The sequence below is a fragment of the Candoia aspera genome, chromosome 2 (assembly GCF_035149785.1).
Source record: "Candoia aspera isolate rCanAsp1 chromosome 2, rCanAsp1.hap2, whole genome shotgun sequence".
Classification (NCBI taxonomy): domain Eukaryota; kingdom Metazoa; phylum Chordata; class Lepidosauria; order Squamata; family Boidae; genus Candoia; species Candoia aspera.
In genome coordinates, this window is record NC_086154.1 from 227,254,524 (window position 1) to 227,326,612 (window position 72,089).

Below are 72,089 nucleotides of genomic sequence, written 5' to 3' on the forward strand. Positions count from 1 at the left end.
TTTGAATTGTATGTTGAGAGTCATATTCTAAAAAATGAAGGAAGTCACAAAATAAGTAGGCAGAGCCAGGAAAAAAAAAGTAATTTAATTTAATTTTAATCATTTCTGTTCATGAAGAACAAAAATAACTTCTCATGCATTTAACAATATTACTTTTCAGTGACAATAAAAATCACCATTGATGGCAACCTTTAGAGGAGCTCAGACAGCCTTGGCTAAAGTTTTATGGAAGGCATGTGTGATCCTGAGACTTGGTTGTAGATCCCTGAAATACAGAAATCTTCTGAGAGATTAATCCTAAATTTGTCTCTAAATAAATAATCCTCCTTCTCTGAAATTTTACCAAAGACTAACTCTGAACATATTCCATAACATTGTGACCCTCTGCCCCAAACACATGAAGGAGGGGTGCTTGTAAACTAGCTACATTTGAGGGTGGAGAAAGAAGAACAATGGCCCTTATCTGTGCACTGGGTTAGGTCAACAGTACAAGACTTTTGAGACCGCATTTATCTACTTCTAACTTCTAGTTTGGGCACCAAAAAAAAGCTGTACCATTGACTGTCTTTGTCCTTCTTCCTTTCCCTTTTCCTCAAATTGGCTGTTTCTTTATCAGGAAATGTCCATTGTAGTTTACTTGCTGCCAAAGTCAATAGACTTGAAAGGGGATTGAATCTCCCAGGATAACCCCTCACCTGAAGACTCTCTCCCTTCCAGCAACCCTGGATGCCTTTACTTGAATTCAGACAGTATTTCTCCTTAGATCAGGGTTCCTCAACCTTGGCAACTCTAAGTGTGTGGACTTCAACTTCCAGAATTCCCCAGCCAGCTTTGCTGGCTGGGGAATTCTGGGAGTTGAAGTCCGCACAGCTTACAGTTGCCAAGGTTGAAGAACCCTGCCTTAGATCAAAATAGCCAGCTACATGTGTTCTAACCATTACATTTATGATTTACATGGGAGAGTGATGGCAGCATTAAACCATATTCTCTTTCTGTTTTCACAACTGAATCCCCTTCAACCCCCCACCAGGATACACAAGTGGTTCCCACCACTCCTGTGTAATCTGAGAAATAGATAATCCCATGGTAAATTACCAGGAATCCAAACTGTTACCAGTAAATTGCTTGTTACAAGTAGATTTTACAAAACAGCCAGGCATCTGCAAATATTTCCAAGTGTATCTCCATTAGCTAACTCCACTCTTCTTAAAATGCATACACATCTTTAGGTATCAATTGACCTGCGCTCAGAAAAATGACAACATTTGGAGTTGATGTATTAAATATTGAAGCTTGCAGTGCTTCCAAATGAGGCTTTTACCACTCAATCATTCTGTATCATTCATGGAATTTGATTGGGGGCCCAGACAATGTCATCTGTAATGGTTCCATATTTTCCCCTCATTTTTATTTTCTTTCTGCAAAAAGAGAGAGAGAGAGAGGAGGGAAAATAGCTGAACAATGTATTTTGATTGGAAGTGCCCTCATTAAAGCATTGGACTAGAGGGAGAAGGTTCAAATCCTCACTCAACCATGAAGCAAATGGGGCAACTCTGAACTCCGTTTCTCAGTCAAACCAATGATTGTTGCTATGGGAATAACATCAGAGGAGACCCCCATTTATGCTGTCATGTGTTGTGAGAAGAAAGGTAGAATATAAATGCAATAAATAAATAAATCTTTGTATATTCTTTAACTAAATGTGATTTGCAAAATGTTAATGCTCTCCTACAAAACATCCAGCAGATGTTCTATAAGTTTCTTGACCATCTGAAAGGCAGTTGCTAATGGCATCCTGACATGGAAGCTATCGATCCCCCTTCTTTGATTTGGCCAAAATTATGCATCCAGCCGCAATTCTTTTCATACCTTAATCATGTATATTATTTATATGAAATATTGGATATATAAGAGGAATGGGATAGTCTCAGTACTATTCCATTTCCATCCCAAATGTACAGTTATATGATCAGTTTCCCTAAGCATCTAGATTATTCCTAATCAGAATGCAGTTTTAGTGTTTTATAGCCTGACCCACTTTATAAAATAAAATGCTTTATGGAGTGCAAACAACTTTACTATACCTAGTTTTAATAATAAAATATCATTAAAATTATTATTATAAATTTGAAATGAAAAATCAGACGTAGTGTTGACTTCTGTTGAAATCACCAGCTGTCTTTCTTTCTCTAGCTACATTAAATAAAGCAAAGCATGCTGAGATTTTCTAAGGTAGCTCTGTTACTCTCTTGCTGAAATGCAGAAAAGACTGCTAATGCCTTCCCCAATTTTGGGTGCCTTCCAGATTTATGGCTTTAGCTCCCAGAATTCCCAGCAGTGGCCATGCTAACTGGGGAATTATGGGAGTTTATTTTATTATTTTATTTTATTTAAAATATTTATTTGGCCGCCCATCTTAAGCAACTCTGGGCAGCTCACAAGAAGTTAAAATCCAGACAGCTGGAGAATGTCTATGTTGGGGAAAGCTGTCTTAAAGACAAACACATTTATCACAGCATACACTTTCATAGACTAACATCCATGTCATCAGATGCCCATGAAAAGTTATGAAATAAATCTGCTATCTTCCTAACTCATTTTTGTATTTTTTTCAAGCAACAGTTAATACAGATTTGGGGAAGGGGCAGTTTGCACTCTAAGTACGTAAATCAGTAGCATTCTGGATGGAGAGAAGACATTGAGTTTTGGAAGTAATGTGATAGCCATGGCATACGGTTCCTATATCATCCTGAACATCATTATCCATTTAATAGTAGCCAGCCAAATGGGGTTTGGGTCACTAAACTGAAGCCCAGGATAAATACCGGAACTCCTGACTGAGAATGAATCTGGAACATGAGAAAAGGATTTATCCTTCATAGTCAGTATAAAAATGAAGGCCTTTCTTAACTGTGTTTTAATGTTGTTTTTCAGTATAATGAATATTCCATCAAGCAGGCCAAGCTATCACAAGAAATATCTGTAGTGTGAAAGTGAGCTATTGATTGCTATGCCTGTTAGTGTAACCTATATAGACAAAACATTGGCAGGAAGAAATAACACCTGGAAGGCATCTGATTTTTATAACGGAGTGAGGGGAGGGGAGGATAATGCATGACTGTTTGAATTAAGTTTAAAAACCACATTTTAAAATCATAAAAAAACAGCTAAGCCTGGGAAAGTTAAAAGAAAGTTGGATCCAATGGACCTGCCATAGCTTAGCCCATTTATGCCACTGTAATGCAAACACATAAGAGCAGATTCCTATGCAAGTCCACTAGAAAGGTTTGTTCTTGCAAGTATTACGGTATCACCAAGATATGCCAATCATACAGCTCTGCTGGCTGAGGAATTTGGGGAGTGAAAGTTCACCCATCTTAAAGCGGTCAAGGCTTAGAAACACTGCTCCAGTGACTTTGTTCTATGACAGTAGTAGAAAATGGGAGACTGTCAAGAAAACCTCTTAGCTGTTTATGTCACTTCCTACCATGAAATGACTACAGGTAGTCCTTGACTTACAACCACAACTGGGACCAGAATCTTCATCATAAGTCATTGTGGTCATAAGTTGAGTCACCATGGGACCAGATTTCACAACCATTTTATAGTGGTTGTTAAGTGAATCACAGGTCATTAAGCAAATCACTGCAGTCATTAAGCAAATCCACCTTCAACAATGGGCATTTTTTTGTCATTTTTGGAAAAACAGCAAAAAATGTCGCAAAACGTGATCACGTGACTGCCAGTCAGGGCAACCGGTCATAAATGGGAGCTGGTTGCCAAGTGCCTAAAATGCAATCATGTGACCATGGGGGGGGGGGGGGGTTGCAATGTTTTGCAATGCTCAGAAGCACTTTACAGGCCATAAAGCACTCATTGTGAGACCATTACAACTTTGGACCATCGTTAAATGAGCAGTCATAAGTCGAGGACTACCTGTAGGTGATTTGCAGCTATGTATTCATAATTCACCCAGTATTACCCCTCACCAGAGGCAACCACAAGGAAGTGGGCGTAAGAGGAGGTCAGAGAGACAGCAGCAGCAGAGTACTGTGAAACAAGCTCCACTCTTTTTCTACATACATCACAACATCCCATCCCATCCCATCCCATGTATGCCCCAAACAAACCCTGCAGAAGCCACTGCTTCCACCCCACCATAAAGCAAGCTATCCCAAAAAGATTGTGTGTCAGGGGGAAATCATGCTTTAAGTAGACAGAACATAACATGTACTCCACACTTTCAAACAGCAAATATTGCATCTCACACGGCGTAGTTTTTTCTTGGAAGAAGTGTTACCCAGGTAACATAAACCTTTTGTTGCTTTATTTTAAAGCAGAGAATTAAAAATATGAAAATATATGTTTAAAAAAAATGACACAGTTTAGGATTCCTTTTGTCCACCCAGTAGGGCTTCTTAGACCAATATTGTGCTCTTGTGAGTAATAACAGTCACAGAAATGTCAGAAATTGTGAAACTCCTTAAAGGGAGGAAGATTTAAATAGAACTCTTACAAAAGAATTGAAGCCACCAGATTCTTATTGTAGGTACAAGCAGCTAAATTTAGGAAGCTGTGAGTGGAGACTATAAATTTATTTCATGGTAATTCCTCACCAGAAAAAATGATTCAGTTTAAACATTTAATCTTCAGTGCTTCCTAGTGAGAAGTTAAGATTAGCGTTATCCTCGGTTACAGCAGTGAAGAAACTTAGGTAGGTAACGTCTTCTCTATTGATAGTTTAAGATTTAGGAAAGCACCAAACAAAGCCTAAAGGCACATCTGGACCCCACCATTAAACTCCTCCTGCCTTGTGCTCGAGCCAGCTTGACCCTAAACCAGTTTAAGAAAATCCAGTCCAGCTGAAACCCTTCAGCATCAGCTTACTCGGTACTCACTCCGGATAGCAGGCTACCACATCCTCCCTTTCAACAACTCCACGGCTGCTGTGCCTGCCAACCTTTCTCTTCCAGGAAAGCAATCACACAGACTTTTGTGATTTCTGTATGTGTGTAGAGGTATACAGCTATAACATCCCCCCATGCATGACACACATGAAAACAGGCGGAGCTTCAATCACACTATTGCACCCACCATCTTGATATTTTTTTTAACAATACCCTGCAGGCACTCCTCCTCAGCTTCTATTTAATACACATAGTCCTTGTTTAGCAACTGCCCCATACAGCAGCAATTTGCAGTTATGACAATGATGAAAAAGTAACTTGGTGACCAATCCTCACATTTACAACCTTCACAGGTCTGTAAAGCAAAGAAAGGCTGAAGTTAGATCATAAGCTCAGTTGCAGTTTCATTTAGTGACTGCTTCACTTAATGACCAAGTTGCCGGTCCCAATTGTGATCACTAAACAAGGACTAACTGTAAAAAATATCAGAGGTATTTTACAGAAAGAATCAACTGATGGTTATGGATGCAGTAGCATAGTAGTAAGTGTAGGTAGAAAGGAGATTTTGCCATTTGGTCTCAGCTCAATGAGTTAATTTTCATAAGTGGTATCATACAATAAAAATAAAATACAATTATTTAGAAAAAGTGATCTTCCAATTATGGCAGAAGCTTTGGTGAGATAAAAAGTTGTAAATGTCCACATTAGATCTCCAGAATAATGGGCCATAGGATGAAAGATAATTCATCATAATCTGAAGTCAGCATGGTAGAATATTTCACAAAGGATAGAGTGACTATACCCCAGTCTGATTTCAAATGCCACCTACAAGCTCTTACTTTCTGGCAGGACAATTTATTCATCTTCTGACCGTCTGTTGAACAGAGTAAGAAGGTGAAAATAAAGGAAGGCTAGAGTGTGGGCTGGGGAAAAGTCATGTCTCCACTGATTTTTTATTCCGACCCTACCAAGCACTAAACTTTTTTGTCACTGCCAGCATGTTTCTGTTACCCCAGAAGGTAAGATACATTCTGTTACCCCATGAAGCTGTTACCCCAGCTTTCAGTAGGAAAAAAGTTATCCCATCTTTGTTATAGGCTATAGGCAGACATTGATAAAGAATTCTAATTTTGGACCTTATGCCAGCCGTTGCCCAGTCAATAAAGATGATAGCTTCTTCAAAAGTGCAAAAACCTGCCTTGAATCTAATTTGTAGTGGGGAAAATATGGAATCCCAGTATGTAATCTGTCTAGCCCAGTCTTCTTCAGCCTAGTGCCCTTTAGATGTACTGAGAATATAATTCCAGAATTCTAGGCTTGCATGACCAACAACTCATAAAGGCACTCATATTTTCCAAACTACCACCTGTGCCTCTGTGAAAAGGCCTACTTTACGCTCTGACATTCTAATTTATGGCAAAGAAAGAAGCACTACAAATTCAGGACACATGGAGAGTGAATTACCTTCTCTACTAGCACATAACATAAAAATATAATAAAATTTTGAAACTCTTTGTAATTGCTCAATTTTATAGATTGGATTTTTTTTTCTATATACGCAAATCCTCAATTACACATCTGATTTCTTCTTGCCTCTAGCCTCTGTCAGGGAGGCTTCTTAACTACATCCCTTGGGAAAATGCACAGAGCCCAACTCATTTTCAATCCCTGACAATTGGGATCCCCTGCAGTCACAATTTCTGAAGAGCTCTACAATTCTATTTTTTTTTTTACTAGAAAAAAATCATCCTACGATACATTTCTTAAAAGTGCTGACTGATTAAATCTAAACCTTCAAAGGGTATCTAGGGAATTTCTTAACAATGGAAAGTCAATGCAAACATCAGGTGCACCTGAGTTCCTTCTATAGGATGAGACCTACATCTTGCAGGCGAGCAAATTCAAATGTTAGCATTTCTATAGGGAATGTGAATATGGCTAGGGAGAGAGGCTTGCAAAGAAAAAGTGGATAGGAAAGTTAAGAAGTAAGGGATAGGAAGGAAATTAAAGTGAAGTGGTGGTAGAATTTAATTCAGTGGAATTAAGCAGACCCTTAGTTAAATACTCTGTGACTACATTAAACTTATAATCACTGAGGTGGAACAAGACATTCCATGTACAGAATCAGTACCATCTACAAACAAATCTATGCCATCAAAACCATACAAAACTTCAAGAAAAGAACAGATGGATTGTAGCAGGGAAAAATGCTAGCTAGTATCTGGAGAGGACTCATACACAACTAAGTGCTGCAGGGGAAGTGGAAGATACTAGTAAACATCAGTGTCATAACCTTGAAAAGTCCCCACCCCACCCCACCCCACCCCACCGCTCCTGGATATGCATAGAAGCAAAACGCATTTGCTAACTCAATCCTCAGCTTTCAACTACTTTGCAAAAGTGCATTCTAATGGGAAAATAGAAAGGGGAGTTTAAAAGCCTGGTGATTTTATTGAGCAACTGGGGGAGGGGCGTTTGCTCAAAAATAGTTCAGACAAGTCTCAGAAAGGTTAATAGTATTAGGTTTAGTCCAAGATTGGTTAACTCACTGCCTGAAAGCCAAGTAGCAGCCCAAGTCATTTTATTTCTGCCAAAGTAACGTCACCAATATTTGACAGCAAAACATCCAATTTGTGTCATTTGGGGCTATTTTTAGCTAAAGAAACAAAATAAATAAAAGTGAAGTCCACACATCTTAAAGTTGCCAAGGTTGAGAAACACTGATCTAGACTGAATATCATTATTAGTATTATTTATTTATGTATTTATTTATTCCATTTGTATGGCCACCCATCTCAACAAGTGACTCTGGGCAGTGATGCATTACCATTGCATTACTGTAATAACATGCCCTCCAACAATGATTTTAAAAAGTGATGCCCCCAGGCCAAAAAGATGGACCAGTGGTCTGAGCCAGTTTAAGAGATATTTATATACAGTATATTAGGTTTAATGATGGATAATATCAGTTAGATCAAAATTCAAAGAGAAGACACCTAATGCTCACTATATCTTCTCTTTAATACTGATACAAAATGAATTTTTTTCAATCACCATTTGTAGAAACATAATCCACTGCAAACAACACCATTTTAACTGAATCCTGATGAAACTTGTAATCAGAGTAAATATTAAATATAGGCATACCTCGCTTTATTGCGCTTCGCAGATACTGCTTTTTTTTTTTTTTTACAAATTGAAGGTTTGTGGCAACCCTGTGTCGAGCAAGTCTATCAGTGCCATTTTTCCAACGTTAGCATTTTTTAGCAATAAAGTATTTTTAATTAAGATATGTACATTGTTTTTTAGACATAATGCTATTGCACACTTAATAGACTACCGTATAGTATAGTTTTGGGAAACCAAAAAATTCATGTCACTTGCTTTTTTGCGATATGTGCTTTATTGTGGTGGTCTGACACTGAACCCACAATATTTCCAAGCTACGACTGTAAGTACACTTTAAACAGTTTTGTGAAATGTCTTACATTATCCTATAGGTGGATAGCAACATAATTGTGATCTAAGAAAGTTTCATGTTTAACATCCAATAGGTTTTCAGTCCATGCAAACATCCTTTTAATGTCTTTCACTTATGTAGATAGGAGTACAGACATCTAATCAAATGATGCAAAAAAATCTTTCTTTCTGGGTCAGATATCATATTTTAAAATATATCACACAATTCTAAAAGTAGGGAAATAGTTATTTTTGGAACTTGACTCTTGGAGCAACTGCTTCACATCAATTCATAAAATTTGTCTTGCAGCCAGGTGTAGCTACGGTACCTTCCCCAGTGCCAGGATAAAATGAAGATAGTAGTGACCTGAATGGGGTGTCAGTCATATCAACTGTGAATGGTAAAGTATAAGGTTGGTGATATGCCACATTGCCATTTCCATTCCACAGTGACATTGGGTAGGATGCTAGCAGTCCTCCTCCATTCCCTGCTATGGTCACCAACCCTCTACTACTCCACCAGAAAGGACAGGATGTGGTTGCCTGTGGCATTCAGAGCTGAGAATACATATTCTGGAATTCTACTGTGTGCAGTATAACATTTCTCATGTGATGGGCAGGATGTGATTAGCTATTTCTGAAAGGGTCAAAGGATCCTAAAAGGTGCTTTAGGAGTGGCAGTAGCTCATTCCTGATCTAGGCATCTAATGATCTAAGCCTAGGAAAGGTTAGAATAGGAAAGGGATTGTCCTTGACTTAGATTTTTGTTTGTATCTATTTTGGATGTAAAACGAAGACAAAGGAATTTCCTTTTTGAAAAGAGACACTTTAGAAAATTTAAAATGTACCTGTGTTTTTCCCAAACAAAACAATATCATTTAAAGTAGGAAGTGTCTGTACTTATTTTAGACTCTCTTAGTCTTTGCCATTTTTAATGTATGAGCTAGCAAATCCTACCAAATGCATTACCATCTCTCTTTCCAAATAAAACAAACACAACTCCACCTTCCTTTTCGAAATGAAGTTCTCATCTGCTATGACTGTCGGCACTTATGTGATGCCTGTAGCTATTTTAGTTAGGTTGACTAGTCTATTGGAAAGAAAGCAAAGCTTTCTAATCTAATGAAAGCTGCACCTATATTCTAGACTTGGGATGTGAATTTCAGGAAGGAGCTTGTGTCTAATATATGTCCCACCTCCGTTGGCAAAAAATGCATTGAGAATTCTTACTTCTTATTGTCCTTTCCTCTTTCCCTCTTTGATTTTTTAAAAAGACTTCTAGACTTTTTAATGGAATTGTGATATATTGTGGAATTTGTAAATTATTGTCTCTCTTGTTAAGTAAGTTCAGTTGATTTACTTGTTTTATTAGATAAAGTGGTATGACTAAGCCATAGCAGGGAAAAAATACTTACAACAAAAAGGAAAAAAAAATATTTATACCATATCTTATGGCCCAGTCTCTCACACATATAATCTTAAAACAGGATTCTTTCTATGTTCTCTGTTGGTTCAATTATATCAATAAGCTGAAGTTACATTAATAATAGTGTACTAATAAGAGAGCCATCATTATACAGCACTGCTACCTTTACAGCTTTGAAGACTTTCCAGAGCGATTAACCAATTAGTACAGCAGTGTGTTATTATCATTCCCAATTTGCAAAATGGAAAAATCAAGGCAACCAGAAAACCCAGAAAGAAATCTTCAAAGTTAGAGTTAAATGGTTTCTATTTCTTCCCTGCAAATATTGCTATTGATTCTAGGTATGTGCTATTTTCAAATCCCTTTCACCAAGTAAATAGCTTTGAATAATCTAATTTTTGCAGCATTTCTTTCATCCTGTAGAGATTTGGCAGATCAATTTTTCATAAGATCAGTGTCTCATCCCAGCTGATTTTCAGCTCTAAGTATTAAATTAGCCAATGTATAAAATGATGCTTTCACAAACCAATGCTTTGTTGATATTGTCAGCTTAGAGGATTGATGGGATGAGGTAGTGTAATACAAATTATTAGTATCAAAGCAAACAATCACATCAGGGGTTTGTATGATTGGTATAATGCTTAGCAAACATGTTTACTTTTCCATTGTCATAACACTTTGGAACTTTGGAATAAAATAGCAATGCAAATATGACAAATATTTGTACTCATTTTGCATAGTGGACAAAGACATACAAAAAAAAAAGCATGGGAAGAGAATTATATTTTAACTGTAGTCCTTTTGCTTATTACATAACTGACCTGGTCTGATCTGATGCTGTAGCAACCTTGATAGCATCTCAGTTGGTCCAGCAAGATGGGGATTAAGATAATATCCAAGAACAGTCCAAGAACAATCACAGTATTATTTTTCAAAAATCAATAAAAATCTGTAATACGGATCCATCCTTTATAAAAGGTGCTTACACTCCATATATTTTTGACTGCCTGTTTTGTATTTAGAGGCAAAGTAACATACACATGAAAAATATAAGAACTAGATATCCCTATTGTCCCTTAGTTCTCACTTCCCTAAACATAGCCTAGATCTCCCTTTAAACTGCCTTCTACTCCCATTTCTCATTTCTTCTGCCTACATGTAAAATGCAGGTGCTGGATCTTTGAAGACCACTTGGAAACTACCAATGATCCAAAATGATGGTTTCCAGGAAAAATTTAAGGTGCTAGTTTTGACCTACAGGCTTCTACAAGTCTTGGTACCTAGATACTTTCAGGACTGCCTACTGCAGCTAGAGAAATTGCTTGTGATTCCTCAATTTCATGAGGGGAGAGCAGATAAAGCCATGGGACCCATATTATGGAACAGCCAGAAGTTAGTCTGAGTGCCTTAGTATTGGCAGGAGGTAGTGGAGACTCTTCTGGATAACCTTTGGGAAATGACTGTGCACCATCTGAAACTGGATTTTTAACAATGTATTAGTTTTCTAGTATTGTATGTTATTTGTTATAGTTTTGTTTTCTGATTTGATACTGTAATGGTCTTATTATATTTACATTGTTGCAAGCCACGACATAAGGAATTATTTTTAAACAAGCAGTGTGTGGAAGTGGAAGAAGACAATAGAATAGGAAGGACAAGAGACCTCTTCCAGAAAATTAGAAACATCGGAGGTAAATTCCAGGCCAAAATGGGTATGATCAAAAACAAAGATGGCAAGGACCTAACAGAAGAAGAAGAGATCAAGAAAAGCTGGTAAGAATATACAGAAAACCTGTATAGGAAGGATAACAATATCGGGGATAGCTTTGAGGGTGTGGTCAGTGAGCTAGAGCCAGACATCCTGAAGAGTGAGGTTGAATGGGCCTTAAGACGCATTGCTAATAACAAGGCAGCAGGAGACAACGGCATCCAAGCTGAACTGTTCAAAATCTTGCAAGATGATGCTGTCAAGGTAATGCATGCTATATGCCAGCAAATTTGGAAAACACAAGAATGGCCATCAGACTGGAAAAAATCAACTTATATCCCCATACCAAAAAAGGGAAATACTAAAGAATGTTCAAACTATCGAACAGTGGCACTCATTTCACATGTCAGTAAGGTAATACTCAAGATCCTGCAAGGTAGACTTCAGCAATTCATGGAGCGAGAATTGCCAGAGGTACAAGCTGGGTTTAGAAAAGGCAGAGGGACTAGGGACCAAATTGCCAATATCCGCTGGATAATGGAAAAAGCCAGGGAGTTTCAGAAAAACATCTATTTCTGTTTTATTGACTATTCTAAAGCCTTTGACTGTGTGGATCATAACAAACTGTGGCAAGTTCTTAGTGGTATGGGGATACCAAGTCATCTTGTCTGCCTCCTGAAGAATCTGTATAACAACCAAGTAGCAACAGTAAGAACAGACCACGGAACAACGGACTGGTTTAAGATTGGGAAAGGAGTATGGCAGGGCTGTATACTCACACCCTACCTATTCAACTTGTACGCAGAACACATCATGCGACATGCTGGGCTTGAGGAATCCAAGGCTGGAGTTAAAATTGCTGAAAGAAAGATTAACAATCTCAGATATGCAGATGATACCACTTTGATGGCTGAAAGCGAAGAGGAACTGAGGAGCCTTATGATGAAAGTGAAAGAAGAAAGTGCAAAAGCTGGCTTGCAGCTAAACCTCAAAAAAACCAAGATTATGGCAACCAGCCTGATTGATAACTGGCAAATAGAGGGAGAAAATGTAGAAGCAGTGGAAGACTTTGTATTTCTAGGTGTGAAGATGACTGCAGATGCTGACTGCAGTCAGGAAATCAGAAGACGCTTAATCCTTGGGAGCAGAGCAATGACAAATCTCGATAAAATAGTTAAGAGCAGAGACATCACACTGACAACAAAGGTCCGCATAGTTAAAGCAATGGTGTTCCCCGTAGTAACATATGGCTGCGAGAGCTGGACCATAAGGAAGGCTGAGAGAAGGAAGATCGATGCTTTTGAACTGTGGTGTTGGAGGAAAATTCTGAGAGTGCCTTGGACTGCAAGAAGATCAAACCAGTCCATCCTCCAGGAAATAAAGCTAGACTGCTCACTTGAGGGAATGATATTAAAGGGAAAACCGAAATACTTTGGCCACATAATGAGAAAACAGGACACCCTGCAGAAGATGCTGATGCTAGGGAGAGTGGAGGGCAAAAGGAAGAGGGGCCGACCAAGGGTAAGGTGGATGGATGATATTCTAGAGGTGACAGACTCATCCCTGGGGGAGCTGGGTGTATTGACGACCGACAGGAAGCTCTGGCGTGGGCTGGTCCATGAAGTTACGAAGAGTCGGAAGTGACTAAACGAATAAACAACAACAAACAACAAGCCACCACAAATCAATTACAGTTCACTAGCATATAAGCTTGATAAATATATAAATATCTACTGACCAGGAAATGGCAGCAAGAGCTATAGAGTTTAAGGACAGCCACTGGGTCTCCCTAGGGTTGAGCTTGAGCCTGTTCCTCCCCATTCAGTTATCAACAGCTACCAGGCACTGAGACAAGAGCTTTACAGCATTGCTTAGCCAGCCAGGGGTTGAGATATACAACTAAGTGTCATCTGCATACTGATGATACCTCGCCCCAAATTTATGAATGACCTCCACCACTGGCCTCAGGTTGATTTTAAACAGGAGGGTAAGAATGTCACGCCCTGAGGCACCCCACCAAGAAAGAGCTTCAGACTGAGACCGGTTACTTTCACATTTTTTATAACAATAGAGTTATAAAAGTTCGAAAGCTTGGGATCTGAAAAAAAAAGGTGTGTGTGTGGGGGGGGGACATTCTCATTCCAGAGCTCCAAATCTGAAAGAGAAGCTAAAATGTTCAGATTCTTTTAGCCAAATATACCAGGGCTGTGCAAATGCTTTGAAAAAGGTGCTTCACCTTTGAATAGAGAAAAGTCATTAAGTTTATTGCTGATTGGAAGTTCCTTCTGGGACTTTTTGGGTGAAACAGAAAAAAAATGAAATCATGAGATATGGATTTGATTATTAGAAATAATAGTAGGCAAATAGAAAAAGTAGAAGTTATGTTGTAAACTTAGAGTAAGAGTTTAATGTAAATTTATATTTATATCTGTTGTAAAAGGAAGTTGGAAGTCATTTCTTTGTATTTCTTTTTCTTTCTGCACCTTTGACTTTGTTTTCTTTTTCATTCTTTACTTCTTTCTCTCTTCTATTCTGTATCTTAATTCTTAGTTCTTGTTAGTTTTTATCTCTTTATTTTAAAAATGTGATAAAATTATTTAAAAGAAAAGAAAACAGAAAAAGGAGCTTTGCAATGCATAAAAATGCAGGTACAATTTGAATAAAAGAGACTGCATCTTTTTTCAGGCTAGGGTGGCTGTCTTCTCCAAGTGTCCATGCACAGCCACTTTGCTTCAGTGATTCCAGTAAGAGGTGCTTTCTACATGCTCTCATGCCTTGCAAGGCACCTCTTTCAAAGCATCTGCACAGCCCAAATACATACATCACATACTGACTGTGTGAATTCAACATCTCCAAATGCCCATGTTATTGAAACCATTCATCATTAGCTCCCATAAAAAGAAAATGGAAACATATCCAGTAATCTCTTACATAATTGAAGTAAGAGAGATCATCATAAAAAAATTATTTCGTTTTTTCCCCTCCCCGAAATACTAAGGTTTTGGTTTGTTTTATTTTTTACTGTGCTCAGAAGATGCATGCCTAAAATGTGCCCTGATTATTGTAGATGATACCGTATATACTTAGCCCAATAAACTTGCTGTTGTTTGAGACTGGTAGCAATGTGTTTTTGGAGGGTGGGCCAATGGGAAAAGTGAAGCATAGCCTAAACTGTCTTTTAATAAAATTGATAGAACAGTTGTTTACAGATGACTGTCAAGTCTCATAACCACAACTCCCCACTTCACAATATTACCCATCCAATATAGTTTTCTGCCTGTCATCTCAGCATACATAATGTATCAGGTCAATGTGGAGAGACAGTTTATAGAATTTCTAAACTTGTCTTTTGTTTGGTTAGCAGTTTTAACTTTAAATATAAAGGGTAAGAGCCAGCCAAAGAGTAGCTGTTTTAATTATTATAGATCAAGGTTTGAGTTGGGGGATTTAAGCTGTAATTTTATGCTTGCTTACTAAGGAATAAAGTCACACAGAATACAATAGAGCCTTTTTTTTTTCCTTCTAGCATTCAAGAATGAGCAGCAAAGCTGTTGGCTTGGTCAGCTGCTAGAAACAAGAACAGCCATGGCAAGGATCACAAATGGGTCAGTGCTTCTGAGTTTATCACCTTCATCCATTGATTTGATTAAAGAGTTTGGTTCCAGAGAACAGCTGACACATGCAAATGACTCTCTGATTGTCCAGTCACTCACCCAGAACCCATAAGTGTCCCAGCAAACAGGCCAATAGAAAGCCTTGTTAGGAAGAAAGCCGAAGTCTGAAATAGACCAAGTAGGTCAAGTACCCCCTGATTAATGAAAGAATCATTCTTTTGTTATATGTACAAGCTAACATACATGGAAACTTAGTTCTTGATGTTCTGGACTTGGCTGACTTCTTAACCATTGCACCACATTAGCTTTTGTTCTATGACCTACTTGTCTCTCATCACATGGTTTTGCTAAACAAGCATAGCTCAACCAGATGGTTAGGAACCTTGATTTATTTTCATTACTCAGATGAAATTATTGATCCTTTTGTCCTGCCATTCAATCCTTTATACTCCTTATTTTGAAACATGTAATTACCCTTGAGTTTAGGTATCAGTTATCCTTTCTTTCTGGCTCAGATGAATGTGAGTTTTCAAATAATATTAACTCCTTAGAAAAGATATACCAGAAGAACACATTAAAATGTCCAGGTTCATAATGCTATGGAGAGGGAAAGTTGTATAAACAGAGTCCCTCACCAGTATGTATATACAAGGTATTTTAAACTTTTTTTAAAGTTAAATTTATTTTTTTTTACCTCTTCATATACAGTATGCAAAGCCTCTATCTCCCACCATGAGAAATCTTACAAAATTCTTTCACTCTCTGAAGAAAGCCAAAACAATGGAGGAATTGTGCAAAAGCTGATAATAAGGTTTGGTAAATGGCTAAGTTTGGTGTATGAATACACAGAGTGAGTTTGTAGATGCATGTAATGGAGAACATACCACAACTTCCCAAAAAGCACAACCCCCTCCCTTTCTCTTGTGACAGCACTACCTTTCTTATTGGGAAGAGTACCCACTGATGGAAAAGACATTTTCCATTAGCTCCCTAACATATATTACACTATATTATATTATATTATATTATATTATATTATATTATATTATATTATAATATTTTGTATACAAACAATGGAACATTTTTACCAATAATAATAAGTTAAACAGATCTATGATGTTTATTGTAACTTCTGAAATTCTTCTAAACTATTGACAGTCCAACTGTCGGTGTTGAACTGTCTGGGTTATTCTGAATATTGTTTAATATCATTATTGTGTATTTTGCTATTGCACTTAGTATGATATACCACCCACATGAGGCCTTTGGACTCTAGTGAGAACATTTTTATTGGTGGATATCAAAGACAGGATCTTTTTCAGTAGTAGTCCCACAGTTTTAACATTCTTCCTCAGGACGATATTTTATTGTCATTTTCACCATTTATGAAAACCTTGAAGGTAGTTTTATTCTAAGCTGTTTTGCTAATGCAGTGTGCTTTGGAGAAAATAGCTATTCCTTTTCCTTTAAAAAAAATTGTATGAATTGCAAATTGTTTTCTATAATATTTATGATATATATTTAAATTCACCTTGCAAAAGGAAAATGTCCTGAAATGGGAGTACAAATCTTTTCAGCAAAAATGCTACTATGACTGTAATCATTTTATTACCTTGGAAAGATGTTGAGCACAAGGAAGTGTATAAATAAGCTGTGATTATGATTATTTGATCACTGACATTTGATTGAATTTGATTTCTTATTCGCTATGATATTTAGTTTTAGATTGCATGTGATTGCCAACACATAGGTAGTATTTAGTACTAGAACTGCCTTTTTTTCAATTTAGGATCCTTGCATTTTTAACAATTATACAGAAGTGGAGATTTCAACTGTCACAAAGCTATCATGTCATAGACTTAAATAGCTATACTTTTGTTTCTTATCTATATGTTTATGCTTATCTTTAATAAACCATGGCAATGACATGTTGGCTGTGAATAGTCACATATGCTCCCCAAATTCTCACATTCCTTCTCTGATTGCCTTGACAGCGTTCTCAATTTCCACAGCTACAGAGCAATTCTTGTTACAATTCTGATTCTGAATCCGATGAGGCAGAAGCTAAGATAACATCCTCTTCCTTTCCTTTATCCAGCGATTATCCCTTAACAACTCATAGTTGATTTGGATACAGATTTTTCAGGTAGCTCCTGTTTGCCACTTGTCATTTAAATGTTTGCTCTTTACTGTACAAACATTTTTAAAGGAAAAAATATCCCAGCAACTGCTTATAGGCTTGGAATCATACAAGAAAGGTATAGGAAAAATAAGGAAATGAAATAAGTGAAAAGGCAAACTGCTTGTATATTGTCTGGGTTTAATATACCCATGGAGAAGGGGTTGTCCGATTTTTCACTCAACATCTCTCTCAGGCTGCTTTTTATGATAAGATTCAAAAGCTACCATGGTACAAGTTGAAATGATTCCATTTCCACCATCAAAAAGCAAAGGAGCTCATAAACAGGCTAGAAACAAGACAAACAGAAGAAAAAAAAAATCCAGCTGAAAAGTAAATTCATGATAGTTAAGCATCTCCCCACTTATAGAACTTTTACAGGATTTAGAGCACCATTTTTATACATTTACTTAGAAGGAGTTTCACCTGTTTTCAATGCTGCTGACTGCCCCATAAGTCCAGATGCCCAGGATGTTCCTTTTTTTTCAGATGTCATCATGATGAATTTGAATATCCCTTATATTTACTTGTATACAAGCAGAACATAAGTGGAAACAAATTCATTTTTAGAGCAGATAGCAAAACCTTTGTTTTCAGTCCACATCTCTCAATTCTGTGCATTTTCTATCCATATTCAAATAGCATTTTTTTTCTTTCTTTCTCTTCCATTTTTCTTTCCAGCATATTACTCAAATGAATCATATTCAAATGGATTATTCACTGTTTTGTAAGGCATTTAGTGAGAAATACCCATAAGGAAGTAAAAACTTCCTATTTCATTGGGATTCTGGGTCTGTCCTGAGCCAGCTGGAAAAAAGAAGAGAAACAGGAGGAGTCCCAGAAAAATCCCGATCTTTGTGGTGGGCTGAATTGCTTTGGATATAAAAACTGTTAGTGCAGCCAGCTATCCAGGTCAGCCAGTGAAAGATTATACAGACAATGGCGGCAGAGTTCAGGCATCTCCATTTCTACCATGGTAGCCATTTCCTCACCCTTTTCAAGATTATCAGACCTCTGTCACATTCTTCGTAGGCTTCCAAGCTTAAGACAAGATGCATTCATGATGTCAGATTTTGTTACAAATTCCAAAGAGCTAAAGAGAATGGCACTGATGAATCAGAAGTGGAGAGCATTATTAACACTTTTACGAATGAGCTCGCTACAGTATATGCAGGTTAATGATGAAAAAATAATTAGTTATGTAATTAGACTCTGTCCACATGAGACACATGCAGGTCTAAGTGCTTTGAATTAGATAACACCTGACTTACCCAGAGAGAGAAAATAATGAAAACTTGTTAAGAGCTGTGCTCTTTTAATTAGAATACTGTGGAGTCCTGAAATTTTCTCAGTTTGTTATTTTACTCCTGGTTGGAAGTAAAAACAGCAGCTTCTCACTAGTTTCTTGGCCTGCTATTGTGTTAGTTTAGAAATATGTAACATGAACATTACTGTGTAAAACCTGCTGATTTTTACCAGGCTTGGACCAAAGGAAAGACAATATCTGCAATAGGCATTGACCACAAGTTTCAGTTCAATCCCTATTTTATGCTTCAGAAAATAATTGTGCTATGCAGAAAATTATCCTGCATTTTCTTTTACCAGTTCTCTTTCAATAAAATGAATTAGAATTTATTTCAAAGAATAAGAGAATTTCAGTGAATTACAGGCAGGGTAGAGGGCATGTTGGCCTACGTCCTGTCTTTCACTGTACAATCATCTCCTGTAACAGTCCTGTAACAATCTGTTGTTTTTCCATGCCTCCATTAAATCCCAAAGGGAGGCATCATGAGGAAACTTCTCTGAGGAGGCTTCACTTATTGGGAAATGTGAAGAGCCAAGAAGGCTTCCAAAGGATGGGAAAATGAACAGCAGAAACAATATCCAAACTAGCATCCTTCCCCATCATCATCATCAACAACGTAAGCTAAAAAGGAAAAATACTGATTCTTCACATGACAAGCTAACGGATGTCTCAACAAACAGATGTAGAACCCTTGAATGGATAACAAGATGTTCAAATGATCCCTGACCTGCCAAGAAGGAAGCATGAACTCGTATTTTGCTGCTCCAGATAGATAGGAGGGATTTCCATCATCTTCTGGCACGAGCCCTGCCATCCGGTCTGAGGCAGCTGCTGAATCCTGCCCTCTGATCTTCAGGACTATTTGCCATTTAGCAGCAGGAGAGTTTACACGCTCTCCCACTGGGCCAAAAGGCCATCTCTCACACTTCTTGTAGCAACCCATGGGTGGCAGGAGAAACAGGGAAGGAGGAACTGGCAAGAGTGATCAGGTCTTTCAGTGCCAGTTCTTCCAGCACCAAAGGGACCCACTTTCCGCTATGGAATGGCAGCTGAAGCAACTTTCTCTGTTTCCCTTTCCAGAAATATGGAAAGGAAGCTGCTCTTCAGTGGGCATCCTCCCAGTCAAGCTGTGGGCAGCTTGTCACAGGGCTACTGGCCAGACAGGCACCTTGCCTAAGATGCTGGAGGAAGGAACTGTTCCTCAGATAGCAACCCCCATCCCCCAATAAAGCTGCCCACAGCCAGCCATCCTGCAGGAAGAAAAGCAGGGAAAAACAGGTCTTCAAGCAGCCCCCCTGTGTTTAAACTAGTCCTAGTGGTTGGTCCACAGGGGAAATTTAACCATGAGGGTGCAGGTCTCAGTTGAAGAGCTGCTTTCCTTTGCTTGAAGGGCAGCTGGGGAGAGTGGTCTTCAGCTCCCCCCCCAAAAAAAATATTGGTCTCTTCTGCCAAGATGCCTGCATCTAAAATCTTCCGTGTAGACCAGTCCACTGAGGGAAGCAGATGCTGGTTGAAGAGCCACATCCACTGGAGGGTAAGCAGATCATCAGTCACCAGTCCCAGGGTAAGGGAGAGAAGTTCTTTGTCTCTCCCCTCTTTGTCCCCTGCTTCACCTGGCAAGAGGCATGGGGAGTGAAGGAGGGAACCAGCTCTCTTCTCTTTCCCTTGCTTTTCTTGCAGTGGGTGACCAGAGAAGTGGCAGAGATGGCTCTCTGGGTGCCCATCTCAAGGATCACTCTGTGGGATCAGAGACCAGCAGCAAAGAACTGTGTGTCCTCTAATGCCCATTCCTCTGTTCTATCTCTCTCCATCCACTGCTTCTGCTGAGGACAGAACTGTTCTGCATTGTTGCCAAAACAGAATTGGGTCAGAAGGCCAGTCAGTACTTCTTTAAGGGGACCTGTTTTTCTGCCACACCTGCAAAAGATCACAGTGCTTCAGCCATGCACAAAAGCTCTGAGACTAAGGTTTAAAAAAACTAGAAAAGTCTTATGGGTGGGAAATGAAAACCTCTGAGAAATTTCAAGGCAGATTTCAGCACCACATTAGAAAAAGATTGATTAAATTTATAATAATAATTCAGGGGGTTATGATTAAATCCAAAGCAAGATTTGAGGAACTGAGACTTCCTGCCTTGCATTGATTAGCATGAGAAACCACAAATGTCTGTAACTCTTTAAAAAAAAAACTTTTGAAAGAACAGGATGACATTTGGAGGCACATTAATCCTTGTAAGTAGATAAAACTTACATCTTTCAGAAGGGTATGTTTACCATGTTTCACACAGATAAGTGCAACAGGTAAAGTGCAAATAATGTCTTTATGAATCTGAAGTGCTAAAATATTCTATCCAATTGTTTGTTGGGCAATATGTATGAAAACATAGCTGTGCCCTTGGATAAGAAGCCCATCTAATGACAAATGATTAGACTTTTTTTTTTTTTTAATCTGTTCAATCGTGTCTGATTCCTGCAGACTGCCTGGGCAAGTTCCTGCAGTTTTCTTGGCAAGGTTTTCAAAAGTGGTTTGCTATTGCCTCCTTTCTAGGGCTGAGAGAGAGTGACTGGCCCAAGGTCACCCAGCTGGCTTCATGCCTAAGGTGAGACTAGAATTCACGGTCTTCCAGTTTCTAGCCTGATGCCTTAACCACTACACCAAACTGGCCTTCTTTATAGTACTTAATTAACATACAGAATTTGCTGCAACAATAGAATGGCAGTGGTCATTTGTTCATATTGTTCTAAAACAGGTTACATTTTTTATTATTACTAAAAAAATCAACCAGTGTCAGCCCTTCAAATTAGGCCAGGTCAGGAAACAGACTCAGAAGGTACTACTGGAAGTCTACTTTATTGTTGAAGGGTTTAATAACAGAATTTTGAGGGCTGACAGATATCCTCTTCCCTCCTGCTTATACCAAAGAGAATTAAGGTGGGACAATCTTGAGTTTCTTTCTCACTGTTTCCTCTCTTCCAGGGCTAAGCTGCTGAATTCCTTCTTCAGGGCCATCTCGATACACCTCCACACCCAGCAACTATTAATTATGATAGCTCCGGTATTGTGATATCCAGATTTCAAAGAAAAATCGGCATCTCAGCCACAGGTATCTGCAGCTATCTGCAATGAAAAGGTGATGACACATGAGTGGTGACATCATGAGGCAAACTCCACATTTCCATACATACGTCAGCCACAAGAACATAACTCACTGGGTTTGTGTTATGATGCACATTTCATCACCTCTCCCTGCAGATACCTCTATCTCATTATAAATTGATAGGGAGTAGCAGTGGGACTTTCCAAAGGCATTTTCTTCAGAAAAATGAGGGCTCTTTTTCTGTACTCAGTGTCCTAAGTATTTTGTGTTTTTTTTTTTAGTAATTTCATCTTATTCTTATTCTGGAGTAGAACATGGACCTCTTGGGATAAAGAACCAGGGAATTCTTTTGTTATATTCATGTATGACATCAGACACATTGAAACTCCACTGTTTGTTTGCTTTCAAAAAATTATCAGCTGGTCAGTACACCATGAAAAATGCAAAGCATCTGATTATTCACAGCTTTGTAATACCAAGGTCCTATTTCAGGAGAGAAAAAATTATGTCCCCTTCTCATTGTTTCCTTTGTTTCAACATAGAATGGTAGCACAATGCAAGACTGCACAAATCTGCAAAAAGATAGAGCATTCAGAGTATCTGTTTCCCTGGAGATTAGACATACGTTTGCTCTAAGGTATGTTACTTATTTTCTTAAGTACTATATGCTAACAGCAGTAACTTGCTCATTCTTTAATAGGAAACATTTCCCCCTTTCCTTTCCATAAATTTCAATGTTATATTATTTTGTTTGGTTACATAATTTTCTTTTTGTCTTTTCTTTACTTTGACAGAATAAAAAATTTTTTAACGATAAATATAATTGCATCTTCTCATTTGTATCCACAAAACCAGGGACCCCACAAAATTATGAAAGCACTATCCTTTCTCTAATAAAAGCCCTTCCTAAAACACGATATTTCCCAGAAGTTTCCAGTAACCAAGGCTGCTAAACTTATATCTCTGAAAATCAGCTAAAAAAGACAGGATCCATCAAGTTAATGCAATTTCTACTCTAGACGTGTCCGTGTCGTTGTGCTGACTTTGCTGAGGTCCCTGACTGGAGGAAGAACTTACATGTTTCTTTAACAGCATTGTTTGAATTGCCCTTGGTTGGAGACCTGGACAGTTGCCACAAACTGACACATAAACTCCCATGCCTAAAACAAAATGCCATTGCTGCACATGACAACAGCTGGCTGTAATCTCCACTTTTTCTTGTAGTAACACTTCATTGAAAAATACAGACAGCTCCAAATATTTCACCCTCTGAGTTCAGTAAACTGAGTAGAAAATGAAATGAACTGCTTTTTTAAAAGTTGTGGTGGGAAGACTTTTTTTGAATGAAATTGCCTTTTGAAATGCATCCCTTATTCAGAATAAGGTTCTATATGAGTATTAAACTGCAGGCAGAATTATACATTTATTTAATCAATTTATACACCTGCCCATCTCAATCACTCCGGGAGGCGAACTATAATAAAAATAAAACAAATACATATACAAAAATTAAAATACTTAGCAGCTGAGAGAAATGAACCATCATCCACATAGCCAGGAGTCAGGTCCCTTCACACATTTGGGGTCACACTTCACACACTAAGAATATTCCAGAGTGTGGGTGCTATGGCAGAAAAGGCTCATCTTCTGAGCCCCATCAGCCTACATTCCTTAGCCAATGGGACCTGGAGCATGCCCATCTTTCCAGACCGGATAGGACAGTAGAAACAACTAGGGAAGGACCGTACCTCAAGTAACCTGGCCCCAAGCCATGAAGAGCTTTAAAGGTGACAACCAACATCTGGAATTGCACCTGGAAGCATGCTGGCAGCCAATGCAGCTCATGAAGTAATGGTGTTACATGTGCCAAATAATCATGCCACCACATTCTGCACTAGTTGAAACTTCCAAATACTCTTCAAGGACAACCCCATGTAGAGCACTTTGCAGAATTCCAGATGGGAGGTCATGAAGGCATGAGTGAGAAGGGCCACTCAGTCCAGGAACAGGTGCAACTGACACACAATCTGAAGGAGTGAAAAGCCCCTTGTAGCCACGGCTGCCACCTGCTCTTCCAGAAGGTGCCGTGAATCCAGGAAGATCTGTCTGAGGCAATGCCACCCCATCCAGAACCAAAGATGGAAGATTCCTGGCACCAGGAGGTCCAAACACCCAAAGCCATTCGGCCAAAGCTGTGCATCATCTAGCCCCCGACAGACTCCAGGCACTGGGACAGGGCATCTGTGGCATCACTCAGACAGCCTAGGGTACATGTATTCCGCATCCTGGTAATGCCTAACCCCAAACTGTCAGATGACCTTAGTCAGTGGTTTCATGTAGATGTTAAATAAGAAGGGAGAGAGAACTGAGCCCTGTGGCACGCCATATAGTAAAGGTCTTGGGCCAGACCGCTCCCTTCCTACCAACACCAACTGGAACTGGCCCCAGAGGAAGGAGGAGACAGTACAATACAGTGCTGCCTACCTCCAACTCTAGAAGTGGGTCCATTTGAAATGTATCCCTTATTCAGAATAAGAAGGTTCTATATGAGTATTAAACTGCAGGCAGAATTATATATTCCTGTGCTTTCCTAATGCATGGAAATGCAGTTTTATAGATGTTCTTCTTAAAATTTCTGTAATGTCTGTACAAGAGCAACAGTACAGGTGCAACTAAAAAAAAATAGTGCCACCTTTTAATGTATTTTCAATGTATCTTCTACTTCCTCTAGCAACTCCTGTGTCAATATTTAAATAACTTATATTTAATTATAAGTTCTTCAATATAGGACATCATAAAAATTCAAGAACATGAGAACTTTACTAGATTAGGCCAACGGATTAGCTAGGCCAGCCTTGGATATCCATAGTGGCTAGCCAGATGTTCCCGAAAGCCCCTCAATAGGAGATAATAAGTTGTATTCTTTAAAATGACTATGCCAAAAAATGGTCCAGTATAGTACCAGCAGGAAGAAGAAATTAAAGAACAATAAACAAAAGAAGCTTAAATACTGCAAATGTCATTTTCATAGTTTATATGTCCTTGATTTTCATTCACTTATAAAGCAGTCCTCCTCCTAAAATGCACAAAACCTTTCCCAACTTGCCAGTGATTTTGGTGACCAGTTTCATCATTAACAACACTCATAAGTGGTCCCTAAAGAAATTCCTGTGGGTGTATCCATGGAAAAAATTGTTCTGACTGGGTCACTCATGCAGCTTATTCACAAAATATCATTTGAGTTTTTAGCATATTGCATAGAAATCTGCTTCACTGAGTCTTCTGCAAGACTCTAGTGTTAAGCCTCCCAAATTGTCTTCTGCTGAAGCAAAAATGCTACCTTTATGAAGTATTTATTTATATATTTTCTATTTATTTATTGCATTTATATTTTGCCATCCTTCAGAAAAACATACTCCCACAAAAACAATTTATCTTGTGTGTGAGGGAGAGAGACCGAGAACATCTGGCATAAAGTCAGCCAGTATGCTCCAGTGGGAACTTGAAACTTAGTCACCCTGTCCAAGTCTAACACTTCAACTGCACTGCCCCCAATAATTAGATACCCTTCTACTGCCTTGTAATGACAGCCCTAGTTCTTTTTCCATACAGATCATAACTGATCTAGGAAATTCACTGCTGCAGATTGTGACAACTATAATTAGATAGGTTTAGACAAATGTACAGATATCGGTGGCCATGGGCCTTGATGGCTATGTGCTATCCATAGTATTTGCTGGAAAACAATAGTGTTCTTATGCCCTATTCCAAAATTATACCTACAGGCATTGTGTAACCACCATTGATAACTGGAAGCTAGACAGCCCTTTGATATGATCCAGCAAATCTCCTCTCATCCTTATGGTTGGTTTCATCCACATTTATATCTCTTTCAATTCTCTGTTTCCAATGATTCTCACTCATTTTTTTTACCATAATGTAACAGTTGTTTTAACTTAATTTATTTTGGCTGACTTGTCTTATTTTTTAGACTTGTGTATTTTAATAATTCAACTGATCTAATTATCCATGAATACAAACAAGTAGTTTGTAGTTGAGTGCCATGATGTAAAAAAACCTGAATATATAAATTTTCAAAAATGACAAAACCAACATGCTGTTCAGCTTGCCTTGGAATGCATAGTCTCATATATTTTTAATACAAATCAGAAAGTCTTTTTCTTGTTTAGTGCCAAGCTCTGCAAATAAAAGATATGCTTAAGTTGGAAGAAGACATAAAGATGTCTATAAGTAAAGTCTGAAACAGTATTGCCATTGAAATTCTTCTTTATCCAAAGGTAAGATGCACTACAGGTATCTATATACAAATTTAGTTCTTATATTAACCTCCTAATAATAATCTTTAGAGCTGAACTGCAAAGCAATGCTCATGTCATCTTAAAATGTAAACTTCCTGCTGACTGGGCCAGACAGCTGATGGTGAGTGAAGGAGCTTGTCCCTTTAAGAAACAATTTCCCTTAAGCAAAACAATTTCTGTATTTCTAACACAGAAAGCCATTTATAAGAGCAGTAGCTATCCACAAATCATCTCTTTTTACTGCTGCTACTGATTGTAAATTTAAATTCATATTCATCAGCTCAAAACAGAGGGCCAAGAGTGCAATCCTAAGACCTCCTAAGCCAGCAAATAACGTCTTAGTATGGGAAGCTACCATTTCAGGATTGCATAGATATTGACACTTGGCACTGAATAGACATTGTCCTAATCTTGCAGGCAAGGCAAGAGGAACAATTATTGGAGCCCTGTATGGAAAGATCCCTCATATGCAAATGATGAAGATGTTATAAAACACACATTCTCCATTGAAGGTTGTATCAGGAGCAAAGGAAAAGGCAATACAAATTGTTTATACAATTTTTATCTTCTATATTATTCTGTATAAACAGAGAAGGGGTTCTTTGTCAAAAGAGCACAAAAGAAGAACACAAAAATACACTGGCTAAATAGTCCCAAGAAATTCTCTAAGGTGTGTCATCAAACTGAAAATTACTGTGTCATACTGAGTTCATAGTGGCCCATGCATGCTCTTATTACTCCATTATTTTCTTCCAACCATCAGCCTCATTTCATTTTAAAGAAATGGATGGTAAAGAAATAACTTCCTATCTGGCTGAGTACCTAAAAGTACAGATGTTTCATATATCCACATGTTTAAGACTCACAGTTCACAAGGCACACAATTTTAGCCCTAGAGTATATTTCCAGACCATTTTATGTTATACCTAGTATATAACTAAAAGATTCCAATGTTAGATCATCAGCCCAGAATGTTCCCTAATGGAAAAAAGATGGAAGATGGAGCAAATTCAGGTTTCCACCTTTGTCCTTTTCTTTTAATTCTGAGTTTTTATTACCAAATAGTATGTTCATTCAAAGATATAGTTTCCATAGTATATTTCATATTTGTTTCACCACCATAGCAAACTAGGAATTATCTGTAAAATTCTGTAATAAAAATAATATGCTTTCTAAATCAATGTTCACTTGTACACTATACTTTTTATACCTGAAGAATGAATTCTTAAAATAAAAAACATTTCCAATGCAATATTTTGATGCATTCAGTAATTCCAATAGATCACAAAAGTGTGGCTTGTTATATAGTTTCCAGTTCCCTTCATTTTTTCCAGCTCTCCAGGAACCTAACTAGCAGAGTGTATGCAATATAATATTTACCCAATCTTCTCTCATTAATCCTAAGTAATACTTCCATTCCTTTGCAATATATGTTCATGCAGTTATAATTTAATTACAAATCATCCTCTAATACTTAATAAGCACCAATCCACTATTCAACTCCAGAGAAATCTTAGTCATATTAAGAGCATTACATATTGGTATCACCCATACCTCTTTTTAAAATATATTTTGAGTTGTATGAGGGCTTCATCTGTACCAGTATATCGTTGCACACCATCCTTCAAACACCTTCAACATGCAAACATATAGCATAGACCAACATCCTGTCTACTGAATCTGAGCTACTGTAACCCAATGGACAATAACCCTATAAATAGCAATGCCATTTGTATGCAAAAAAGAAGCAGGTTTTGATCCCTTCTTGAAAATGTACCCACTTGGTTTTGCCTGGAACAGCAGCTTGATCATTCAGTGACAAAAAAATTATCTGCCAAGCATCTTTGCCTTCAACATCCTCCTGCTTCTCTCAGATCATGCAAAGAGCGTTCCCATAGCAGTTCTTTCGAATAAGCTATGTGAAACGCTATCTAAAGTGGTGTGTTTTTCTCTGCATCCTCATATTAATAACCCTCTGCTGCTCAAGCAACTTTACACTGTAACGTACTATTCATCACCTTCTATTCTAGTTGTGTTTATTTTGTAAACACAACACAAAGGTCTGTCATAGGGAACTATTCTAAATCAGATCAGTAAAAATAAACACTGCTGAATCAAAGCCCATTTCTTCCATGAAGGTATCTTAGAATACAGTAGCACATTAGCATAAAAGAAACATTTCCTCCTTTTCAGGTTCACTTATAATGAGGCATATAAGTTTAAGAGCATTAGATATTACTACACATATAAATGACCATCAGCATGCTCAGTTGTGGATTTATATCTATATTCCCTTAAGCACTCTCATGCAGATCTGACATGTTATGCATTTGAGTTACTATCCCTGATTGATTGCTGGGATAATGTATTCCAAAAGTCATAGATGTATTTACCAAGAATAGGAAAACTTGATTAAGCCTGTTATCACTCACGTGCTCACCTTGGTCTATACTATTGTTTTATACTGAGATGAGGTTGCAAGGAATGTTTATCAAAGTCAAATGAAAATTACTATATCCCATGTTCCATATGAGTTCATATACTATAGTAGCTGTATGAAAGACTCACGAATGGAGATCTCACATTTAAGCCATGGACACAGCATCTAATAATAACCTGAGAATAGGGATACAAGATTAATAGGTTATGATTAGCAATTCTCTAGGTGGGTTTACTTTGAAAGTTTCTATTAGATAATAAGAACTGATACATCCTGTATATACAGTAGACATTCGGATACCTGGAGTTCAGCTGTGCATAAAGATTAAAAAGAATTCCCCAGGCCATCCTGTTGAATTCCAGCTAATGTTACAGAATTTCCCAGGAAAAAAAAATGAAGGGAGGGGGGTGCACTTTGTTTAGAAGATTTATGAAATTGATGTGAGGTCCCTTCTAACTTTTTTTAAGGAAGAAAGTTAAGGTTACACCTGATACATTTATAGTTCTACTATGTTCTCTGAAATGTGAAGGTTCTATTTCAACAGTATCTGAAATGGCCAAACTCCTATTATAATCCCCATCTATCCTTGAATCTAGCCTGGCAAATTTTCACCGATTTTTAATTAAAAAGGCAAAAACAACCAAAAGTTTTTTTGAACTGTCCCTAAACCTAGACTCTAAAATGGAATGGATTTATGCTATCTGCAAATTCTTAGTTGTGACTAAGTATGAAGAAATCTATCTTTGCTTTTTATAATACTGATTTTTTTTTTCAAGCATAAGTTCTTTCTGTCTTGATTCCACATTAGTTTGCAAATTGTTCAAAATCCATATGCAAATCCACACTGTTTTTCTCTATATTTAGCTTTTTTGCTTAATCTTTATTCATTTGCTCATTTCCCTCTTTGGACTACCCAATTTTGTCCTTATTGTTCATCTTGGTCCAAGAGTGAAACCAGGCAAAGGGTGGGAAGAGAGAGGAAATAGTCAGATATAGTATGTTCTCTCCATGGCAGCCACTGAAAAAGTTATCCATCTGGCTGGAAAAACTCAAAACAATGAGCTGTTAAGAGCGGGAACGTGTAGGTTACTTCAGTTTGCACCGATCCTCTTCAGGCCTCAAGTGGCAGGAGTACAGCATTGGAAAGATCAGCACATGAACAAAGTTAACAAATCCCACTTCTCTCCTTAATAATTTTAGAAGATATATTCTATTTTCCAAGCTCCAGTTTGCTTGAACCAGGATCATTTTACTAATGATGTTGGAGACGGAAAAGAAATTCTGAAATATGACATATAAAATATGTTCTCTTACTACAGCAAATCCACTGTTTTAGATTATTCTTCCTCAGGAATGAGGCTAGACGGTGGTGCTATCCTTACAGTTTAAATGAGGAAAAAGTTAAGGAAAGTGATTTGTGGAGACCCCTACCAAAAGTCACCAGCTGGAAAGAAAAACATCCACAAACTAATCTCTTAATGTGGAGCAGAGATAGGGCTGGGCCTTAAGGAGGAGGTGAGTTTTGGCCTATCCTTGTCTTTGAGCAAGTGTTTTGTGCAATTCTGTTCAAAGGCAGTCCAACTTTGGCTAATACCCATAATACATGCTATTATCAGAGTAAGCTTTCTACCAGCAACAATGGCACATGCAGATATACTTCAGGTCATGACCTTGACCAGCTTCAGGGAATTTTTCCATCTTCTGGTTTCACAAGCTAAGATGCACACTTTTGTAGAATTGTTTGGATAATTTGACAATTGCTTGCCATGTGCCATTATGTTTAACATCTTAAACAGCTGGGCATCATCTATTTCAGTGTTTCTCAATCTCAGCAACTTTAATCCACCTGAATGGTAGAGATGGGTGGTGATAAAAATATGATAAATAAATAAAATAAAATAATCTGTGTGGACTTCAACTCCCAGAATTCCCCAGCCAGCCATGCTTGTCTCGTTTAATGGCTCTGTTCAATGACAACTTGCTTGGTACAATATAGATTTAAGATACTGATAAGTTCCAACAATTATAAATCAACATGGTCAAGAGTAACATGGGACTGAACAATCTGAAATGGCAGGAATTTTCTTCACGTTGTCTAACTTACCATATGCACAAAACAGATATGTCATTCTCTTGTTTCCTATCATGATGACCATTACATTGAAAATAGAGTTTTAATTTATGTCAACTGGAGGCTGATCTAAAATATTAATGCTAGTAAAAGTCAAATCCAGAGTATATCATTTATTAAGCATGATTGGCAGTGTATACATCAAACACAGTACATTGTAATGTGCTATATTGATCTCTAAATATTAAAATATGTATACACAGAAGACAGAGCATTCTGCCATGCAATGATGGTTTTTTTTCTCTCATATTTTGGGCTTGAATACAATGCCATACTAAATCTAGTAAAAAGTATTACACTTGGTTAATAATTCTTTTTATTATTCCTTGTGAGTTCACCAAGAAATTTAAATTACTGATTTATGTGAAAACATAATGTCTGGAAGCTATACAGGTCTGGATGGGAAAGAATCAGCTTCAGCTTGACCCTGACAAGACTGAGTGGCTGTGAGTTTTAGGGGCCCCACATCTAATGACTTTCCATCATTATTTCTAGATGGGGTAATATTCCCCCAGGCAGAGTTGTTGTGCAATCTAGGGTCCTCTTGGATTTAGATCTCTTGAAGATCAGGTAGAAGATATGGCGAGGACATCCTTCCCACAATAACATCCTGTGTGCTAGTTGTACCTATTTCTAGTCTGGGAGGCACTGCTCACAGTTACTCATGCCTTAGTCCCAATTGGACTACCTCCCATTGGACTATTACAACCTACTCTACATGAGACTGCCCTTAAAGAGCTTTCTGGTCCAGAATGCAGCAGCATGTCCGTATTGAGTACACCATGGTATGCCTACACAACACTGTTGCTACATGAGCTGCACTGGCTCCCTGGAAGTTTATTGTGCAATTCAATAAACTGCTTGCTACCTTTAAAGTCATATCTGGCATGGGGCCAGGTTAATTGCAGGACTGCATATCCTGGTGGTCTCTGCCCATCCCACCAAATCAGGCAGAGGGGGCATGCTCAGGGTCCCATCAGTGAAGCAGTGGCACTTGATGGGCCCTAGAAAGTGTGCCTTCTCTGTCCTGGCATTTGTCTTGTGAAACAACCTCTCCATAAGATACGGACAGCCCAGACCCTGCTGGCCTTCCAAAAGGCTCTGAAGATCTGGCTTTTCCCCCAGGTAGTGGGGACAAGATGTTAGTGGAGCTCTGTCATGAGTGTGGTTGTATTTGATGTCACTAATGAGAGTTTTTAGGGGCCTTGACTTTTTCTTTAATATCTTTGTACATTTTGGATGGTGTTTTTACTTTTGTTGGCCTCCCAGAGTTCCTTTGGTAGATGCGCAGCCATATCATTTTTTTAAAATAAATCAAATATCCATCACTTTGCTCCACTGATGGGAAAAAAAACATCTGTGATTAGGAACCAACATGCTCTGGACCACTTGAACTTTCCAAATGGTTTTTAAGGATGGCACAACACAGCATATAGTGTAGTAATCAGATCTGTCTTTCATGAAAGCATAGCCACATATATTATTTGAGTTTCTAACCTAAGGATTTCACATCCCCCATTCCTGTCCCCACCTACTCCAATAAGAGTGACCTATACTTGCTGAGCTTCAGTTCCATTTGTCCCACTATATCAATAATGAAGGAAGTTGGGAATTGCAGTCCAATAATATCTGGAGAGCAACGGTAATCAATTTACTAATGATGGTGCATCATCCTGGATCCTCAGAATAGCCTGCAAGCAAAGTAAGCCATGTTTTAATTTCAGAGATGCTCATACAGCCCTCAAGAAAACAGCAAGATCTATGCAGAGAATACAATGTGTTTGTATCCATGCTAGGTTTTGGTTCAGAACTGCCAGACTGTTCTTAAAACTAAATGACTTCCTATGAAGTATAGGATATTTATAAATAACTGATATGCAAAAGTGCTGACTAATGTAGTAAGTTGCTTTGTATGAGTAAGTGGTATTACCTCTAGAACCTATTCACATAAAATTGTGATTTATGTAGTATCTTAGCAAACAAGCCCTGTTTTTAAAGTGCATTTTTAAAAATAAACTGTATGTAAAAGGGCACAAAATAAGACCTTGAAAAAATAGCCCTTCCACAGACTTATTGCACAATAAGACTGCTGTAGCTTCCAAGATTATCCTAACCAAGCAAGACTGAGGGAAGAGGCAAACCATCCGAGACAAGGAAAATCAACTATTTGCAAACCAAATAGATACGTGGTGCTGGTGTTGGCTACCAAATTTGATTCAGCGTGGGAGGGTTGGAGGAAAAGGAGAGATTCAAAGCAGAGATAATCATTTACCGTAAATCGTCCTCAAGAATGCCAAAGAAAGGCAGCAATCATAAAAAGAAAAATGGTTATGCTGTCCCACTAGCTTGTGGAAAAAGAGCTTGTACTGAGTCATTTCAGTTCCATATTGCATAACTCTTATGCCTTAGGAGTAAATTTGTAAATAAAAGAAAGATCTATGGAAAAATTCAGGGGCCCACTTTTGATTTTACAACTGACTCTTCTTGATTTGTGACAGCAGCAAAGAGTCTGCCCCTCATCATCAGCTGTCGTCTGACAGGATGATGTATACATTGCAGCTATCATGGCTTTGCTCCACTGACCTGGGAGACTGGTTCATTTCATGCATGTGCATGCATAGTGATCCATCAGATTCTCAATGGGTGCACAGATTTAGCAGATATGTATTGGTAAAAGCATGCACTTCCCTGTTGTTCCTCTTGCAGGTGGCGCTTGCTCATTCATGTATGTACATCTCAATCAGGATTTCCTTCACAACTCAGTAGCCTAAGCTTCTGTCTAAGTCACAAGGATGCCTAGATACTCACCAACACAATTGATGACATTCATCTGTAGCAGTCAGAGATATAAAGCTGTGATGGGGAAAACTACAGACATAACTGAATATTTTAGGAGAGAGTGTTGTATCATTTGAGTGAGATTCATCAACATGCCTAATACGACTTTGATGTTTAAGGAACTAATTTCATATAGAAAGTAATATATTTGAAAATCTGCTTTACAGAATTTCTTGCAGTCTTTAGAATACAGCAACTTGGAAGTCATATAGAAGTTGAAAACAAAACATTTAAGACAAAAATACCTTTTTTAAAAAAAATAGCAATTGCAAACAAAGATTTATGGTAAGCAAACCACACAAGAAGCATACCTACTACAGGCAGTAAAAATGTTCTTCTAAAAAGCCACAAAGATGCATGTGACACCATATTCACAGCAGTTTCTCAAAGGGTGACTGCTTCAGCCATAGCAGAGACCTGCTCTGAGTTTTCTGAGTTGTGTGACACAATTATCAAGACACTAACTGCTATAATTAAGTCCTGTGTGGTCTTGTTCCACCCATGACATGGAATCATGTCATTATTCAAAGTGACAGGCATCTGATTACAGGACCTTTTCATGTTGTGGACCCCATCATTAGGACAGTTCCGAATAACAGATAAAGTCTTGCCATTATCAGCTTTGTGGATTCAAATATCTATCTTAGGGCTTAACTCCTCAGTCTTTACTAACAAACTTGGACAGAAATGTCAGCTGGTTAGCTGTCAGAAGATAAACGGATGCCATATTAATAGGATCAGACTGCCTTTCTGTTCCTATTAAATTTCAGCCTAGCTAGACTATATTAAAGCTATTTGCATCACTTGCATCTTACATTTAGGAGCAGTCTATCTCAAATTCAGATTCCCCAAGTCCTAATGGTTTCTAGAAGAAATTGTGGAATTTTCCAATGAAGATCACAATACAGTTTGCAAACCTCTGAAACAGATGTAATTAACCAATTTCTGTTAATCAAAAGCCATTAAAAATTGTAAAGCCACGAATTGTACAGTCCCACCATGAGTGACAACAATTAGTAAGTAACCAAGCAAGTTCATTGGCTGTGGCTGTCCAAATAGGCATGTTTTCCAGATGTGATAAGTCTGTCACTGACATTGTTTGAGCTAGAAATGCTGGAAACTGAAGGTGCCAGTGTCCTGCTAGTTAAATGTGGAAATCAGCAGGAAGAACATAGTGATCTTTGTTTTAAAAAAGGCCCCAGGGCCAAAATGTGCCTTCTTTTTCAACCTCTTTGCTCCCACCATTCTCCATGGCCAAAAAAAGGGAAAAAATTATGACTCTCTTTTCTGCATTTGAGGTGAGAGAAATAGAAAACCATAACGTCAGCCTTAAAGTAGGCTTAATGTAGTTTTCAAAAAGTTTTCCCAGTTCCCTAAACAAAAATCCCCCCAAAATATGAAGTCTTGATTCTGCTGTGTACTTCACCCACTTTGCATTGTTTTCCTACTCTCTACGGGCCATGGCCAATGAAGGCATTTAGGCTGTGTTCAGAGCTTTTGTTAAAGGACAGTATGACCATGGAAAAAACACGTTTTAAATTTATTTGTTTATTTATTTATTTTCAATCCTGCCTTTATTATATATATATATATATATATATATATATATATATATATATTTATAAATAATTATATTTATAAATAATTATAAATAATTCAAGGCAGCAAACATACCTAATACTCCTTCCTCCTCCTATTTTCCCCACAACAACAACCCTGTGAGGTGAGTTGGGCTGAGAGAGAGTGACTGACCCAAGGTCACCCAGCCGTCTTTCATGCCTAAGGTGGGACCAGAACTCACAGTCTCCTGGTTTCTAGCCCGTTGCCTTAACCACTAGACCAAACTGGTTTTATTTGTATTGTTTTATACTTTGTACTTTGTACTTTATTTTTGCACTTTATTTGTACAAAAATCCACTAGCTAAATAAGGCTCTGCCACTGATCTGAAACAATTATATTGTAATCAAAACTCACTGCTTTGTTCACAGTGTAAAATGTTCCAGATGAGCAAGTAAGGCATTATTCTACAATATTTTATTTATTTATTTATCAAATTTATACACTGCCCATCTCACTATGGAAGTGATTCTGGGCAGTTTACAATAAAAAAAAAAATCATAAAAACCATTATAAAAAGTACAAAAAATGCAAAGTTAAAACAGGCAACGAAAAAGGGGAAGAGCATTGTCAAACTACCAATCACTCTGAAGGCTGCCTACCACTATTGGATCCCAAGCTAGTTGGCAGAGCCAGGTCTTAAAACTCTTCCAGAAGGCCAGACGAGTGGGGGCCAAGCTCACCTCCAGGGGCAGGATGTTCCACAGGACAGGGGCAACGGCAGAAAGGCTCTCCTCCTAGACCCCACCAGCCAAACTTCTTTAGCTGACGGGGTCCGTAATATGCCCTTCCTTCAGGATCGGGTGAGGTGGGTCAATGTAATTTAGCCAGTGCCAAATATAGTATTATATGCTGCATTGTTGTTTTTTGTAGAGGCTTTAATTATTATATTGTGGATTTTTAATTGCACTGTTGTGGTACATCAGTGAGAGTTTGGTATAGATTGTGGTGGGATAGAAATTGGATAAATAATAAAAAGATTAATTTCTTGGATTACCTTCTTTTTATTTCTTCAAGTTCAGAACTGAAAACTGTCTTCATGTCTTTTCTTTGCAATGAACTTTCATAAATTGTAAGATTAAATAGAAAAAAAAAGCCAGAGCTGCTAACTGTTCAAAGCTTAATGTGCTGCATAACAAGAATTAGATGTGATAATGAAGTTTCCACTGCTAAAGGGGATATTGCTAACTGATGTATGTAGTGAGAAAGATGTCCATGGAACCAATACAAATATAAGCCATCCCAGGTTTTTAACTAATTCTATTAAATGTTAGGTCCAGGTCCTCCTGAAACCTTACTGAACACTAATTTGAGCTGAGTGTTACTTGAAATATACTATTGGAAAGCCAGCTGATGCAAGCCTATGATAATAAGATGGGAAGAGCCCTACTGAATCAGACTAATGGCCCAAGTACTCCAGCTTTCTGTAACAAACTGTATCTAACTAGATGTATTCAGGATGCTTACAAGCTCAAACCGGCTCTTCCACTGTTGCTTCCTAGGACCTGTATTATTTAAGGTATGCTACTTTTGCTTCAGGAGGTAGCCAACAGCTAATGAGACTAATAGCCATTGATTGACCAATATTCCATAAAATTGTCCAATCTTACTTTAAAAGCAATCAAATTTGATATTCATCACCACATGTCAGCACCTGATCATTCGAGCATTCACACAATCACAGTCAGGAGGCTGGGATTCCTTTAACTGTTTTAATGAAGCATAATGAATGGTACAGAAGGCAAGCTGTGAATAAAGATTTCCCACTCAAACCTAACTTAAAAACTATATTCCTTTAGTTAGTCCCCTTTCCCATGAAACCATGTCACCTCCCCTCCCATCCAGATGGTATTCCTGGCATATCTCAACCCCATGTCCTTGATGTCCTCCATAGCCATAATAAACCACTTCACACTCCAACTTCACACACACACCCATCTGGTGACACGGATTCCATTCCTTGGAAAAGAAAATGATGGGAGATGCTCCGATAAGGGTTTCTGTAAAACCTTTGATCGGGGGGATCTGACATACCAGCCCCCCAACAAAAACTAAAAAAAACAATCATATCACATAAAGTTAAGCAATGAGGTTAGTAAGGAGAGGGCTTAGAAGGATACTTTGCATGAAACTTTTTGGTTAAAATAGGAGCATTAACATGACATGCATTAACCCACTCAGGATTTGGAAAATGTTTCCATTGAATCAAGTACTGTAAAGATTTGCGAAAAAAACGAGAGTCCAGAATGTCTTTAACTTCAAAATGCTGATGGCCATCGACCATGATGGGTGGAGGGGTTGCTGCAGGCTGGTGCCACTTAGAATGTCCCGGTGCAGATTTAAGCAAGCTGCAATGAAAAACAGGGTGAAGCCTTTTAAGGGTGGGGGGTAATTGTAATTGAACAGTCACAGGATTAATAATTTTTGTGATGGGGAAAGGTCCAACAAACTTGAGGGCAAGTTTCTTTGAGGGTTGTTGGGAGCATAAAAATTTGGTAGAGAGATAAACAAGATTGCCCACTTTAAATTTCCACTCTGGGCACCTGTGACGGTCAGCAAACTTTTTCTGAGTTTCATGGGTGTGATCTAATGCCTGGCAGATGACCGGCCAATTGGTGGCAATCTGTGCAGCCCAGTCGGCTACTGAGGAGTCAGGCAAGGATTGCAATTGAAGTTCAGGTATTGGAACCAAGTCCTGGCCATAAACAATATGAAAAGGGGGAAACCCAGTGCTCTGGTGAACTGCATTATTATAAGCAACCTCAGCGAAAGGAAGGAGGTCCACCCAATTGTCCTGTTGGAAGCTAATGTAGCAGCATAAGAATTGCTCTAGAGTAGACTGAGCTCGTTCAGTCACTCCGTCCATCTCCAGATGGCTCAAGGAGCTGAGGGATTGCTGGACACCAATTAATTTTAAAAATGTGCACCAAAATTTGGAAGTAAATTGGACACCTCTATCGGAAATTACACATGTGGGACACCCGTGAATTTTATAGATATGTGTGAGAAATAGCTTGGCTAGTTGCTGAGCAGTTGGGATTTTAGCACAAGGTATAAAATGAGCCTGCTTGGAAAACAAATCAATTACAGTCCAAATAACAGTCTTGTTTTTACTCTCAGGTAAATCCACAATAAAATCCATGGCAATTTCTTTCCATGGAGGCTTGTGGGAGGCTACGAGTTGTAAAAGTCCTTGCAGTTTTCCCCCCTTTCTCTTCACTTGGGCACAGACATGGCATGATGTGATGTAGGACTGTACATCAGCACAAAGGGAGGGCCACCAAAATTGGTGCCTCACCAAGTGGAGAGTTTTTGTGAAGGCAAAAATGACCTGCAGATTTAATATCTTGGGAACGGTGCAGAATTGTCTGGCAAAGAGACTCAGGCACGTAGATTTTGCTGTTACAATACCAGATGTTGTCAATTTCAGTTAATTGGGCTTTGTTACATTGTAGCCAGGGATCATTAGGGAGCACCTGAAGCAGTTCCTCTTTTAGGTCAGCCTGCACTTTCACTTTCTGGGCTACTGCTTGTTTGCGCATTAGGCAAGCCATTCCAAGCTGCTTCTGAGAGAAAACTGTGTCTACAATTTGAGTTTGGGCAGTGTGACACTGCAGGAGGTGAGAAAGTGCATCAGCAAGAAAATTCCTCTTGCCATCTCCGATGATGGTAAAGGCGATGGCTGCTTAGCCTGGGATTTTCCATGTTTAGGCATGGTTTGTCAACTCTCAGCTGATTACTAGCTCAGGAAGAGTTTTCGAAAAGATGGAATTCACAGCTTAATGTCAGCACCTGATCATTCGAGCATTCACACAATCACAGTCAGGAGGCTGGGATTCCTTTAACTGTTTTAATGAAGCATAATGAACAGTATAGAAGGCAAGCTGCGAATAAAGATTTCCCGCTCAAACCTAACTTAAAAACCATATTCTCTTAGTTAGTCCCCTTTCCCATGAAACCATTTCACCCCCCCTCCCATCCAGATGGTATTCCTGGCATATCTCAACCCCGTGTCCTTGATGTCCTCCATAGCCATAATAAACCACTTCACACTCCAACTTCAGAACCCCCTCCCATCTGGTGACACGGATTCCATTCCTTGGAGAAGGAAATGATGGGAGATGCTCTGATAAGGGTTTCTGTAAAACCTTTGATCAGGGGGATCTGACACCACAACTGACAGTGACAAATTTCATTGTTTAAAATGTCTTATGGAAAGAAATACTTCTTGATTTGTCCACATTTAATTTCAGTGCATGGCTCCAATATAACAGGAGACAAATTTCTTTTTCCCTCTTTATAAAGCTTTGATGCCCAAAGTTGTCAGCTACAAATGACACAGAAGATAGGATGTGGTGGTTTAAAGAGCAAAAAAGGATGCCAGAAGCAAGATATTAAATTTGCAAATTAATTGCCATTTCCACAGAGCTATCCTTTTCAGAAGAATGATTAGGGACAAGTGGAGCTCACTGAGAAAGTAAACAGGAAGAGCAATCAAGAGTTTGGCAGGGGACTTCAACTGAAGAAAAGGAAGAGGCAGAAGAGAGAGGGGAAAGAAGAGAAAGGAATGGCCAAGGAGGGAGACTGCTGTCTGATTATCCACTGGTATTTCAAAGAGCCTGAAAACGTGGCTCTTTGCCCAGCAGTTTGGTGAGGACGATTGACACCACTTTTTATTCCTCTCCCATGTTCCATCCAGGGTTGTTTCTGAACTATCTTGTTTTGTTTTGTGTGTGTGTGTGTGTGTTTGGTATTATTTGTTTTTAAATGTTTTTAATGTTTTTACAATTTCTAAACTGCCTAAGGTTGCTGGGAGTTGGGCAGCATATACATTTAATAAATCATCATCATCATCATCATTATTATTATTATTATTATTATTATTATTATTATTATTATAAAAGAGAAATCATTGTTTCTCTTTATTCTGTGTTGGTCAGGCTGGAGCATGTCCAAAGGGGAGCAGCTAAGATAATAAGATGCTCAGAAGGGAAAAAAAGGAATGCTTAGAGACACTGGTTATGTTTAGCCTGAGTAAGAGAAGACTACATGAGAATATTAGCTATTTTCAAATATCTGAAGTGCTGTCATATAGAAGAAAGGGAAGAGTTGTTTAGAGTTCAAGAAGATAGGACAAGAAATAAGGAATTAGATTTTACTGGATATCAGGAAAAAGTTCCTAGGAGTAAGAGCTATTCAAACAAGGAAAAGACTGCCTCAGGAAGTGCTGGACTCTCCTGAAACCGGAGATGTTTAAACAGAGGCTGGATGGCCATCTGTCATGGATGCTGCAGCAACAGATTCCTGCACTGGTCAAGACACTGGATTATATAATTTCCAAAATGCCTTCCAACCCTTACTTCTATGATTCTATGATAACTTAACTTCAGCTATTTAAATAAAATTAACATTAATTGGACTGGAGCTATTATAATATGTAATTTGGTGCATCTGTGATAGAAAAGCAAAATTAAGCAATAACTGAAACAGAACTTGCAGAAAAATTCTTGTCTTCTTGTTGTATTATTTCACTTTTTGAATGGCCATCATCTTCCACAAACCAATGAAGCCATCCATTTACTTGTGTAAACTCAAGCAGAGTTACATAATTCATCAACTTTTCTATCTAAATGGAGGTTCCATTTTAAAAGCAGAACTTGACATGCACTTTTCTACCCTGACAAAGCTGAAACTGAAATGGCTCAGGAAGGTTTAATTTTTCAACAAGACTCTATCTGTCTCTGTGTGAATTTGAGCAAATCATGAGCTACATTAACAAATATTTTGATTCTTTTTCAACCCCTCCAACTCACATTTTAAAATAAAGATGTATATCTTGTCATGCTTGATCTTCTTGATCCCATATATGTTTCACGCATATTTATTTTCAGTCACATCAGTATACTACATGGGTCTTGGTAGTAACTTCAGCTTTTCCATGTTCAGTCCCTGGCAAATTAGCGGTTGAGAAATGTCCTTTCCTGAAACCCTGAAAGGGTTAATGAAATTAGGCCAAGTAGATCAAGAGTATGAATCAGACAGCCTAAGGCAGCTTTTATATTCCCACCTTGATTATTTTAGTGTGCTTTTCCCCTATAACATTTTATAGCCTTTCACTTTCCAGGAGGACTGACAATATAGGTATTAAAGGTATGTCCTCATTCAGATTCAGATAACCATATTTACATCAGTTTTGTAAAAGAGTAACATCTTTTACATCTTGTATTTAACTTAAAATAGTAAGTGTAATGGAATACACTTAAGGATTCAAAGAATTTGATTACAAGAGGTAACACCAAACCGCATTCCATTTTCCCTCCTCTTTTTATTCAAACTACTGATAAAATGCATAGCAGTAGTTTCATTTCTTTAGCCTCAAGTTTCTAGGTATGATCTACAGCTTCTAATTGTTCTATGTACTGATCCAAGCATTCTCCCCCTTTTGTTAATAAGACAGTGTTTCTAAAGTACAAGTGAGAGCATTTTTTCCAGAATTCCAACTTTCACCTATAAATGTGAAGTATTATACAAGCTTAACATGTATGTACACTATTCTAATTCTACCTCTATCTACTCTTCCTAATTCTAGAGTTAAGGAACAGCTTAAAGATATTAGTGGCAAGATGTTTTCTTTCTCTGGTTCAGCCAGAGAATGAAAGTAGCATGTACCATTAAAACTTATGAAGACAATACAGTGGAGATCAGAATGAAACATACTGTAATTTCTATATTGGGAATTCTACTCATTCTGAGGCAAAAGCCCAGGGAAAAAGCCAGTTCTTAATCCCATTTCTAAAGGCCTGCAGGGTCATGGCCAACTGTATGTTGGGGGGAAGATCATTCCAAAGGGCGGGGCTACCACCAAGAAGGCATACCTCCTGGGTCCTATAAGATAATGATGCTTCATCTTTTCCCCACAGTCCTCCTGGGTGTTTTAAGATTTCCCCCTTTGCTACTTCATATCTGCCATCTCTCCTTCTCCTATCACCTTTCTGTCAGAATCCAAACTAACACCTGCTCTCAGTTCTTTATCAGCAAAACAAGTACAAACTGTTTTGTTTGGTTATCTGCATGGATTTGTGATGCACTACCAAGAAGCCATGACTAAAGATAACCTTATCACCCTTTGGAACCTTTCACATGTGAATTATATTAAGGAGGAGATCATGTCTCTTCCATAATGAGGAAGATTTTATTAGGGCTGAATAAAGCTCTACTAAACAAACTTTACCTTCTCAGATGTGGTAAGAAAAGAACCACAAGTGATTCACAGGTATTCCACTCATTCTTCCTGCTTAACTGCCAAAATGGAGAGCTGTGCATCACTTTTACCTTGAAAGGCAATATATCTCCCCATATTTGTTTAAGCTACAATCACTTAGTAATTTTAAACCCCAATATTAATTTCTTAATTGGTGGCAGGAAAAGCTGTTAATGACCATATGCCTTCCTTAGAAACAAGCACCGTTTTGAAAGAATAACAACCCTAATCTAAAAATATGTAAGCAACTACATCTATACCCAACTGCCACCTCTGAGTGTAGACTATTTTAAAAAGTTATGCAGAGCAGCATTAGCCTTGTGGATAGGAGTATGGATTTGTTCAACCATATATTGATACAGAGCCTACATGCTGCTGCTTTAATGCCCTGTTGCTGTCTGGAGGTTAATTGAAGGGTCCTATTTGAAGGCCCCAGTTAGGAGGCTGGGCTTTGGCCTAAACTTCACCCTTAACTTGTGCCATTGGCCAAAATAAACACAATGAACTATTTTACCATCTCTCTTGAGTCAATTGACAATTCATTTACTTGTAATACTTCAGAGCAAAATTGTACAGATGTGCTTATCAAATATAGACTATAGGGCTGGATACTGCAGGATACCTAATTGAGACCTTGCTGTCGGCTGTGTTCTTTTACTAACTTCTGCTGGCAACTGAGGATTGAGAATTTCATGTCCGTTCCTTTTCAGTTCAGTACCAGGTGACAAAATGCTACATATATTTTAAAAGTTGTTTGGGTTCCCATTAACTTTCATTTCTTCCTTAGTTTTCACTATTTGATCAAGACAAATTGGTTAAAGGATCAAAAGGAGAGATCTGTGGTATTCGGTAACCTCATTAACCAATACAGGACTTCTTCACCATAGTCCATGCTATCAAAACAAATCTCCCACTTGTCAATAAATTGCATGAAATTACATGACAGCATGTTATACTCTCTCACTGTGTCAAATTATAGAGTCAGAATAGCAACACTTGAAAACAATACGATGATACCTGTTGAGTGCTGTGATGGACCATGTAAGGGGAGGGAGAACACATTTATAAATCCTTCCTTAAGATCTGCTACTTTTCTGAAAACACTCCTTTCAGAATTCCTATTATTAGAAAAGAAAATGTTGTTACCTACAGTATCCTATTGGAAGTAGGGTAATTTTCTTCTCATGTCCTTAATCAATACTTCAGCAATGTTTTGCTCTCTTCTCAGAATGGCTTTACTGCTGCAGCAAGATATAATGGAGAAAATTTTCAACGAAGGCAACAGAGATAGTTTCCTGAGTGCTGGTTTTAATCAGAACAAAAAGGAAAGTGATGGAAAGGACTTTTTTTCCTAAAATATTTTTTTTTATTGTTAGATGATCAGCAGTTTTATATCTGAGTTTATTATGAACTCAGAGAGCACTATCATGTGGGAGATAAAAGAAGATCTTTATAACACCTCCAGTACTACTTGTTCTTTATCTGGAGTCTCAGGACACACAGAAACAAAAAGAGGACGCACGGTCTTCCACAACTCTCTCTGCTTTTGTTGCAATGATGAAAGCACTACTGCACCACTGCATTGCAAATCCACCCCACTTAGATGTGCACACAACATCATGGCATACATACAAAAGGGGAGGGGGTTGTGGTGCAATAGCATAACGTGCTTTTATCAGATTGACCTGATTCCCCTCTGTGGATCCCACTGGCAGGTCTGTAACTTTTATTTCTTTTTTTATATAGACATTTTATTAGATTTAAGCAAAGAAAAAAACTACAAAAAAGCAAAAAACTACAAAAAGAAAAAGAAAAAACCAAAAAGGTGTGAAAACACAAGAAGAAAAGAATTTTAAAGGTTACATAAAAAGGTGACTTCCAACATTTAACAGCAAGAATATACAGCAATTTCCATAATCAATCCCTTTGTCTATATCAGACCAAAATCACATTATTTCTATAAATCATTCCATCAGCACATTATAAAAATCACTAAATACAATTGCTCCTCCCCTTATATTAAAAGAAAAAGAAATATATAAATCTCCTAATCGACTTCCCTCCCAAAGACAGCATTTATTTATTTATTTCCTACCACTATTCTATACATGTCTGTCCACTATAATAAAGATCAAAACTAAAAAACATATAAAGTGTCTACTCTTGTAATTAATACTACAGTTATAACAATCTTAATCCTGTTAAATCTAAAATCAAGCATTTATTATTATACCTTATTAATCTTAACCCAAATCATTAAAAAGAAATGAAGTCAAACAAGTCTTAAAAGCAATCCAAATGAACATTCTTAAATCCTTACCCCACTTCAAAATAACCAAAGCACTTACATATTTCCACAGTACACACAAAGCATTTTTCATAAAAAAAAATCAGACAGCCCACCTGCCCCCCTTAAAAACTCCGACTTCTCAGCAGAAAACCTCCCATAGAAAAAGAGTTCTTCCTTCCCATAACATTCCATCAGAAAAACAATGTCATTTATAATTTGCAATTCGATCTGTCCCTTTAAATACTTCAACTCCACACTGTTCATAGTCTGGCAATTCAACAAAAGCCTCAATCTCATTGTCAGTAGAAGTATTTCTATTATTGCTGAGCTCTTCAACTTCTTCCACAACATCCCCAGCCAGATGGCACATTTTAGAGCTGATGTTCTCTACTATGTCCTGAATATCTTGCATAATAACTTGACAAGAATCGAAACAGATCTATTTAAGTTCACAATGGAACTCTGAGAAAGTCTACTTGAAATCCTCCATGTCTCAGGCAGTAGATTATGGTGTCCCCTAGATATTAACTAGTGAAAGTAGGAGTTAATGAAAAGTTTCCAAAAGATGTTTGCATAAGTGAAAGTACATTAACAAGCAGCTCCCCAGGGAAAGTGGCAGCAGAAAGCTGAAGGTTCAAAACAGCAGATTCAACATGTAGGAAAATATTAAATTCTTCAAATTCAGTGCAGAAATAATAGCAGGGAAGCAATTATTTATTCTTAATCCTCCTTAGTGTTTGGATGGGAAGCAAGCCAAAACTTAAAAAGATTTTTAAAAAATTAATCCCAAAAATAATGATAAGCACCAAAAGAGATTGCTTCTCCTTGCTGTAAAAAGCCTCTCTTAGGGTATGTAAACTTTAAAAATATATATAAATTGGGTGATTTAGAAATGGGGTGGCCAGTCTTAGTGTCCCTTTAAGGCTACAGCATGGTTTGAAATGGTGACATCCCAGCCTCCTGGCATCTCTTATCAGATTAGCGCAAATGCAGTTTGTGATCCTCTGGCTGCAAGGCACTGTTCAGGAGGACAGATGGGATGATTCTGAGTGATTTCTGTCCATGAAAATGCTCCAGGGCTTCAGGAGAAACCTGCCTGAGCCAAAAAAAACCCTGCCACATTGTCAGTTCTGCCCGCGGAGCCTGCGGGCACAGCTGTTCAGTCAGCCATGTCCCCAACAGATGTCCTGTAACTTTTATTTCTAACTAAAAAACTCTTGCATGGACACACAAATCCTTATCCAACTAGTCGAGCCCTCAAGGCTGGCCTGAAGTATCAGAAGAATCAAGGTGGAATGCCCACCATGCATAATATGGCATTTCATGTGATAGCTCTGAAGTATTACATTTCCCATAGACTTTTTAAAGTTCTGGCAAGGCTTGGGCATCCATAGGGGGACAAAGGGTGGCAAATGACAAAACATGCATCAGAAGGTCTGGTGTAATGGAATGTGGGAAAGACCTTGGGAGATGTGAAGAGATGCTGCCTAGGGAATGGTCAGATAAGAGACAGCATAGTCCACATCTGGATAGTTGGTGGGGCAAGAGGCTCAGAAGGGACTGTCCCTAGTTTTTCTGGCTGTAAAAGAGAATTATACTTTCAGACTTGCAAGATTCTGTTAATGTAGCTATACAATAAAGTAGAATTAGCTCATCTGGTGGTGTTTCCTGCCTGGTCTACCTGGTAAGGCTGATATCTGGACCCAAACACTATCTCTTTTCTATATGCCTTGTGCTGTTGCACACAAGTATGTGATGAGCAGCAGTTGTATTGTGGTGCATTAACACCCATTTTGTCATTTGGACAGAACCTCTAATTTCTTTGTGCACATGTGCTCATCCTCCTGGCACTTTTCCAAATGAGAGCCATCATCTTCTCCAATTTACACGTAACCATATTTTGTTTTTTGACCCACTGTGTTTGTCCCTTGTCGAGGCTACTTAGACTTCTCTATTCTGGTGTTTTTTTACATGCTGCATAAGTTGAACTCAGAACAAACCCTTCTGTCTCTATGGCCTGCTTCAAGGGCAACTTATATACACCATCTTTCATATATATCCATTATGCCTTCACACGAAGTATGTATGCATGTATGTAAATGTGTGCATTTGTGTATGTATACATGTATATATACATATACACATACACACACAAATCAGCTATACATTATCTATATGAAGCTACATAATAACATTGGTAGCAATGTGGTCACACCTTTCTACACTTTCTTGCACAGCTCTGAAATTCAGCATTCCCATTGTATTATCAGTGTTCAAGGCTTAAGCCTCTTTTTCCTTGTTTCATGTCAGTTTTTCCTTGTTTCATGTCAGTTTTTCCTTGTTTCATGTCAGTTTACCTGCAACGGGAACACAGCTAGTTTTCTGCAACAATGCAGAGCTTATAGATGGTTCGTTTCCCTGCCCTCTGGCCCTGAACTCCAGGATACTGTCACCTGTCACTTCCACCACTACCAATCCAGCATGTATTCTTGGTTATAGGCATTGGGAAAAGCATGTGATGGCAAGAACACCAACAGCTCATCCCTTTTTTTCACAGATTACATTATGATTTTAAATGCAGGCAGAAGGCAAGTTTGCAGCCAGAGGTTTTCCTCATAGCAGCTACTAAGAATTTTTTAAATTGTTGTCAAACAATCAGACAAAGGTAGGGCTACTAGATATGGGCTGTAAAACTCTGGATAAACACTAGATGGCAGCAAAAATGAATAAAAACAAATCTCCATAAAGGACTAAGGCTTTTTTTCCATTTAGTCTCTTGCAGAGAGGTCCCCCCACCCCCTTCAGTTTCACAAAGCCAACTGCTGAGCTGGCAAGCAGGAGATAGGCATTCTCCTAGATAAGAGAAATGGAGGAGTAATGGTTGGCCAACTAAGATGGATCAAGACTGGCTGTTGAGGATTTGCTGCTGGTTTGAGAGTTGGGGCAAGATTTTCAGGAGTGGAGCTGGGTATATTGATGAAATAAAATGGAAGAGAAGATGCTGGAATTATAGCAAAAAAATCGTTCAAATGTCTTTGGGGAATAATTTGCAGTTCAGAAACTTTAGAAGCACAAGAATATAAGAATAGTTCTGTTGGATTAGATCAATTCCTACCAGGTCCAGTAAACCCTTTTTCTCTAAGAGTCAGCCAGAAGCTCCAACTGTTGCCCCTATATCCAATGCTTCTCTGTGGTTTTTGGTCAACCGCCATGGAAAACAGGATGCTGAATTAGATAGGGCCTTTGTATGATCTAGCAGACCTCTTGTTCATATTACATGCATCACTAGGAGCTAGTAGAGGAAATGTGTGGTCTAGGAGGACATGGTGTACCCTTTACAGTCCCCTCCCCATTTCTGGGCATAGATGGCTATTCCTTAGCTGCTCTATTTGTATTAGTACTGTACAGCATTAGATTATTTCACAATGCTCTGCCAACTTCTACCGAGGTTTTCACCTTCTTTTAAATAAAATAATGTAACAAAATACAATAAAACCTATGTACTTGTTCCTGTAAATTATCTCTGCGATTATCCTAAAAGGATAATTTGTGTGTAAATTTTGTAAATTTGGGAGTTGTGATGGGGGAAGAGGAGGAAACATCTCAGAAGCAAATAAAGAGAAACTGTCTAATAATCACAAGGGAAGAAAGCAAACATATTCTACAAACTGGATGCAATGTGCATCAATCATTCAAAATATACAAAGACACGACAACTAACTGTGAAGTGAATCACCGCTGCCAGAATTGACACAAAGGTATGCTGATGATACAAACAGAGGATGGGTACAGAGGCCCTAGTGTGATACTTAAAACACAAAATTGTCCTTCAATTTATTTAGTTATATCAGTATATATAAATAAGTGTAGGTCCTCATTATGAGGTGTGTTTAAGTCAGAAGCATCTGGCTTTAGAAGCCAGTCCATACTCAGACACTGAATTGTAGATCTCCCCTCACCCCAAGTACAGCAAAATCATAGCTTCTTCTTGTGGCACCAGTCAGAGAGCAGCTGTGCCTCTTAAATCATCCACCCAGGTCTTCACTTCTGTGTGGGTGGTAGAAAGAGAACAGAATGACAGAGCCAGCAATGAGTGCCAAGGAATTTAGGAGTAGCAGCCTGGGTCAGGCACATAACAGGAAATGGCTTGTGCTGCCCACAAGAGGACACCGGGCCCTGCTGTCATTTCAGATCCCCACTCAGCTACAAAGTTCAGCAGAAGATTTAGGGCCAGCCACTAAGTCTAGCCTATTGCCCAGAAGAGTTGGGAAAATACATCTAGCACAAGCATGTAGGAACAAAGGCAAGACAATAACCAAATGATGATACAGGAACTGTGCACACTAGCGCATGCAGCAGTTTCAAAAGTTCTGCAATTTCGTGACTGGAAGACTGCTATCTGACCTTGGTGGTAGTATCGTAGCTTTCATTGAGGGAAGCCATTGCTTTAGATCTATCCTTAATGAGTAATAGATTGGATTATGTATCAGGGACTGTTTTGTATACTCGAACGACAAGACTCAGTGAAAGCATGAACATGTACATATGTCAGTCTTCCAAATTCACTATTTTTATTGGTGTGGATCTGACATTGCCAAAATGTGTGAGAAGGGTTGGGGGACTTCACTGCTGCCAGGTATATACTCAGAAACAACTCCTTTGTCAATTCACCAGAGTGAGTAGTTTGGGGAAAGGGATCCAACAATCCACCATCAGGGCTAGCTCAAAATATTTTGCTGCCAGAATTGAAGGGTAAGACCCCGCTCTCACCCCACCATGTCTGGAACCCAACTGGCAACTGAATTTCACAACAGTATTGGCAACAAGATCTAGCTTTGGAGTTGCAAAGCAGCCCTTGTTGCAAACCCATTTGTCCTCTCTCTGCCTAAGGTAAACTCTGCTGTATCAATCATGCAATATGCATGTATTTTTTACTGATCAAGTTAGAAATCATTTTTATTCACCTGATAAGTGAAAAGCCTTTTTCTTCAGATTGGATGAAAGCGAGCAACAGAACTTTAGAAAGATTTTAAGATTTGATTAACATAAAGTAAGTTTTCAGCACAAACTAACTGAGGTGTAGCACTTTTCTCCCACCAGAAATGCAATTCAGTGTGAGCTGTTTCCTAAAGGAAAAGCACATGTGAGAATTTAGATTATTTTGTCTAGCACAGCTGCTGCTTGTACTGCAAAATGAGAGCTGCAACTGATGACAAGGTAGTATGGAACTTGACACCTCTTCTGGCATGCACCCAAGAACACAGAATGTTTTAGCTGCCCTGTGGTATGTGATACATTTCTTAATTGTTGATCACACATAATTAGGACAATGAAAGCTTAGTTTAATGAAAGCAGTTAGGTTAAACCAATGGGCTTTACTATACTTGGACAGACTTTGTTAGTCCTGGAATGTGACTCAGCAGAATAACACTTTATAAACAGGACTAAATAGCATCTTCTCTTCACAAACTATCAACCTAGAATTATGGCTGACACCCCAAGCCACAGTAAATGTTGTATGCTGAATAAACGTCAAGTAGTCTGAAGGGGATATAATGCCTAAAATAAACTTTTCTCCTTAAAGATGTTAAAGTCAAAACTTGCATGGAAATGTCAGCCAGGCAAAGAAATAATTATCTCATACTTTGGCTAAACATTTTCTACCAATTTATATTGACTTAGGCTGCAATCCTATGTACTCACATCTAGTAATAAATCCAGCTGACTCCAATGGGACTTCCTTCTGAGTAGACACGCACAGCACATTCCTTTGATTCTAATAATACTGTATTGTTATTCTTATTGTGATGGATGACCCAATCATAATTAAAGTTGTGTTCAAGTGTGCTAAAATCTATGAGATTAAAAGTCTTAGTAATAAGCAACACATATCCACTGATGTACATAATATACAGAAAGGCTCAACACAGTAAAAACAACAACAACAACAACCCACAATTGTTCCCTGGAATGATTAAAAGAAATCTTCAGGTGGTGATGATGGTATTAAACATCATAATTCTGTAGCTTTGCACCAAGAAACAAAATAAAGAGTTATGATCCTCTGCTGAAGGATGCTGAACAAATGTAATTGCATGTGGACTAGTGCTGCACAACCTTTTCAAGGTGTGGCCTACACATCCTTTCAGTGGTGTATGGGGCCACACTCCAAAAACTAGGCAGGACTAGGCTGGGTGTCATAAAGGCAAAAATTAAATCTGACAGAAGTATAAAACTAAAGAAAAAAAGTGGTCCCAAGTCTGCAGTAAACAGTAGCAGCTAACCTAATGATTTCAAATTGTGAGAGTATAACCAGTTGCATCCTTACTTAGTACAAGGAATGCATTAAAAACTACCTCCATGTAATTTTTTTAATATTCTTGGTGAAGAGATGAAGACAGGGTGTCCTGTCTGCAAAGCAGGAAAGAAAGATGACACATGAACTTACCTAGAATAATTAAATGTTAATATATGAAAAAACTCTGGACTATGTTTGAGTTCCTGTCCATTTCAGTGATTCTATTGTTCCTTTACACAACTTGTCCTTCCTTCCCCCAAACATTTGTTTACATGCCTATAGGTTTAAAGCTTAACTTGATTTATCTAAAATTCTATCACCCAAGAGCAGAATTAAAGACATCATAAAGATCAACTCAAAGAACTGTCTTCATACACAATCATCCATAAGCACCTAAAACTACACACTTTACCTGCTGATGCTGGCCATAAGCAGTAGGACTTGAGTACTCTGCTTATAAATAATTTCAAATGTTCTGTTGAGACTTTGGAGTTCGTGATCTTTTTACATTTCTACCACTCAGTCTTTTGAATTATCAATTGAATCCTACATTCTTCTACTAAATGCCAATAATTGCAGTGGGAATTAATCCCTCAGTAGAACTGCAAGCTAAGATATTTATGTATCTAGATATTTGTTCATGTCAATAAATTTCTGTTCCAGTTATTCAAAAAATCCTTTCTTAAATGGAATAATAAGTGAGCAAATATTCCATATGGGAAACAAAGTGCTGTAATTTCAGTGTATTAAAAGAAATGTGCATGGAGAATAAAGATTATTCTTTTCATTCATTGTATGCTTCCTGAGGCTTTTGGCTCTTTAAATTTGTTCTAATATTATCAGAATTGATTTTTAGTCTCTGTAATCCCAGACGTGATGCCTTTGGTGAAGTTTTTGTTGGGTGACTATAATGAAGCATCAGTTTGCAGGACAGTTGCTCTACTTGCAATTAAATTCTTAAATCAGGGTGCTCCTTTCCTCAAAAAAAAGCTAAATATAGATGTCTGGCATTTTCTAGATGTCCCACTTTGGCATATGTATGTGTGGGTGGGTGGGTGTGGGTGTATTTCTAGAATGGCAAGAAAGGAAGTTGACATATTAACTTATAAATTGTAAAATATAGCTATTATTTTATAGATTTTTCTCTAGATTTGAAATTTGCTGGAAATTTTTAACTGAACTCCTAAGGTCACAGTCCTGTCACTGGCAGAAAGAGGGCAACCTAGACAGTGGAGCTAGATTGCTTTGCATGCAGGTCCAGCTCCTGACATCTCTAGTTACAAGTAGCAGATACTATGAAAGGTGTTGTACAGTAGACTATGGTGGACTAGCTCTGAGCTGGTACAGACATTTTCAATGTGTTGGTCATGACCCACTGCAGGGCAGCAAACAAATTTGAGGGGGCACACTTGCTCCTGATTTGCATGGACATGGGTAGCCTCTGCTGAACTGCTGGTACTGGAACTTGGTCACAAGTAGGATCCAGGCCTTTAATGGCCTTTGCACTTGCAGAAACAATTCCTGCAATGGCAATAGCCCTAATTTGTTCCTCAGTACCCACCAAAGGCAACCTGGCAAGAATCAAGGTATTCTGACTAGTTACACCATAGCCTTTTTCCAAAGGCAGCTTTTTCCCGTCTTCTTCATGGAGGGTGTTACTCTGGATCTTGGAACCTGATACTCAGTTCCAAGAAGCCAAGTGCTACTCCTATTCAATTTTATGCAGTCCTTGATACCTTGGGATGGACATCCAGAACACTCAGGTAACACTCCCTAGGAAGAATCCAGGAAGAGCTATGGAACGGGGGCAAGGTGTAATGAGGCAAGAAAGCCTCAATCCTGGCAACCCTAAATTACTATATCAGAAATTCACACAGAACTACCATAATGCTGGTTCTTTTATTTACTTGATTTATGCTGCCTTTGCAAGCAATGGTAAACTACTTATATAAGGCTGCCAGTAAAACTGCATTTATATGGTCACCAGGAGCTGAGCTCAGTGTCTACCTCACTCTACCTAAAGGTAACTTCAACAGAAGAGAGTAAGGAAGATGAGTTTGACAGGGATATGCAGGAACTGTTACCTAGGCAAAAGGGGCTGAAGCATTTTTAAAGTCCAGAACTACAAGATAACATCTGGAAGGCTCAGGCAGATGACTCAGGCAGATGCTTCCTTCATTCACTGAACTATAAGAAGGAGGAGATCCGGGTCCAATTCAAGGTGTTGGTTATTACCTTTAAAGCCCTACATGGCATAGGGCCAGGTTACCTGAGGGACCGTCTCATCCCCATTACATCGGCCCACCCCACCCGATCATCCAGAGAGGGCATGTTGCGGACCCCGTCCATAAGAGAATTTCATCTGGCAGGGTCCAGGAAACAGGCCTTCTCTGTAGTGGCCCCCGCCCTCTGGAATATCTTGCCCCCGGAGGTGAGGCAGGCCCCCTCACTCCTGACCTTCCAGAAGGCCCTGAAGACGGTTCTGCCATCTTGCCTGGGGCGGGAAAGTGAATAACCATACTTGGGGGTGGCTCGCACCCTAGAGTCCCTCCCACCAGCCTGGATGTTATACCTTTCTTGGACTCTATTTATTTACTGTATTTTATTATAACTGTTTTATGAGATTTTAATGTTTATATTTTGCGCTTGATTTTATTGTAAACCGCCCAGAGTCCCTCTTCTGGGGGAGATGGGCAGTGGCTAAATTTGATCAATCAATAAATAAATAAATAAAATCAGACTTGCAGGTTTCTATTATTATAGGTAGTCCTCACTTACAGACCATAATTGGGACCTGCAACTCTGTTTTTAAGCCACAGGGTTGTAAACTGAAACATCATGTGACTGCCGCCCAACTTATGATGTCCGTTCATCAGTTCTGGCTGTGATCATTTAGTGAATCACTGTGGGTCATTAAGCACGATGTCATGTGACTGTGACTTGTGACTTTCTGATGACCTCCCCACTGACTTTGCATTTCAGAAGCCAACTGTGAAGATCGTAAATGACAATCACATGACTGCAGGATGCTGCGACCATCATAAACATGCACTGGTTGTCAAGTGCCCAAATTGCAATAATATGACTGTGGGGATGCTGTGATGGCCATAAGTTTGAGGACCAGTTGTAAAGGTACTTTTTTAGTGCCGTCATAACTTTGAACAGTTGAGGAACAAGCGGTCAGTAAGCGAGGACTATCTGTATAGTCCATCTCAATAAAAGTAGTTTTAGCCTTCTGATGGAGTTGATCTCCAGGTCTGGGCTACTTAGGTAAAGGTAAAGGTTTCCCTTGACGTAAAGTCCAGTCGTGTCCGACTCTAGGGGGCGGTGCTCATCTCCGTTTCAAAGCCTTGGAGCCGGCGTTGTCCATAGGACACTTCCGGGTCATGTGGCCAGCATGACTCACGGAACGCCGTTACCTTCCCGCCGAAGCGGTACCAATTAATCTACTCACATTTGCATGTTTTCGAACTGCTTGGTGTGCAGAAGCTGGGACGAGCAACGAGAGCTCACCCCGCCGCGTGGTTTCGAACCGCCGACCTTCCGATCGACAGCTCAGCAACATAGACATAAAAAATAAAAACAAGAATTTAAAATACAAAGAATATAATGACTCATTATTAAAGGCCTGACTAAAGAGATGTATCTTTGCATGTTTCCTAAGAGCAAAGAGAGTGGGGTAGGGAGGCCAATTCAACTCCTTGGGAGGGCATTCAGTATCTTGGGACCAATGTAGGAGAAGGTCCTCTTCTTGAGCAGGGGCACCTTCAGAAGATTCTCTCTTGCAAGTCTGAGCAAGTTTGTAAGTGGAGTGGCAGTCACTCAAATAATTACCAATCTATTGTAAATCACAGAGTGATCTATTACATCCTGATCCAACTTCAACCCATTCTAAGAAATTACTACTGGCTTTGATCAGAAAATGTAAAATAGATTTCAACAATGAAGTCTCTCACATGGCACTGAAAAAAAAGAAGTAAAGCGAAGTCAATGTGTATGTTTCTTTTTTACTTTATATTTAAGCATGGCATTTTAACAAGGGTATAGCTTTCTGGCTCACTTGGGCAAAAGGCCCAGGTCTATTTTGGGGAGATAAGTGTCCTGAACTGCATACCACATCACATAGGGAAAGGGAAAGCAAAAAAAAAAAAAAGGATACATTCAGCTTCCTATTAGTTTTGTGAGACAGCCAACATTTCTGACTTTCTGCGACAGACTTAGATCTTCAACTATGCACGTCCAGCATGCTTATGGTTGTAAATGCATAGAACTTATGCATATGTTATTCCATGTCATACATACAGATTATAACAATAATAAATAAGAAAGATAAGAGGAAAAGAAAAAGGAAAACAGCAACAAAAGGTTGTAACAATTTACCAACTTATATCAATGGCGCAGAACTAAATCTAATTTTCAAACATTTCCTCAAACTGTTATTGGAACCCAAGGACTGGTGAATAATTCACTTCCAAGGGAAAAAAAAAACTGATATTTAAGGAATTAAATTCCCTTCTCACCTCTATGGGTGGTATGTGTCTTCCTCAACCTCGGGTACTCTACCAGAGGCCTGGGAGTTTGAGAGTTCTGCGCAGTATCTTAGCTGTTCCTAGCACTGCACTCTTCTGGACAGAGCGCTCTGATGTTGTTCCTGGGATCTCTTGGAGCCATTCTCCCAGCTTGGGGGTCACAGCCCCGCGTACTCCTACCACCACTGGGACCACTTTGGCCTTCACTTTCCACATCCTCTCTAGTTCCTCCTTCAGGCCCTGGTACTCCTCCAGCTTCTCATGCTCCTTCTTCCTGATGTTGCTGTTACTTGGCACTGCTACATCTATCACCACTGCTGTCTTCTGGTCCTTGTCTATTACTATGATGTCCAGTTGATTGGCCAGTACCTGCCTGTCTGTCTGGATCTGGAAGTCCCACAGGATCTTAGCCCTGTCACTCTCCACAACCTTCAATGGAATCTCCCATCTGGACTTGGGAGGGTCTAGCCCATACACCGTGCAGATGTTCCTGTACACAATGCCAGCTACTTGGTTGTGCCGTTCAGTGCATGCTGTTCCTGCCTGCATCTTACACCCTGCCACTATGTGTTGGACTGTCTCTGAGGCCTCTCTGCACAGTCTGCACCTTGGGTCCTGTCTAGTGTGGTAGACCCCTGCTTCTATGGCTATATTATATTTATTATAGTATAGTATAGTATAGTATAGTATAGTATAGTATAGTATAGTATAGTATAGTATAGTATAGTATAGTATAGTATAGTATAGTATAGTATAGTATATACAGTATATTAATGTTTGGCCACCACCCTGGAGCAACCTTTCTAATACCTTCTGGCTGAAACACAAAACACAAAAAAAGTTTTTGTTCTCCCTTAGGGTGCCTAGACTAGAGAAGGATTTGACAGTGTACTGCCTTGGTCAGATTCTTATTTGACACTATTCTCTGAGCCGGGACTATAATTTCAGGGATCCCTTATGTACCAGAAGAAAAATAACAATATTATTAGCTGAATGTGCAGTTTATGTTCCTCCAAGAAAACATGATTCACAGCAACAGTTTCACTGATTTAAGTAGTAACTTGTGAGGGTAAGTTAAATTATAGGTTCCTGTATCAATATCGAATTTTATGAGGCAAATTTGGGATGGCGCTTAGTTCTCTATTATGTTTTTTTTTTACCTGCACTCGCCAATTTGCCATTTAAGTTCTGACAATCAAATTCCATCATACAGATGTTTCCTGAAGACTCAGCACATGCTGGCCACAGCAGTTGCCTGCATGTGGTGGGAGGAAACAGTAACGGGGAAAAAAAAAACTATAAAGACTAATGATTAAAGAGAAACCACCGAGAAAACAAAAGAACATTTACAAAAAGCTTTACCATAAGTACTATGCATTGTACCATATCTGACACTTTATTTGTCTTGGTTTTCAAAAAGCAGGATGGGGAGAATACAAAGAACAATTAATCAATCAATCAATGGCAAGTTAACATTAGGATAGGAATATTTCATCTGTTAACCAACCCTATTTTCAAAATGTCTGTAAATTTTTCTGAATGCCTAAGTGAAATGCCTGGTATATCTGCCCAGTTATATAGTATTGGCAAAGAATGTTGCTGCCATCAATCAAGTCCTTTTATGCCCAAGTGTTCTGGTATACCGACAGCCTTCTAGTTTCTCATAAGTTTAAATTCTGACCCAAAGACCACAATGTGCAGTAGCTAGCTATATACCTGCTGCCACATGCAAGGCTCTTCCATTCTGAAGGGATAGATTTATTTCTCCCTTCCAAAATATAAAAGACTGAGCACTGGCAGAGTTAAATAAAACAAACTGCAGTGACCATTCAGTAAAACTGCTTTCTAGATAGAGGGTTCCAGTCAAAAACTGATCCAACCAGCATTGTAGCTTCACGAGCTAAAACAGTTTCCATTTGTTTCTCCTGAATCTCCTTTGCATATTCATCCACTCTGGAAATTCTTTCAGTGTTCTTCATACCTAATTTGAATTTTCACTGCTCCGAATAATTTGAAGTCATCCCAAACCTGTCTGTTTCATACTGTCTTCTGACCACTAAATAGCTTTAGTAGTAAAAATCACAATTGACTTTTTTCTCTCATTTTGACAGTCCATTTAATTTCTACTTCTGATTGACCAGAGCTATCACAAGTATGTATCACCAAAAAAGATGCTGTTAAGAGACTTGCAGGTTGCTGAATCACAGTTTTATGTGGTTTAGGAAATAGCTGTGGTCTTACTTCCTCCCTGAAAGCAGCAGCTGGGGAGGGGAACATGTAAGTCACATAAAAAGCTTTAGCTGTAGAAGTTGCTGGGCAGAATATTTGGGGGAAAATAAAAGTGTCTCCTGGACAACAGTATGAAATGTTGCTTTTGCCTTCAGAGCTATTGTCAGTGTGTTAGTTGATGATCTAAATATATATGTAGGCTTTACTGAGGAAATAAAGTAGATGTGAGTTTTGAGCCAATCATGCAGGCCATTGCCCAGGCTCCCCAATTTGGTCTTTAATGGGTCACCAATCTGTAAGATGTCCTGCCCTTTTATCCCACTGGCATTCGGTGGAGAACTTTGCTAAATCCTTATTGGTAGTTATGTAATGTATATAGTAACTATTCTATTGTAAAGAAAATTAAGTTCCCACAATTCTCAACAGCCAGAGGAAGTCTGACCTAGTTTCTAAGATATATCTGTGCTCCCACTGATACTTACAAACTCTTCTCACCTGTCCAACCAATTTCCTGGCTGGTTTCATGATTTGTATGTTTTATCTTTTTATCAACATGATTGCCTTCTTTTTCAGCTTGTTGCACATTGTTGCAGCATTGATTAATATTTGCTTTACCAGAATTTTGTGCTGATTTTTATTTTTCTTATTTGGACAATATTTGTATTCTCAGGGGAACATTGTTGCAATACTTCCTTACCACTGATTTTTAAGTAATTGGCATTCTGTTGCACTTGTACTTTTCCTAATCTCCATATATCTTGTCTTTGAGTTTCTATTAGTTTTAAATCCCCAAACAGAGAGATTTAGCCTTATTCTTCTCCCTTTTATGTTCCTTATTTCAGCTTTCTGGATGTACTTGGTTAGCCATTGGATGACAAAGAATGTTGGATAATAAGCCTGTGGCCTAGACCAGCAAGGCTCTCATATTGTATGGATTTGTGTTCCGAATAACCCTTGATAAAGTTTTATCTTTTAAAAGTAAATGATCTTTTGGGGCAACATTCCTAATGTTTATATAATGAATATGATAAGATGTTCTGAAGTGGTGTTAAAACCGATCTCACTCCAGATCCTGTATATCACTTCAGATCATCTCCAGATTGTCCCATTTCTAATGATTCTATGATCAGCTCTGTTGAGGTGCAGCAAATTACTGCCTTTAGAAAATGTGTCTTTCTTGTGAACTGAGCATGTGAACTGAACATGTCTTCTGCCCTTCAACTATACTATCTAAGTGGTATTGTTGAAGGGCAGAACTACCTACGTTGTTCTCTTTGTACATTAAGATCTTGAAGAATTCAGTGCTCAAACATACAATTGTGCTGGCAGCTGAATTTTACTGATGTCTCTGCTGGAAATAGTTTGAAACAAAAGTTGTTTAAATATCTTTCTGTGCCAGGGGTACACTCTGAAAAAGAATGCTGTAAACACAAAGTAAATTAAAATGAGACCTGTTTTTGTGAAACTGATGGTTGCTACTTGGAAAAGTTAGTACAGAGAACATTTCTGCTGTGTGGAGAAGCAGCACGTACCCATGTGGCTAACCTATAAGTGGTGGAAGAAACAAACCTCACCTATTCCTAAGGCTTTGCTATGTCCAGACCACAATTTCTGAGAAAGATAAATTGAATAGGCTGAAAATGAACTGTGTAGCTCATTAACTAGTCACACAGAGACACATCAGAAGGAAAAAAGTGGATTGAGTTATACAAACCTATTTCTCCCTGTGCTGCAAATAAAAGAGACAATTGCTTTGTTGATACAGAAATATTGTTTGGAATATGCCAACTAACTAAGGGGAGCCTTGGCATTTTTTGGCCAAATATAGCTCTTATACTAGGTCAAAAAAAAAAAGCATAGCTTTTTATTCAGGAGCTAAAATCATTGAAAAGAACAAGTTTACATTCCTATAGCCTGCAGCAAAGCAAAGCCAAATAAATGTTTGGCTTAATACTCATTTCTGTCATGAAGCTTTCTGAAGCCAGAAAATGCCATTACTATAATCAAAGAATTGAGCACAGTTTATTATTATAATTATTTCAGTGAGGTGCATGGTAAGGTCACTGCAACGTGTAGGACAGGCCAAAGTAGATGTTATGGGAAAAATATGGATGCTGCTGAAAATAGCCATTACACCATTCAGAATAAGTATTAGAAGTAGTATCATCTATTATATCTGCTTTTTAAAGAAAAAATGTATGCACCTCTTTCCTAAGACAATATTATAGCAAACTGAGTAGGATAATTCAAGGTGCCCTGTGCAGGAAGCAAGTGTTTTATTTCAGTAAGCATTAAATGAGTTTGCCAAACTACAGAAAACTGGAGTTAAGACTCTTGTAAATGAAAACTGGGAGTGTGGGTAAAACTAGAGTTGGTGAGAAAGAGTAATTTGATCAAAATTGATGATTTTTTTTCACAAATTTCAAGGAGAAACAATTTTATAAGCATCCCTTCTTTCTCCCGTCTTTGCCTCATGGATTCATTTCCTTGAATTACCAGCATGTCCCACTGACCTCAATGCATTTATTGCAAAGATGGACTGGATCAGTGTTTCTCAAGCTTGAGAATGTTAAGATGTGTGGACTTCAACTCCCAGAATTCCCCAACCAGCATGCTGTCTGAGAAATTCTGGGAGTTGAAATCCACACATCTTAAAGTTCCCAAGTCTGAGGAACATTGGACTGGATTATGCTATTAATCCCTTGGAATGCTACAAAGATCAGAATAGTGCAAGCAATGGTATTCCCTGTGATAACTATGGAAACAAATGGTGGACTCTGAAGATGCAGGATAGGAGGAGTATTGAAACTTTTGAACTTTGGTTTTGAAGAAGACTCCTGAGAATATTGTGGACAGCCAAGAAAACCATCTAATAGATAATCAAACAAATCAATCCAGAGTTCTCACTACAGGGACAAATGACCAGGTTCAAATAATCCTACCTCAGATACATCATGCACCTACTGTAGCTCTCTGGAGAAGGCTTTGATGCTGGGAAAGGTGGAAGGAAAGAGAAGAAGAGGACAAACAACAGCAAGGTGGTTGGATTCAGTTACAGTGGTGATCAGCGTATTCTTGGAAGTCCCCAAGACCAGGTTAGGGACAGATCATCATGGAGGATAGTTATCTATGTGGTCACTAAGAGTTGACACTGACTTGATGGCACATAATCAATCAATAATAAAAAGCTCTTGGAACTGCTTATACACTATATTTGTGCTTTTGCATTATATCTTACTTACTTTAACAGAAAACTAACAAATTGGAGCAATCCCAATTTCTGCAAAATGGATTTAAATGATTGCTGTCAAATTGATAGAGCCACAATAGCAATGTGGAGAATGGTACTTCTTCCCTCTCACAGATCTATTCTGATCACAGGGAGCCAGCAGTGTGGACACATAGACAAGTAGATTGATTCAAACTTTTAGGAACTCCTAAAAAATAGCTTGCAGTAACCTCTCTTCCTGGTCAGCAACAGATCTGCCATGCTTCTCCAAATCACGGCCTTATGTCCCACAAAAGAGTCCTTTATGTACTTTCATCCAGCTTTCCACTGGTCTACAAACTGTAAGGAGAGAAACATGAATGCTGCATTAGGAATTACAGTGGGAAAGGATTGGACACTGTGAACCTATAAATAGCCACTGACCTGATTATAGGTTGCTGATCTTGTTAAGAATTGGCTTCAGTCAGGCTGCCAGCTTTAAAATCTTTGGTATCTATGGAGGAAGGAAAGGAATGAATACATTTGTACCACAACAAATAAGTCTTATGGAGTTTTTCAAAAATCAGGGTGGTGCCAACAGTCCTTGTCCTGACCTATCACCCATATATTCATCTAAAAATCTAATTAGAATTTATGAGTGTAAAAATCACTCTGTAGAAATGATCAGGGACTCTGCTTTTTTCAGAGTTTTCAGTCCTGTAGGGACAGTCTCAGCACGTACAATTTTCAAACTCCCAGACAATTAGGTGGAGAATAAGAAAAGGGAACAGAGTATCTTCAAAGGGAAGAGTGACTGATCATGTCTACAGAATCTACACACAACCCAATTCCCTTCCCACCCCGTTCTCCCACAAACTTGCACCAAAGGATTTTTCTAGAAAGGCCACAGGCTATTGAATTAAGACGATATGTTTGCAAATTGGCTTATATAAATATTAGCCAGAGTATATATGTTTGTGTGTCTCTGGCTGGATCAGTTTATTTTTAGCTATTTGGAATCAGATAATGCCAGCTGTTGTGTTCTTTCTTAGAAGATCCTTAACACAGACTCCAGAGAAAGTTGTAACTCAAAACTGTTTATTACATAACAGTTTTAGCTATAGCTCTCTCACAGTTCTCCGTTTTCTTTTGTCCATTCCTCTACCAGGTCCTTCCTGTCTTCTGTGATATCTCCTGGGACTGGTAGTACTACACTACATCCCTCCTTTGTTATATAGAAGTAAAGGATAAACCAACTTGTCTAACATTGCTGCGGGGCTTGGAGGCAAAATCCTAGGAAGAAAGGTTAAAGAAACTGGGTAGGTTTACCCTAGAGAGCCAGTTTGGTGTATGGTTAAAGCATCAGGCTAGAAACCGGGAGACTGTGAGTTCTAGTCCCGCCTTAGGCACAAAGCCAGCTGAGTGACCTTGGGCCAGTCACTCTCTCGCAGCCCTAGGAAGCAGGCAATGGAAAACTATTTCTGAAATCTTGTCAAGAAAACTGCAGGGACTTGTCCAGGCAGTTGCCATGAGTCTAAACTGATTCCAAGGCACTCTCCCTTCAAAAAAACACTGTTTAGCCTACATAAGAGGCGGACGGGAGACATGACAACTGAACCAAGTTACTCTGAGAATGAGTAGCAGCACTCGTATTATGGCTTGCAGAGTCCCCTTTCCGAAAAACATGAAGGGCAAAAATAGTTTTCTGGTCTGAGTAGGGGCTTTAGCTGTCCTCTGATAACACTACAAAATCAGTAGTCACATTATTGTTTGAAGCAAATTGTGTTGTAAAGTAGCCCAAATACATATGTTGGGGGAGGCTAGCCCAAATACATATGTTGGGGGAGGCTGGCCATACACAAAAATCTATGTTGGCAGCAACTTTAACTTGTTGCTTACCAATACCGCATAATAAAGTTTGCTGCAAATAAAGTTCCATGCACTCCCTGTTTCTATTACCCATTAAGAGAAGACAGAGTTCATTTTCTGTTGTCTTAGCAGCCCTTATAAACTTACTCCTTGCACCTGGCTGTTTTATATCCTGGTTCCAAGATGCATTCCAGGTTTTCTTGCAAAAACTCAAGGTTTTGTTCTGCAAATTGGGTAGTGTTCAGTGCACTACACTGCTCTCTGGAATGGGGCGATATTCCACAGTGATAACAAGGAATTTCTTTCTGTGACTGACTTGAATCCTAGAATACTGTGTCCCTAGACGTCTTGAGACTGCATTTTGCTGGCCTTTTCGCCACTGTTTGCTGATGAACATGATTAATTAAAGTGTCTATGGAGATGTTATGCATTCCTGCCCTTAGGTGATTTTCTTCTTAAGCACTTCATATACAGTAATATTGACATCATAACTTCTTAATCCAATGCAAATCTTCCTGCTGCAGATCTTTATCACCACAAAGGCTCCCCAATTCCCAGAAGGTACGGGAGGAGCTGGCTGATGTTGGGTGTTCTCAATGGCAGCTCCCCTCCTACACCTTGCCACCAGAGTCAGGGATGGCTCCCATATTCATGACCTTCCAGAAGCTAAAAATCTTGATATTTTCTGGATGTCTTGGGACTGATTGTAGAGCCAAAACTGCTAGTGTGTATGCATGTGTATCTGTATAATTGTCTTACTATTTGATATTGTTATAATTTTGCTACTTACGTTTTACATTTTAATTTAATGTTATTGCTATTTTATGTCTGTAAGCCATCTAGAGTCCACCAGGACTGGGGCAGTAGATAAATTGCACAAATACATAATAAATACATGTTTTTTGAATGCATGTCCTCACCACTTGATTTCAAACTATATGTGCTTCTAAGTTGCCATATTCACATGATATAGCTAATTCCCTAAATGCATAAACCCATTGGATCTACGGGTAAACAAAGTAGAGAGAAAGGGACCAATATTTGAAAAGGATACAAGTGATTATAAAACAATTGTCTGAGATTAGAAAATGGTTAGTGTATTACTGAGGCATTAACACACTGTATTAATTGATAAAACAACTCCTTCCTTGTTACTATAGTAGAAGTTCCCCCTACCACCAAGGGATAACTTTCATTTTCATGCTATTCTCAAAACATCTAGCCAGACCCTGAGTAAAAACGTATTATGGGCTAAAACTCTCCAAATAACAACATGGTAGCACTAAAATCATACTAACTCTGTCTGCTCGTAAACATTTGCATAACAAATATTGACCTCAGAAGAAGAAATGGGTGAAACACAACAAGGAAGAAAAACAACCCCCCAACCCAAACCCCCATGGCTAGCAGTAGCCTGTTGTACTATTTCTACCCTGATGGATTTATGGTCACACTTTTGCTGCCTGAATCAGTGTTCAATGTTTTGTTCAAAGTAACACTTCATCAGGAAATGGGGTAGAAAATTCCAAAATGCAGGCAGTTGCTTTGAATATAGGCAGTCTTTTACTTTCATTCCTAGGCCTGGCTTGTTATGATCACCAGCTCCATCTGTATGAGTGGGCTTACATTAGGGCAATTCTCTAATGAATGGGACGCTCGCTGTTCCACAGCCATGGACTCCCAGTCTCTTGCAAGGGGAGAGGTAAAACTGCCAACAGCCATTTGTCATTCAGCTGCTCTTAACTAGCAGCATACTTAGTTCAGAGCCTTTACCATCTCCATTCGTAGTTACTAAGGGTGGAGAAGAGGAGATAAAAAGGTTTAGAGAATGAGGCTAAGAGGAATATTTTGGTCTTGGCACAATAGTAGCATATACAACAGAATCAAAACTGAGGTCTTGCTGAAGTAACTTGAAAAATTCCTGTTGCTGGACGACAGAGGTAGATTGAGATGCTTGTCTGCTTTCAGAGTGTTCAAACCTTTATATCCTTTGGTTTAATCTGTATATCTTCCTTCCTTCCTTAAAGGGGGTTGCAAAGCCAATCCCTTTATTGAAATGCTTGAGAAACTGTACACGGAACTGTTTAAAGAAGATCTGAAATGTTCGTAGTGCTTAAAAAAAAAAAGCATCAGTATTCCACACTTCTCCAACCTTTACACCAACTGTAAAGTTGTGTAAACTTTACACCAACTGTAAAGTTGGTGGCTGCACTTTCCCGAATGTCATCATGTGCTTTGCCAAATGAAAAACATATACACCGAAGAAAATAGCATCCAAAAAAAGATGCATATTTGGCAGAGCCACACACAATAACGCACATGTTGATGAAAATGAAGTATAAAAATGCATTGTCTGAAAGGAATACATTACAAAGGATGCATGTCCTAGGGAAAACAGAAATAAATATGTATATTTGAAGAAATGCACCTGAAAATGCTTATACATTTTCATTTTAAAAAAGGAATAAATATACAGTGAGCAAGGTAGTTGAATTGAACTTTAGAAATCCACTAATTCCTAAATTGTTTACTTTTCATGGGGCAAATAGATACTATTTTTCACCTAACTGAACCATGGTCCTGTTATGCCACTTGAATGTAAACTTGATCTCCATAGTACACAATCGGTTCACAACCAAATACTGCTGTGGTTGCTACAAGGCAGGTGTTTGATACAACGTCTCACCAAAGTACTTTGTCTATTGATGAGATTTTAGCTTGATTCAAATCTAGTCTACAATGGCCTAAATTAATTTCAGTTTATCTTATCCAAGTTTTCATTGGTACCCTGCAGTGAACTTTCCATTGTGGAATCATGTTCACTAGGGTAGCTTGTACAAATAGTGAACTGGATCCATTCTGCACATGTGCCCAAACCATCTCAGTTGCTAGTTTTAGAGTTTGCTGGCAATTTATTGGCTGGTTGCAACATTGTTGACTGCTGATTTCATTTTTTATGTGGTTCATCAAAGCGATGCCAAGGATCCCATGGAGACAGCACATTTGGAAGATTTCCAGGTTGGGATCTCTGGCTGTAGGAGTGTGATTTGGCCATGACCATGAAATCAATTCCACAGGAAGGCTATAACTACTTTTATTGAGATTGGCTATAATAACAGCATCTTGCAAGTCTTCTTGTGCTGTACCACCTCCTCCTTCTTATAGTTTACTGAAATAGGTAGGCGTCTGTCTGAATCACTTCCAAATGTTAACTGGACAATCTGGACTTAAAAAATGTTTCAATCCTTTTGCCCAGACAACAGCTTCTGCATATCTGGTATTAGCTCATCATGAGAGCCTGAACTGTGAAGTGGTATATTAGGTTCTTGGTGATTATGTAGATGATGGAAATATTCTTTGCATCAGTTAAAATGTTCAGTGCTGCAATGTACAAAGGTATCACAGATATTGCAAATGTCATCAGTGATGCTATGACAGACATAGATGTGCTACTATGTTGTGCAAACTCCAAGCTGGCACCATACAGTAATACATCTATATGCTGGTCTCAAGCCTAGATAAATGGGGAATGCTGAGAACCTGCATTGCAATAGACAATTATTATCTGTACTGTGCTCTATGACCTCCATGTCAGCATAGTAGGTGTATCTTATATCACTGGGAAAAGAATGAGGTTGGCTTGGAATTCCAGGGCAAACATTGCAGAAGCATCAGTGTTAACCACTCCATTAGGGTTAATTGAGAGAGAATTATGGAGCTACTACCTCTTTATATTTACCACCTTATTTCTTGAAAAGCATTTGGGGGATTCAAATTAGGACTGTGATGTGCTATTCTCTTAATGACTTATTCCTCTTGAAGATGTTTGGTCTGATACAGAAATTAATAGACACCAATATGTTTTCTCTAATAATGCATCAAGTAGCTTGAAGGGGGATTAGGGAAATGACATGAGGCAAAGAATTATCTCCCACAGAAATACAGTATCAATCTAAATCACACTGGAATTTTGTTATGTCCTAATAATTAGGGTATTGGCAGAGGAATCAGTAACAGCCTAGCTCAAAACTCTGTTGTGAAGCTGTTTGAGTCATATTTATAGCCTTATGTAGCTAACAGAGTTGCTGTGAGGCTAAATTGGGGAATAAGAATCAAGAATACTGCCTTATGCTACTTGGAGAAAAGGTAGGATATTAATGTCATCAATCAAATAATTACAGTTCTTAGATACCATTTCTGCTGGCTGTTAGTATATAAGAGAATGCAAAGTTAGCTCAATTGATTGGAAGTGTTATGGTACTAAATGCAAAAATCAAGATATATTATGACCCTCCCCCACAAATAATAATAGTGCCTGCTACTTGTGAAGAATGTGTACTAATTTGCAGTAGGTAAGCTTCAGTTCTGTGTATGGTTACTTGGGAGCAAGTTACAATGAATTTTTAGGAATTATTTCTGAGTGAATAGACATTAAATGATTGAGCAGATTTTACAGAATGTATTGTAAAGACAACCCTATGCAGTCAATCAAATGTTAAGAACTGAGGACGACATGGTAGTGTATTGTGGCCTCACTCCTCCCATCCGCCATGACTGGTCTTGTTTTACCAGAGTTCTCAATTATACACCCAGTTCCAGTTCCTCTTTCAATATGAAGAAATCATGGGTAGTGGAGGTGAGCATGAAATATGTATTCCCACTGTCCTATATCTTTACAGTTTCTAAATGCCTACAGAGAAAAAATATTTTTCCTGTAACTTCAGCATGTGACACTGTAGTTAGTAGATAAGATTAACAGAACATTCTCCTCAAACAAAGTAAGATTCAGAACAGGCCCATTTCTAACCATTTTTTTTTTTATTGAAAATGATGGTTAGGAGAATGCTAATATTATTTGGAATGACAATATGACTATATTATGATTATGTTCTGTTGAGTGGAGTGGTTGAAATTGCCAAGTGTTATCTAAATAGTCTTTTTGGAACTTGCTTTACCTGCTCTAATATTAGGATATTTTCCCCAACACCATGAAAGGTGGTCTTTTAATGTTTTGTCATGGATTTTGCAGTTAACATAAATTATAATAAAATGGATAATAATGTATACAATTCTGTTGTGGTATTTCCATTGCTCACAGCTCTGACATTAGAGTGATATAAAGCAACTGTAAAAAAAGAATCATTTTGAAGAGGGGTCAGATTTCACATTATTTTTCTAACAGCCAAGCAGCTTTTTCAAAGTTGAACAACAGTTAGATAAATCTTAAATGCCTGAGTGCATACCTAATCCATATAAAATTATTACTGGTTGATCCCACGGTCAGCCAGATGTTTGGACTGGATTTGGCATTTTTATCCACCTATTGAGTCCTTCCCAAGGACCTGGGATAGGCAGACATTACTGTTTGATGGTGTTAAAGGTTTTGCTGCAGGATGTAAGCTGTTCCAAGTAAAGCTGCCTTTTGCAATTGACTGATTTTGTCAATGCCAATGGTGTTCAAGTGGTGCTCCAGATTATTATTATTATTATTAATAATAATAATCTGTGAAAAGAGTTTTGGTATGACAAGCAAGTACTTTTTATTCCCTGCCCTCTCCAGTTCTGCCAAAGTCTCATGTTTAAATTCAGTGTATTTTTTGGAGAGCAACCCAAGCAGCTATGCGGTCATGGGAACCTGGAACAAATGACCACTTGGTCTGGCAAGCAGTACACTGTGAGGCTGAATTCTTCTTTTTTACCTTCTGGCTTGACTTTCAGTGACAGGTTAAAGAGAGAAGGAAACAAGAACTGTGTCTCCAAATCTTCATATTCAGTTTGTCTTGCCTGAAATCTCATCGTATTTCAGATATTCCTGTCTGAAGAGGTTTGCCTGCAGTGAGATTTATCAGAGTAGCACACAACAATACCTAGAGGCCTTTTAAGCTTAACTTTACATTGCTCAAGCGAGCTTGCTCTCATTCCAAAATTATACACAAACACACAACTCCTGGGAAAACAAAGTTATTTCCAATTACTGCAATAGGGGAGGCAACTGCCTTGGTGCAATGCACATTTGGAGCTGTGGCAAATGTGCCAGAGCTTCAGTAGAAAATCCCTTGAGTTTTAGGAACTGCGGGCATGAACCAGGAATTCTACAAGGACCTTCTAGATGGAGCTTTTTTCCAACCAGAAGAACACAGTTCAGAAGAACACTAGGGTTCCATGAGAACTTGATGGAATTTCATGAGAGACTAAGGGTGAAAAAAAAGAGTTCACTCAAACACAGCCAATTCGATTTTTTAAAAAAACGTTCTGCAGCCTGAAAAAAGTTTGAAAACCTCTGTTCTAAATCATGGCCTTTATCTATGCTTTTTATGTCAACTTCTTTCAAAAGCTTAAGACCAAATCAACCTAAAAACTTGACAGGGCTGCTAAATATAGGACCAGATTTAAGCTGAAACTGTTTTAACTGCAGTGGTATTGCTTAAATATCAAGGCCTTATGAAATCACTATTATACTGAACAACCAAATGATGAGAGAAAATATTTATCAGTATGCATTTAAATTTAGGCAAGTGCAAAATGAGACATGTTGGTTCTAAAACACCAAATTTCACATATTCTGTAAGTTGTTGTGGCCAAAGCCTGGTTCACCTAAAGCAACCAAGTTAAATTATCCCAATTTAATATCACAACCATATGTGAGGCAGTTTCAGTTCAGAAACTAATTGGTGCATGGTTACCTAGCGTGTATTCTGTTGTGTATTCTACCTATTTAGAATAAGTAGGCATGGTAAGTAGCAAATAACATTTTGGTGATTTGTAACTGTTTATAAAATCCAAAATCCATGGAGAGGGACGCGGTGGCGCTGTGGGTTAAACTGCTGAGCTTGCTGATCAGAAGGTCGGTGGTTCGAATCCGCATGACAGGGTGAGCTCCCATTGCTAGTCCCAGCTCCTGTCAACCTAGCAGTTCGAAAACATGCAAATGTGAGTAGATTAATAGGTACCACTTCGGCAGGCAGGTAATGGTGTTCCGTTTAGTCATGCCGGCCACATGACCACGGAAGTGTCTACGGACAAACGCCAGCTCTTCAGAGATGAGCACCACCCCCTAGAGTCGGACATGACTGGACTTAATGTCAAGGGAAACCTTTACTATAAAATCCATGACATCAATTTGTGGCTTCTCTGGCCAACATTTTGCAGAATCAGCCACATCATGTTCTCACTATTCCAAATGTGCCCATTGAGACAAAAAGGGTAGGGAACCTTGACCTAAAAGTTTGAACTACAGTCAGAATTCTTTCTAATGATGATGATGGTGATTAGCAAAAAAAGTGCCCCTGCAGTAATTGATATGCTTGATATATACAAGATAACCATTTTTTTCCCTGAAGTTTCTGCTAGGCCAAATGCACTGGCAGGAGCAGCACAGGCAAAACAGTAACCTTCCTACAAAATAAGAAGCTGCAGCTTCAGAAACCTAAACATTGATCAGAAACAGTGCACACCTTTTGCATCTCTATCAGGTTTATGACTATTCTGGGTGGTGAAACACATTTAAGCAAATTCATCAATGGCTATTATTGCTATATATTACTTCCAAGAGAATTATGTCTTTATTGTTGGCAGAGTGCTTAGAAAGCCTTTGGCCCAGGAGAGATCAGAAAAGTCACACACCAGGCATTTTTATAAAAATAATTTTATTTACAGAAAACAAACATATTTAAAGCTGTTTGCTGAGAGGAGAGATTTCTCTCAGCTGCATACTCTCTGCAAGCCTACACAGAAGGGAAACTGAAACTAAAACAAGACCAGGCAAGTTCTTCCCCTTAGGCAATGCAACCATTAACACGTGAAAAGGGGACAATTGAATTCAACCTCTTCACCCGGCCAAAATGATTAGTTACCATAGTAACCTTAATCTGTAGTAGAAAACATATTAATTTATCATGTGTGCTAGAGAGAGACAATGCCCTCAGAATCCATTTGTGGGCTTTTTGGAAAGCCACAGTAAGAAAAACAGTATTAGAAGATGAACTTTTTGGTCTGATTCAACACAGTGTTATGAATATTGTAATGTTGAACAGATAAATTCTGCTGCCTTTTCCCCCTACCAATTCTCATTATTAAAGGGAATTTCCTTTAGAATTTTTCCAAAGGAGAAAATTTTGGAGAAATTCTCAAGCTACATTGGGGCATTCTTACATTTACTCAGCTATCAGGTGGCCAAGAGGTATGAATATCCCTCTTTCATCATAGAGTTATCTCTCCAGTGGTCTGCAATCTCTCAAGCTTCCCCTGTGCCCAGTAAATCCAATGAAATTTAACGTGATGTCACCTATTGGGCTTTTTCAATAGTGGCAATCAGGACAAGTTCTGCCCTTCAAAAAGTTTTGGAGAATTCCTGTTTCTCCTGAAGAAGTTCAGAGCAATGATCCACCTTATTTCTTTCATTTCAAAGAGAGATTTGAACCCAACTTTAGTTTGGGAATTGATGCCATTTACCTAAATCAGGGGAATACAATTTGTGGCCTCATGGCTACATGGGGCCCCCATTCCCCCCCTTTGGGGGTGGGGACATCTTCCAAAGCAAATTTTAATTGTACTGCCAAATCTGGGTTTTGAGACAGAAAAAAAGATTTGTAGTTTACGCCTAAAATAAGCTTGGAAGGAGGGAAAGAAGGAAGGAATAAATACAGGTAGTCCTCAACTTATGACCATTCATTCAGCGACCTTTTCAAGTTACAATGGTGCTGAATGAATGGCGGTTATGACTGGTCCTCGGAGTTCTGGCCATCCCAGCACCCCTTAGGTCATGTGATCATGATGTGGGTTGCAGCACCTGTGATCATGAGATTGCCATTTGCAACCTTTCCTGCCGGCTTTCCCCAGAAAGTCAATGGGGAAGGTCGCAAGTCACTGGGGTAAGTCTCCCTCACCGATGCATCCTTCCCCAGCCCCTCTGTGCTTGGGCCACACCAACCACTCACGCATTTCACACACCCTCCCCAACTCTTGCTGTGCCTCCCTCATACCTTTCCACACCCCCTTGCACCCTCATGCACCCTCCCCATGCCTCCCACACACCCAAGCCTCTCTGCACCTCCCTTGCACTCCTGCACACCCTCCCTGCACCTCTCTTGCACCCTTGTGTCTCCCGCTCATCCTCACCAAGCCTCGCTGTGCCTCCCTTGCACCCCCACACACCCCCGATCCTCACCACACCTCCCTCGCACCCTCACACCCTCCCCCACTCCACAGCAGCCACTTACCTGCCTGCTGGCCTGCTTGCAAGCCACCTGGGACTTGCAACTTCCTGCCGGCTTCCCCACTGACTTGGCTGTAAGAAGCCAGCAGAAAGTTGCCTCACCTAATGACCATGGGATTCGGTTAACAGCAGCAACTGGGACTGCAGGG